Source organism: Cyprinus carpio, chromosome A3 (genome assembly GCF_018340385.1).
Source record: "Cyprinus carpio isolate SPL01 chromosome A3, ASM1834038v1, whole genome shotgun sequence".
NCBI lineage: Eukaryota > Metazoa > Chordata > Actinopteri > Cypriniformes > Cyprinidae > Cyprinus > Cyprinus carpio.
Window position 1 is genome coordinate 10,672,912 of NC_056574.1, and position 70,282 is coordinate 10,743,193.

The following is a 70,282-nucleotide window of genomic DNA, read 5'->3' on the forward strand; positions in this document are numbered from 1 at the left end:
CCCCCTCCACCCCCCCCCCCCCCCCCCCCCCCCAAAAAAAATCTTCCAGAACTAACCGACGAAAGACATAATCAAAAAAAAAATCTTCAAGAACTAAACCGAAGAACATAAAACTGGAGTTCCATGACTCTCATCCCTTGTCTTGATATATGAGAACCAGCATCTATTTAGGTCAGTGGACAATTAATCTGTGATGGACGAGATGCAGTCGTTCATTAGTTTGCTGCTGCTTCCCTCATTCAATAAACAAACCAAATATTACTTATTCTCATAATGATAATCTAAGTGCTTATCGATTTGATAAATATGATTCAACATATGAGACATTTGTGTAGAAAACATGCATGTTAGAGTGGCATTTTCTGAAAACGTGACTAGATTATCAATATTATCAAAATATTTCTGTAACACATGAGGTACATTTGCATGTCTTTAGATCTGTCATGATGTTCCTAGGCTAAATATCTGACTGCAGGTTTCAGGAAGTCTTGAGGCTTTAACAGTCTGTGTCTTTAACTGTCTGTCATCATTCAGTCAGTATGGACGGTCAGTTTACTTCTTGTTGTGTTTTGTTATTTTTTTTTTTCTCTTTTGTTTCAGTTGATGGTAATTGCTATTATATTATGTAAATGATCAAGTGTTTTAGTGTTCCTAGATTTGTCTTTTCTTGTTGCTCTGAGTTTCTAATCCCGCTCCATGTTTAATGGAGGGTGAAAGATGAGTTTGAGAGTGAGGAAGGAGAAAGTTAGTGCTGTTTGTGAAAGAGAAATGTACTCTGTTGTGAGGGGGTAGATCAGTGTGTTTGTTCAGCAGTCTAATTCAGGTTGTACTGTACTGTGTTTGGGATGGTGTTTGTTGAATCAGTTCTGTTGTCTTGTTTTACAGTTTACTGTCCCTGATACTTTAGTACATGTTCACTAGTACACAGTTAGTAAAAGTGCATCTTTATCAGACTGTCTGCTTCAAGTTCCCTAAACAAGTTCAAGTTCTCTTTGCTTTAATGATGAAATCTATAAAACATGCAAACAATGTTTCAGTGTTATCTGAAACCACACCAGCATGTCGTCCTACAACAATATTCTTTAATGTGAGTTTACTGCTCATAACATTCACTGTATTCAGAAAGACTCAAATACTCATTCAGATGCCACTACATCTAGAAAAAATGCTTTTTACAAACGCAAACATTTGAGAGTAAAATTATGGCTTTACTTTTATGTTTTATGTATAAAGTATAGTTTTTAGTTTTTATGTTCACACTGTAATGAGTTTTTTCTCTTTGTGTTTTTAGTGAGTGATTTCACACATCCACTCTGGACACACTGAAGGTGAGTGAATTATGACTCTTATAATTCATAGACATATGGGTTTTTGATCTCGCTAATGGTAACAAACCAGATGAGAAAATAAACAATTTGATTAGTAAAGACACAGTTTTTTAAACAAGTTTTATAAATGACCATTAGCAGGGAGCAGATATTACAGTAGCAAGTACTTTCCTTGCACAATGTGCAAATGATTTCATAAGATACAAGTAACCATACTGCCCAACAGCTACAGAGAACAACACTTCAGTCTTACCTTATTTAGCATTTAGTTTTACAATCAGGCAACTGGGTTCCAGAGTAGAAGCAGCTCATTACAGTATTTTTATTGTAAATTGTTGTTGTACAGAAACATGAAAAAGCCAAAGTGAGCATTAAACCTGCTCTGCAACATGTATTCAGAGGGACACAGTAACTCTCAGATGGGACATTGATGGTGAAGGAGTCACTAGCTGGGAGTGTACAGATGGTATAAAGACGGTTGCATTCTGACAACTCCAGTGAACTACAGAAATACACATTCAGGTCTGTCTGTTACTGAGGTCTGACGCAGGGTAAATACTCCGTGTGTTATGGAGCAGGGAAGAGAGGAGGGATCACGCACCTCATACATCAGTGATGAAGTTACACTGACAGTATCACGTGAGTTTGATCATCTCTTCACATACACACACAAGTTTAACATGTTATTAATGAGTGATTTATCAGTTTTTAGATACCAGAGCAGTTTTAAGTGTTTTTCCACAGTGGATGAAAAAGTTTAAGTAAGATTTTGATTTCAGAATGCAGATGATGACTTCAATTACTAAACTCTCAGTCATCAGTTACTGTAATCTAACCTGCTATTAACCTATAGATTGTGGGTTTGAAACCCTCTTAAATTTGCATGTTTTATTTATTATATTATATAGTACATTATTTTTTATTGTGAATTGTTGTTGTTGTTATTGTACAGAAAGACCAAAAGCCAAAGTAAGCATTAAACCTGCTCAACATGTATTCAGTGGAGAGACAGTCACTCTCAGATGTGACATTGATGGTGAAGGAGTCACTAGCTGGGAGTACAGATGGTATACAAGACGGGGTGCATTCTACCAACTCCAGTGAACTAAAGGAACACACATTCAGTCCTGTTACTGAGTCTGTCGCAGGTGAACACTCCTGTTATGGAGCAGAGAGAGGAGGATCACGCAGCTCAAAACACAGTGATGAAGTTACACTGACAGTATCAAGTGAGTTTGATCATCTCGTCATATACACACATTATAAAAATGCTATTAAAGAGTGTATCTTAACCCTTAAGTGCTGTTTTGGGGTCTTTTTGACCAATAAATGACATTTGCTGTAAATAATAATAATAATAATATAAAAATATTCCCTTTATCTAAATGTCTAAATGGCATGAGACTTTGTATGGTTTTTATCTATTTGTAGTGTATGGTTGCCAACACTTAGTAGCTTTGATTGTTATATTGTTGTTTGTTAGTTTGGTTAGATATATTTCTGTTTGTTGGTGTTTGGGGTTTTATTGAAATGAATTATAAAATCGATGCTTTTTATTTTTAATTCGTCTAATAAAATCACTAAATCCACCACAACGTACCACTAAGTGGCAGCCCTTCCACACTTTCACAATGCAGGATGATTACCCTTTCATACACATCCACCCCCACTGCCAAAATATCACCCATAGAATTCAATGGGAGACTACAAAATATTGATTTTTTTTTTTGCAGCCCTTCCACACTTTCACAATGCAATGTTAGTTACAATGCAGACAACACACAAAAAAACTGAACCGATGGGCCCCCCCGGGTGGCAACAATGCAGACAACACACAAAAACTGAACAAGTGGCACCACATCACATCTGCGGTGGAAGAAAAACCCACACAACACTACATACAGGTTTGACATGATTGCAAACTGAAAGTCATTTTTTTTATTATTATTATTATAATGAATTAATAATTTCTTAAAACATTATCAAATACAAAAACTTGTTTGAGAAAAATCTGTGGAATGGGGAACTGGCAAATTAGCCGTTTGTAATGATTCTAGAGCAATCTGGTGGTTGTAGTTGAATGTCATGTTTTTCGAATTTCTAGTGTTTGTTTGCAAGTAGATCATTTCCCATTATGCTATGGCACACTGGCCATGTTATCCCCATGAATTAAAATTAGGAATGCAAGTAGATCATTTCCCATTATGCATATTATATAAACTATATAGATCCTACTCATTCATATATATATATATATATATGATCTATTTAAATTCGATATTATATGATAGGTGCCTCGATGGTACGCCCTTGAGCGGCTGCTTCAGTGCTTGGCTCTCCAGTGTTTGTACTAGTGTTTTTGTTCGTTTTTCCTGTTTTTTTGTTTGTCAAACCACGATCAAAGTTTCACCAGTGGATGGACTGCTGAACATTCTGGCAGAACACACCACACCAAATCGTTTTTACGGTATTTCAATTATTTCGGACGATTTTACTGAATCAGCCGTTGTTTGCGGTTGGCCTTTCAAGCCGCAGCAGGCTGATCAAGCGCTTCAAAAAGCGCCAAGCGGGGAAAGAGAGCTTGTGTTTGCTCGTATAGACTCATGGAAGCGGATTTCGAATGCCGTTGCCTAGCATCCATCTGGCAAATCTCCGCACTCTCTACCCAACAAAGCGGATGAAATCCTTCTGCTTTCCCGGACAAATAAGGATTTGTCACACTCTGGTGCTCTGTGTTTTCACGGAAACCTGGCTCAATGGCGCCATACCGGACAGCGGCGCTCCATCTGCAGGGCTTTCAGCTTTTCAGAAGCGGACCGCGACGCAGAATCAGCGGGGAAATACCCGCGGTGGCGGGACATGCTTTTTATATCAATGAGCGGTGGTGCACAGATGTAACTGTGTTAAAGAAGATGTGCTGCTCAGATCTATAAGTGCTTTTTGTCAACTGCAAGCCGTTCTATTCACCGCGGGGGTTTCATTCGTTCATTCTGGTGAGCGTTTACATCTCTCGCAAGTGCCGCGTAAGCCTGGATTTACAGAAACTCGCTGACCAGATCAAAGAGACAGAACAACAACACCCGGCTCTGTTTTAATCCATTCTGGGGACTTTAATAAAGCCAATCTCTCCCGTGAACTGCCAAAAATACAGACAGCATGTATCATGTCCCACCAGAGACAGTAATATATTGGATCACTGTTACACCACAATAAAGGATGCATATCACTCTGTTCCACGAGCAGCTTTGGGACTGTCTGATCACTGTCTGGTTCATCTTATACCGACCCTACACAGGCAAAAAACTTAAAATCCTCTAAACCTGGCTAAGTAAAGACTGGCGCAGAGATGGACCTCAACGAAACAGAGACAGCGACTTTGCAAGCTTTTTTGACCTCACTGATTGGAGTGTTTTTGAAGCTACTACCACCGATCTGGACAAACTCACAGAGACCATAACATCCTACATTAGTTTTTGTGTGGATATATGTATTCCTACCAGGGACTTATTTAACATTCAACAACGATAAGCCATGGTTTACATGCAAAACTCAGACATCTTAGATCAGGCCAAAGAGGATGCCTACAGTAGAAATGGGGATAGAGTCTTGTATAATCAGGCCAGAAACACACTGAACAAAGAGATTAGAGAGGCTAAAAGGACCTACTCTAAAAAGTTGTGAAGACCAGTTTAATTCCTACGACTCAACTTCAGTATGGAAAGGACTGAGAGCCATTACCAACTACAGACACCATCCCCCCTGCACCGAGGCTAATCAACTACTTGCTAATGGACCTGAAAGATGAGTTTTTATTGTAGATTTGAAACACCCCACATCCATTCTGATCATCTCTCTACACAACAGCGTTAACACCTCCTGAAATCCCCCTCTCACACCTCCTCCTCTTCAAATCAGGTGAAAACGATGTGCGCCAGGTCTTCAGGAAGAACAAAAGAAGAAAAGCACCAGGCCCAGATGGTGTTACACCAGCCTGTCTGAGAACCTGTGCTGACCAATTGGCCCCCATCTTTTCAAAGATTTTCAACAGATCTCTGGAGTTGTGTGAAGTGCCGTCCTGCTTCAAATGCTCCACCATCATCCCCATTCCAAAGAAACCCCAGGATAACAGGACTTAACCGACTACAGACCTGTGGCTCTAATGTCTGTCGTCATGAAGTCATTTGGCAAAACTGGTTCTGGCTTATCTGAAGGACATCACTGGACCCTTACTGGACCCCCTGCAGTTTGCTTACCGAGCAAACAGGTCCGTGGATGATGCAGTCAACAATGGATTGCACTTCATCCTGCAACATCTGGACAAAACAGGGACTTATGTGAGGATCCTGTTTGTGGACTTTAGTTCGGCTGTTCAACACCATCATCCAACAGCCCTCCAGAACCAACTGACCCAGCTCTCTGTTCCTAGCTCTATCTGTTAGTGGATCACCAGTCTTTCTGACAGATACTGCACACAGCTAGTTATTGCACTGGGGAAATTCATGTCGAACAGCTGCTCCACCAACAGTGGTGCCCCTCAGGGATGTGTTCTCTCCACATCTTCTGCTCTTAAAATCCCTCTACACCAACGACTGCACCTCCAAAGACCCCTCTGTCAAACTCCTGAAGTTTGCAGACGACATTACAGTCATCGGCCTCATCCAGGACGCGGTGACGAGTCTGCTTACAGACAAGAGGTTGAGCAGCTGGCTGGTCTGGTGTAGTCAGTCTTAACAACCTGGAGCTGAACACTCTCAAAACAGTGGAGATGATTGTGGACTTCAGGAAAAAAACCCCTCTGCACTCCCCCACTCACCATCATGAACAGCACTGTGGCTGCAGTGGAGTCATTCAGAATTCCTGGGAACCACCATCTCTCTCAGGACCTGAAGTAGGGCAATCACATTGACTCCATTGTTAAAAAGGCCCAACAAAGGTTGTACTTCCTTCGCCAGCTGAGGAAGTTTAACCTGCCACAGCTGCTGAAACAGTTCTACTCAGCCGTCATTGAGTCTGTCCTGTGCACTTCAATAACTGTCTGGTTTGGTTCACGCTACTAAAATCAGACATCAGAAGACTCCAGAGAACGGTTGGACTGTGAAAGAATTATTGGTGCTCCCCTGCCTACCCTTCAAGAACTGTACTACATCCCTGCAGAGGGAGGAAAAAGGGCTCAGAAAATCACTCAGGACCCTGAAGTGGGACAATCACATTGGACTCCCATTGTTAAAAAGGCCCAAACAAAGGTTGTACTTCCCTTCACCAGCTGAGGAAGTTTAACCTGCCCGGACAGGAGCTGCTGAAAACCAGTTCTACTCAGCCGTTCATTGAGTCTGTCCTGTCTGCACTTCAATTAACTGTCTGGTTTGGTTCAGGCAGCTTACAAAATCAGGACATCAGAGCACTAACAGCGAACGGTTCGGAACTGCTGAAAGGAATCATTGGTGCCTCCCTGCCCTCCCTTCAATGAACTGTATACAGTACCAGAGTGAGGAAAATGGGCCTCAGAAAATCACATCCTGGAGCCCATATCAGTCATAGTTACCCCCTTTTTTGAACTCTTTTGCCATCGTGCCGGCGCTTCAGACCGCATAATACCAAGGACAGTCAGGCACAAGAACAGTTTCCTTCCCCAGGCAATCTACCTCATGAACAGGTTTCAAATATGCGTGCCACTGAGTGGCGTCTCTGGACTTTCCAGTCTCAAGAGCACCTGTCCATCAAAAAGCTCATATCCAATCAGAGTAGATCACTGTTAAGCCCGCGTGTCCCCCACGAGAGGTTTGTGTCACTACCACAAACACCCCCCACACGAAAATAACTGCGAAACGGTAAGCGAAAATCTGTGGCAATGCACTTCAGAATCCACGATTACCCGATGCAAAACGAATCTTGTGTTGTTGAAAACCACATTAACAACGAAGATGCATATTTGAAGAGCCTGGTTATATTTGTGCGACTGACGACTGCGTTCATTTTTTCATTTTCATTGTGTTTTTCTTCTTTGTAATGCCATTATTTTGATAGTTGTGAAAAAAAAGTTTTAGGGGTTCAGTTTATATAACGTTAACATTCAGTAATTTTATAAAGTTTCGTTCATTTTTAAAAAGCCAAATGTCAATTCCATATAAAACAAGATCCTTTTCTTGAACTTGAAATGAAAGATAGTTTACACTTTCTGTATATATTGATTATGAGGCATTGTACAATAATAATGCTGTTTTTGCTTTCACACCTCTTGTTCAGAAATAATTTTTATTTATTTTTTTAATCTCTACTTAGACATTTTGATTTTTATCGTAAACTACTGTACGTGCAAAACACTTTGTTGAATGCTGTGTATCTCTGACTGCTGATGTGTCATGGTGGGTTGAGCTCTGCTAATCTAAAGGATGTGGTTTTGAACTCTTTCCTAGCGCTCTTTTTGGTTTAGTTGCAAATCTGACTTAGTTATCTACTTTTACTCTTTGCATTGTCTAAGTTAATGTTGACCATGATATATCTAATTGTCTATGAAATCTTTAAAATTCACTAACATAATCCGCTTTATTCAGGGTTTTTGTGTGGCGGCTCTGTTAAAAGTACAAAAAAAAATCTTAATTCAGTCTTCAACAAATCAAAGCCTTACCAAGTCTTAACTTGGATAAGAAAGTCTTAAATTTATGAAGCTGCAAAATAGAATAAATAAATAAATAATACAAAATAAATAAATAAAATCACAATAACATATCTTGTTTTCCAATCACAAGTATCTACACATCATGGTATAAATCAATATATATTTTACATTGGACATATAAAATAAATAATGGATTTCTTTTACGTGACAAACTGAAATCAAAACTAACACTGGTTTATGCCCATCTTTTTTTCATATTATAACATCCGCCAATTACAAGCAAAATCAAGGAGCTGTTTTCGTTGTGGAATATGAGTGCATGACTGCAAAAAACGTTACATCGACTTTTATACAAACCTTCAACAAAACAAGTTAATATTTAAGTTAATTACATTTTCAGACCCTATTTAATATAAAACTTCCAAACAAATCCCATTTCAGAAATGTTGTAGTGTTTGTGAGCACACACACAGCGGTGATTTCCCCACACCTTGATTTTTATCACTGTAGTCAGCTGCTTTAAACATTGTAAATTAATTCTGTGTCTAATTTCAATTTATAAATAAATTTATGTAATAAATTGTTTTTCTGTGCATAATTTCACTTCCTCATTTTATTTCCACTTTCTTTTTGTGTCGTTTTTAAGGTCTGCTTATTTTTTTTTTTTCGCTGATAATGGTCCGTGCTGTGCAGCTGAAACATAGTGCAGTTTAGTTTCGCTTAATTGCTTTCGTTTAGTTTGCCCGCTTTTGATTATTCTCATGTAATGCAAACAGAATATTCTTCTGATCATTTCATGAACAATCACCTATTAAATATGAGTTGTGATCCAATTCAACACGGTGATCGCGGTCACGACAGTGCAACGTGCCTCAAAAGACCATAGTGCCCGTGTCGTTTGTTACATGCCGGTTTTGTTTGCAGCATCAAATGGGCGCAAAATGCAACCATTTGGTCACAGTCCTGGAGCCCGTGCCTTATGTAGTGACAAACATGACCACAACATTACAGTGAATTCAATAATGCTCCCATGATGGAGTTGGTATGATACGATGGTTTAGTTATTCACATTCACAAACTTATGTTCAAAACATGATTTTAAACCAGTGTACATCTGCTTGATGTCCTTCAATGTTCAACGAGTCCAGTTAGCGTCATTCACTAAGGGACGCCCATATTTAAACAATCTTTCATATGACTAACATTGTTTAGCCAGCAAGTATCACTATATAGACATTAACAAATACATTAAATGGCTCATACTCGATGTTTACAAATGAGAGAACTAAAATCCTGCCTTAAATATTTTCACAACTTATGCCTACTATCATTGATTTTTTATAATGAGAGATAGTTATCAAACCAACTCTGTGCGCAACAGAGTTCATTGTCAACTGACACCTTCTTACGTTATTAAATGTTTGATTTTCTATCTCAGATAGAGCCCAGGACAGCTTTTAAGTGTTTCTCCCAGAAGAGTGCTTGGTTGACTGACGGAGATCCCAGTGACTTCTTGATCTGAGCGGTTCACGGAAACTCTACAGGCTGCGTACATGCAGCTGGTACACTCTAATTGTGCACCCAGGTAAGATGTAATGTGCTTCATGTGGTCAAAAACTTGTGGGTATTATTATTCTTCTTATTATGACTGTGTTTTTGTTCTGTAGTGTCATTCTGTGCACACGCGGACGCTTCTGTCATGTCACATGAACTAAAGTACCTTATATATGTGAACACATACCCATGGCCACTTAAAGCTTCACTTCTGATTCTGATGCTGAATTAATCTGGTTTTAAATTAAATTGGTTTATGATGAATTGTTACTAGTGACCAAGTAAGTCCCGAGGCTTGATCTTGGCCTTCTTGACAGTTTAAACTGAATACTAGGACTGAATTACCCAAACACGACATGAAGTTATGGAGTTTAAAAGCAAAAGCTCACTTAATGTGAAAGTCTACATGAATTCTCATGTTTGGTAATACAAAACCCCAAATGAGACATTTTCCAGCCTGCTGATCAGCACAGAAGCAGGGGAGCTGCCGAGGAGGAAAAATACACTGTCAGTTCTGCTGCTGAATAAACACACAGGAGTTTATGTGTGCAGAGCGACAGCGCGAGAGAGGAAAACCAGCATGTTAACACAAACCTACCAGCCTCAGAACAGACAGTAGGGTTCACTGGTGAGTTTAAACAGGAATAAGTTTGCATGAGACAGAACTAAAGCAAGAAGGAAATGTATGAGAGTGTGTTTGTATGATGAAATAAAATGATACCTCTAGAGTCATATAAAGGAGAATCAGAGTTTTCTTGGTGTTTTAGGGCATATGATTTATTTGCTATGAAATCACACAGTTTCAAAATGTAAAGAAATTACCACTCTCCAGTTCGTAACAGAGGGAGATAGTCAATCATCATACACTTGAAGCATGGACTATGTATGGAACACAAATGTTGACGATATTATAATTAAAGGGTTTCTCCACCCCGAAATGACAAGTTTGTCATTAAATCACTTACCCTTGTCATTTTCCAACCCGTTAAAAGCTTTGTGTGTCTTCTGAACACAACTTAGATATGTTGGAATGAAAACCGGGAGGCTTAATTGTGACTGGTCTATGGACTGCCATTTAAATTACTCTGTCAAGAATATAGTCAGAATAGTACATCTGCCATCATTGTGTCAATCGGAATGTTATGTAGCGATGAGAAATAGAATAACACCCATGTTTGAGTTCGGAGTGATCTTCTCCAGAATGGTGCTACGGTTAATGTGGAGAAACACAGAGGAGGGACGAATTGTTTTGAATAAAGTGCATAATTTTGTTGTCTTCACATACAAAAAATGTAATCTTGTGGCTTCATTAAAATTCATCATAGGCAGGAAACAGATTAAAGATCATGTGTAAATAATGTCTCCGTACTGTTCTTACACCAGTTTTTGTTCCTGTAAAGAACATAATACTACCACAAAGTGATTTACCGGTACACAGGCTGGAGTTCGGTCCAAGCGATGGGGTTCCCCAAAAACATCAATTCCCAAATCGGAATAAGATTGTTGTTCCGTTAAGCCAGGTTTCCGTAAAAAAGCAAGAAGGCCTGCACAACGTAGACTCCTTACGGAAACTTAACATTTTGCCCAAAGCTATCCCCATTTATTACGGAGAAGAAACTGATTTGTTAGGCCAACATAAAACATAGGGCGTAGGCATGAGACGATGGACTTGTCTCTTCAAAACTCTGGGCCACACCACTGCGACCTAGGTCCCCTCTAGTCCTCAATCCTTTTCGGCTTGGATATACATCCTCGATTCACTTCACAGTAGTGTGGCTAACCGAATAACTATTGATGGAAAAACGCTTCAGAGGATCCACCGTCGCCAACTCTTAGAGTTTTATCGTAGTGAGGAGCAAACTTGCAGGATATTACCGTCTAGGTTCATGGACAGTTGCAAAAAAAAAAAAAAAGTAAATTAAAAGAGTTGACAAATAAACACGAAAGTCATCGTTATAAAAAAAAAATTATAATTAAAAACACAAGCAATAAAATTTTTTTTTTTTTTTTTTTTTTTTCAAAACTGGCACTGCAATACACTCATACCCAACTGCTGATGCGTGTTGCCAAAACAACAGCGCCAAGCCACGGATCTGATAGGACAGTCACAAGCCTACAAGATTTCATCCAAAATACCGTTCAATGTTGTTCCGAAGATGAACCAAAGCTTTTACGGGGTAGTCGGGGTTGGATCGATATGAGGGTAGAGATGAAGGAATGACAAAATTTTCATTTGTGATGGGGGATGTTATCCTGTAATATTATTTTTATTAGTGTAACCTGCAAAGGAAAATCAAATTAAATAGGCCCAACTATAAAAAAAATGTTAAACCCATTTAAAAAGGGGAGATCTTCATGCTTACATTTTTTTAAAACATTTCCAAAAAGAGCTGTAATGGTCTTCTCAGGTGTTTTTTCCTCTAGTCTATCTTGCATCATCAGTCCCAGCAGATCTTAAACACTCACATTGGTATCTCTCTCTCTGAGATGTAAAGACCAGGAGTAAACCTCTACTAGATGATGATAGAGTGAGCGAAACGATACCACAGGAGCGGTGGGGCTGAAGACGAGTTGTTCATCATCACTGTGGGTATCACAAACAGGCTCTACATTGTAACATTTAACTTTACCCGCAAATCAGACACTGGAGTGTACTGGTGTCAGTCTGGAATTCTGGAGATGAAACAATATGCATCCTGTGTAATCTCACTGTAACACGGTGATAAGTTGTGTGTATGATTTAATGTATTTATTTCACGTGGCCACTTTACCAATACAAATACATACAGCAGGTCGATATTAAACCAAGTGATGTATGCAGTCAGTGCGCAAAAAAAAAACAACTCCGTGAGGCAGGTCAGTACAAAACAAAACATCTCGTTTTATCATTAAAAACATAAAACCTTAATTTTTTGTTGCCAGATTGTTTCATCTAGTCTAACGAGTTTGCCAACAGCTCATGTTTCCTCTGTTTTTGCCTAGCTGGTGGTGATTCGGGAGAGAGTACTGTTTCATCCTGTGTGAATGGAGGAGATACTCTGACCTCTACGCTTGTTATAATTAAAATATACAAAACATTAGTTCTCAGAGCTGCTTTCTATAAAGATGGAGCACTCATCCAGAACAAAACTACAGAGATGATTCATCTATACTGTCTCGAAACCGTTCAGGATCAGATGGAGGGTTTTCACTACTGCAATACACTAGGAGAGAGGAAGGAGAGTCACCCAAGAGGTGGATCTCAGTCAGAAGTGAGAAAGTCAATAGAAAACTGCTGAGCCTGGTTATTCTGCTTGCTCTCGTCAATCTAGTTCAGATACAGGTAACAGATGATAAAGTGCGTGTGGGTCTGTTCTTTCCCGGGATCTCATTCAGCAATCTCAGGATCTCTGTCCTGCACACACCCAGTTATGGACTGGCAGTGTGTCCATATATGATAGTGACAGTCGTGCTGTTTAGTTCATAATGCGGAGGATGCAGAGGTGAAAACGTCTTTATTCATTTATTTCAATTTATAATTATTATTATAGAAACTCAATAACTCATTATAGTTAAAACAAACAAAAAATGAGGTCAATAATACTAATTATCTACATTTATGTTGCGCTATATCATCTTTGGATTACCATACTGAGGGTTTGTTCTTTATAAAGATGCTTCAGAAAACAATGTGGTATTGAATAATGACTAGACTCCACATCTCTTACCGGTGTATCTTTTTCCACTAACATAGGTCACATTATTCCCTCACTGCCACACAATTTGTTTGTGTTCAAATTTATTTCCTCTAAGTAAAATACTGAAAGATGTTTGTCTGTCTGTGTGTGTGTGTGTGTGTGTGTGTGTGTGTGTGTGTGTGTATGTTTAAACAGTACATGTTGACGAGGAAGAAGCTTCTTCATTTAATCTGTTGTGATAGGTGAGAAAAGCTTCATCTTCAGTTTTGCGAATCGACGCGATGTTAATGTGCAGAAAGTATCTCGCCCTTTTGATCGCACTGTGCTGTGTGTACGAAAATACAGAGCGTCCCCCACTCATGATTAACGAATGACTAAACTTTTCTTTGGCATCTAATTGGTTGTTAAATGGCAACAGTGAACCAGAATTGACCAGCACATTGACCTCAAGTGATTTCTTTTGTCATTTCTATTATCCCCTGATGGAACTGGACTGTAAAACGATTAAGAATTAATGGGTTAAATTTTTATGTAATATTGGACTTATAACCAGCCACATGGCTATTAAACTGTTTAAAAATCCAGGGAGTTCACCACGGACTGTCGGCCCGATCGATGTCCCACTTTCCTGACAGAGTCTCTGGTTGATGCATGCAATGATTTCATGTGATAGAAGCTGGTTTACAGTTCTTGCATTTTTTATACAAAAGAAAATTGGTATACAAGAAAAACTAAAATACGCTAGACAGTGGAAGCGTTGTGTTAAAAACTTGGGAAAGTATCGACAGGTAAACACGCCAGCGGCTAAAGCGCAGAACAATATTATGAGAACCGGTGAAGTGAAAGAAAATTCTGAAAAAATGCAGCATTTGTCTCAAACATCTATAATATAACTTAACGTAAATCTGTGATAAGTTTTAACATAAAATATACGTAGGTAAAGAAATAAGGGTGTGGATAATAACTAAAAAAAATGGAGATGTTGAAGAGCTCTTTTCAAAAATTATATTGCAAGAGGTGGACGTGAAATATGTTAAAATAGACTATTGAGACGAGGAGCGCGAGCAACAGGAGCTATTTCACACACAGACTAGTAGCCTAATAGTGGACCAAAGAAAGTACGTACATCACAAAGACAGGAAAAAGAGGACAAAGACTCCTGAGGACATGCGCTAGAAAAATCGTCTAAAAATCAGAACAACCAAAGGTCAACAAAATAAAAGGATACATTTTGTCATTTATTTGTACGTTAGCCAGCTCGCTAGCTAGTTAGTCTACTTAGCATACCATACCTCCATTAAATTTATTGAATATCGTACTTAAACGTGATATGAGTGTTTAAAAAAGGCTTAATTAGAAGGACACCAATACTTAAAATGGGTAACTGTGATTTATGGAAGCGCTAGAGGATTAGTCATACATAGTCCTGAGCTTCTTTTCAAAAGGACATTTAGGACATTTGTGGGGTCAATTGAAAAGCGAGACGCAGTCATGTAAACTGAAGAATTAAAACAAACATTACAGAAACTTAAATTGATTTTTTAGAGACAATAAAGTCAAATGAAATAAGGCAGTTAAACTCAAGCAACAACGTTCCACAGTTAGTAATCAGTCGACAGAGTAAGGTTGTATCTAAAAGGGCTCTATTCAACATGAAGGCGGTTAACTACATAACATCCACGAGCTCATACACTGTCTTGCACTTCCTTAACTTGTGCCTATGAAGACTCATGAGTGTAGATTTTATGTTCTTCTTTGCGAAATAGTCAGGAAATGAGCACTGATAAGGTTAAGTAAGAAACTAATGTGTACCAAAGGATACTTTAAGTCGCATAACTGTCGTAGCGCCATGCAGTGAGTGAAATGATGCATTAGGGAATGCATGATGGTGAATTATATATCTATATATGTCGTGATGCAGATAAGTGTTTTACAAGTTCGTCCATACATCGAAGTCTGTGTAGAATCATAGCTGTGTGGGGCGGTAGTTCAAGCAGTGGGGAAAACCTAGTAGTTTCCCTCATTGGAAAAGCCATAGGTCGTGACGTCAGAAGGGCATACAAATAAAATAATTTCTGCTAATGGACAGTATCCACATACCTATTAAACAACTGCGCCGTATTGGGGATTTTTTATACGAGACTGAGACGGCCTCTGTGAAAAGTTAAACATTGGTCATTTTGTTTTGCTTATTTTTAATTAAAGTGATACAGATTTGAGGTAAAAAAAAGAATATCGTACTTTTCTATTGATATCTTGAAAAGATTTTTAACATAGATAGAAGACAGGTAACATTAAGGTCCACTGAAGTGCCTTGAAATGTGCAAAAGCGTATTTCTATGCGGTGGATTGTGGCGGCCTAATCATGGTCAACAGTGGGATGGTGCTAAAAGAAAAAGATGCCGTGCAACTAATCATATTTGTCACCAACCAACCTTATTATTGGTTTGGTAAATATCAAAACCCTCTGGTATGAAAACAACCTATGCTAAAGTAGAACCACGTTTACCATGGATTTGTAGTAAAATTTGGTTATATGGTACAACTAACATCTAAAACTCTACCTTGGTGAGAGAAACACAAGCTATTTGCTCTAATCAAACCATATGCTTCTTACCATGAGGATTTGTAGTATAATATGTGGTATATGTTTTATACGAGCTGGTGTAATTTAAAAAACGCAACCTTGGATAGACTATTATACCTTTTACGAGACTAGATAATACCTATGGCTAAATTTTCCGTAAGGAATGTGGGTCTAAATATGGAAAACTAAAGTGCATTTTAATAGATTATGACATCCCAAATATTCATGCAGGGTGATTTGTGGTGATTGTGTGCGAAGGAGGATTACGTGTCAGCCATGCCAGGGGGACGAGCACACTTTCATGTACAGATCATTGGGGTAAGTAACTTAGTAGTAGCTGTGCTACTCATCTCAGTTGCTCCTTCCGTAGTCAGTTTATTCAGCATATCACGTCTTTCGATAGTAGATTCAGGTTTGTTTAACTATTAGTGAAAGGCTTACAGGGAACCAAGGCCACAAATAAACTTTTGGTCGCACTTTGAGCCTTCTACCAAGCAATAAATCACAAAAGAAAAATCATCCACAAAAAAGTAAAGCTCAAAACCACACTACACAAGGTCCTCCAACGTGATTATATTCTGGAACTGGCATTTGTTTGTCCCCCGCGGACATCAGTGAATTAGGTCGATGGTCAAGATTATACTCTGTTAATCAGTGTCATAAACCGAGTTAGGTCAAAATTAATCAAAAAGAATCTGACTATGTGACCTAAAACGGAGATGTAGTGGAACAAGTAGTTACTGATTACATTTTTTGTTATGGTAATTTGGAATCAGTAACGGATTACAATTTGTAAGTAATCTACCCAGCTCTGAATATACCCAAGTCAAAGCATTATTCTTTCCTTTTTGTATTAAGTGTTTCAAATATTTATTTTGAAATAATTAATAATATTTATAATAATTAATTAAACAAACAAAGCTTACTGGGGGACCGGGTAGGATATAGCTGACCGGGCATGGCCACAGCTGATGCAAAGCATAGAATTTATATCTTCACAGAAGAAAGCCCTAGGCTCTGCCACAGAACAGGTTGTGTCGAGCATTCATTTGTCTGGTGTTTGATGAGAAAAAGATTCAAATGTAGTTGCAATAAAAAAGTTTAAGAATCTGTACAACTGCTGCTGCAGCAGAGGACTAGTATTCTGCCCGCGCGGAACCTGCAGAAGACTGATGACAGCATGGTTTGATCTTTTTTTTTGTCTGACCACTCAGCAGAAAGGGGGAGTTAATTCCCGCCCACGTGTAGAAATCGACTATTCAAGCTGTTATTCATTTTTCCAACCCTGAACGAAAAACTAAAAATTAAGCCGAATTCTTGTTTTTCGTTTTTTTGCAAAAAATTAAAAAACGAAAAAGGAGCTGTTTTTTCATTTTTCTACTTACAAAATTAAACAAAAAATCAAATGCCAAAAGATACACGGACCATTTTGCTATGGTTTCCGGTTTTAACAATATGTTTTCTGGAAATGGTGTGCAACGTGTGCCACAGGGTTTGAGATATGTTTTCTCTTGTTTGGTGGGTGTGTCAAGCATGTCAGCATGGTAGGCGGATTAATGTATGTAAAGCAAGGTTTATTTATGAGAGAGTTATTACAATGTGATTTAAGTGTGTATAAGTTCTAAGTAGCAAGAATATTGTTTGCACATTTATTACTATTGTTAGCGGCTTATTGTTATTTATAATAATAATAATAATAATAATTTACTATGAGAAGATAGGGGCACTTTACACTTTTAGACGAAAGGAGCAGGGGCTTGAGCCCCCCCCAAACCCCCCACCCACCCCAATGTCCACGCCACTGTCACTGCCTACATCACCAAATGCATTGATGATGTAACGGTAACAAAAGCCATCACTGTCCAGGCCAAGCAGAAGCTGTGGCAAACAGGGGAGGTCTACAGACTCCTGAAGACACAGAATGCTGCCTTCAGAGCTGGACATAAGGTGGGCCTGAGGACAGCTAGGGCCAACCTATCCCGTGGCATCAGAGAGGATAAGAGACAGTACTCCAGGAGGTTATCCCATCGTTTCAGCGACAGTATAGACACCCGGAGCCTGTGGCAGGTGATACAGACCATTATGGACTACAAGCCCCCACCATGGACCTGTGACAGCACCATCTCCCTGCTGAAGGAGCTGAAACGCCTTCTTCACTCGCTTTGAGGCACAAAACAGCACCAGTGCACAGAAGACTCCACCTCCTCCCGGTGATCAGGTGATGACGCTGTCCCCAGACAACATGAGGAGATCCCTCAGCAGGATCAATGCACGCAAAGCTCCGGGTCCTGACTACATTCCTGATTGTGTACTGAGCAGTGGCGATTTCTTTAAGACTGCAAGGGAAGCTCGGCTTCCCTTATAATGTCACAAAATTAATGGTCAAATATGTACTATTGTATTAACATTTTATTGACTAAAAATGTGTTAGAAAACGTTAATCTCAAAGACGAGTTCGTTTAGAATCAGTTACATATAGCAGGTCGGCTGACTCGATTTCCTTCTCATACATTCCCGCAGCGTCACAGTGCATTTCCCTATTGAAGCCCAGTGTCCATTGACTTCAATGGGGCTGCTTTGAATGGTTTTTTTCAGCACTTCGAAACTAGACGGTCATTGGATAAACGCTGCGATTATGTCTCGCCCACGGACGCTCAGCGTCTCTGGGGGTGAATGGGGAGTGGGCTGGCCCGGACTCCGAGCTTCTGCGTGATGATTGGAGGGTCTGTCGAAAGACTGCATCTCCTTTTGACTGACAGCGATTCTGTACTTTAAGGAATCACTGAAGCTATTCGCGCTCAGTCCCATCGCGGATTTCTCAAGTTCAGTCGAAATAAAAACTGCTTAGGAACGTAGGGCAGAATTTACTTTTAAATAAATAGACAATTTTATGATGTAGGCCGAAAATGAGCTTCCCCTCTCTGACAGACCAGTAGCCGCCACTGGTACTGAGAGACTGTGCAGTGAAACTCACTGATGTCTTCACAGACATTTTCAACATCTCACTAAGTGAGGTTGTTATCCTCATATGCTTCAAAGCTACCAGCATCATTCCAGTCCTGAAGAAGTCATCTCCATCCTGCTTTAATGACTACAGTCCAGTTGCACTTGCTCCTATTCTCATGAAGTGCTTTAAACGGCTAGTCATGCAACACATCAAGTCTGCCCCAATTAACCCACACTACACAACTGTAGTATGTCATCCGCAATGTGGAGAAGACAAAGGAGATTGTTGTTGACTTCAGGAGAGTGCACACTTGTCACGACACGCGCACAAAAAGGTAGATCCAAGTGCAGTATGTTTATTGGGGCAATCCAAAAATCATAAACTTAGCCAGGCAATGGTCAAAATCCAGGTAATCAGTCCAAAACACGAAACACGAACAAAGCAAGGAAACACGAAACCAGGGTGACATTAAACACGGACTGCGGCGCCATCGAGAGCAAATCCGTAGGGTTATACACAGGTGCAAACAATGTAAGTGGTGACAGCTGAATACAATGAACAGTGATGAACAGATAAGGCTAGTGGGAAATGTAGTTCTGAAGGGGTGACAATAAGGGGAAGTGAGACCTCTAGTGGCCACCCAGGGAGACACAGAACAGACACTGTGACACTACCCCCCCTCTAAGGAGCAGCTTCCAGATGCTCCTCAGACAAAAAAACAAAAAAAAAAAACAAACCAAAAAGACCAGGAGGGAGGTGGACTGGTGGAGGTAGAACAGGGGGAGGGATGGAGGGCCAGGCCCGTGTAGGAGAACAGGGACAGGCAGTAATGGCTCCACCGGCAGCCCAGGTGGACCAGACAGTTCAGGGGGCCAGGGTTGACCCAAAAGTTCAGGAGACCACGAGGGACCAGGCAGTTCAGGTGGCCAGGGTGGACCCGAAAGTTCAGGGGACCACGAGGGACCAGACAGTTCAGGTGGCCAAGGAGGATCAGTCCATCTTAGTTGTGCAGACGGCCAGGGAGGAACTCGCCACTTGAGCGACCAGAGCGGAACCTGCCCCTTCCGGGGTCCCTGTGGAGACGTGAAGGTGCTCTGGACGGCCTGTGGAGACGTGAAGGTGCTCTGGACGGCCTGTGGAGACGTGAAGGTGCTCTGAACGACCTGTGGAGACATGAAGTGCCTCGACCTCGGGAACCATCTTGGGCACCGCATCGGACAGCGCCTCGGGCACCGCATCGGGAATGGCCTCGGGTCCCACAACGGCATCGGGAACCGCTTCGGCCTCGGGAACCATCTCTGGCACCGCATCGAACACTTCCTCGGGCCCCGCCTCGGGAATGGCCTCGGACCCTGCCTCGGGCACCGCATCGGGAACCGCCCTCGGCCATTGCATCGGGCACCGCCTCGGCCTCGGGCACCGCCTCAGCCTCGGGCATTACATCGGGAACCATCTCTGGCACCGTCTCTGGCACCGCATCGGGCACCGCCTCGGCATCGGGCATTGCATCGGGAACTGCCTCGACCACCGCCTCGGCCACCGCCTCGGCCTCGGGCATTACATCGGGAACCGTCTCTGGCACCGCCTCGGGTACCGCCTCGGCATCGGGCATTGCATCGGGAACTGCCTCGACCACCGCCTCGGGCACCGCCTCGGTCATTGCATCGGGGACCGCCTCGGGCACCGCCTCGGGCACCGCCTCGGCCTCGGGCATTGCATCGGGAACCGTCTCTGGCACCGCATCGGGCACCGCCTCGGCAGTCTTTGGCGGATAGCTGAATGTGATTGCTTCGGTCACCACCTCGGCATCGGGCATTGCATCGGGGACCGCCTCGGGCACCGCCTCGGTCATTGCATCGGGGACCGCCTCGGGAACCGCATCGGGCACCGCCTCGGCCTCGGGCATTGCCTCGGGAACCGTCTCTGGCACCGCATCGGGCACCGCCTCGGCATCGGTCACCGCCTCGGGCACCTCCTCGGCATCGGTCACCGCCTCGCCATCGGTCACCGCCTCGGGCACCGCCTCGGCATCGGGCACCGCCTCGCCCTTGGCCATTGCATCGGGAACCGCCTCTGCCTCGGCCACCGCCTCGGCCTCGGGCATTGCATCGGGAACCACCTCAGCCACCGCATCGAGCACCGTCTCGGCCTCGGGCACTGCCTCGGGAACGACCTCGGCCTGCGCATCGGGCACCGCCTCGGGAACGACCTCGGCCTGCGCATCGGGCACCGCCTCGGCCTCCACATCGGGCACCGCCTCGGCCTCCGCATCGGGCACCTCCTCGGCCTCCGCATCTGGCACCGCCTCGGGCACCGCCTCGGTCTCTGGAACAACATCGGGCACCGCCTCGGCATCGGTCACCGCCTCGGGCACCGCCTCAGCATCGGGCACCGCCTCGGCATCGGGCACCGCCTTGCCCTTGGGCATTGCATCGGGAACCGCCTCTGCCTCGGCCACCGCCTCGGCCTCGGGCATTGCATCGGGAACCACCTCGGCCACCGCATCGGGCACCGCCTCGGCCTCGGGCACCGCCTTGGGAACGACCTCGGCCTGCGCATCGGGCACCGCCTCGGGAACGTCCACCTGGACGACAGCGGCCTGCTCGGGAACGTCCTCCTGGACAGCAGCGGCCTGCTCGGGAACGTCCTCCTGGACGGCAGTGGCCTGCTCGGGAACGTCTTCCTGGACGCCAGCGGCCTGCTCGGGAACGTCCTCCTGGACGGCAGCGGCCTGCTCGGGAACGTCCTCCTGGACGGCAGCGGCCTGCTCGGGAACGTCCTCCTGGATGGCAGCGGCCTGCTCGGGAACGTCCTCCTGGGCGGCAGCGGCCTGCTCGGGAACGTCCTCCGGGCTTTGAGGAACGGCTGACGCCTGTCTCCTCCTCCTGCGGCCTCTATGATGGCGTGCGGTGGCTCCTTGACGGAAGACTCAGGCGTTGAGTCAACCATCTTGTGCTGTGGTGCTGGGCTGGCGGCCATCTTGTGCTGTGGCGCTGGGGCACGCTGAGCTGGCGGCCATCCTGTGCAATGGCGCTGGGCTGGCGGGCCATCTTGTGCTGTGGTGCTGAACTGGTGGCCATCTTGGGCATTGGCGCTGGCTCAGCGGCCGTGATGTGAATACTCCTGGGAATCTCTGGGATCTGGCACATCCTGAAAAAAAAAGTAACTTAATACTGTCTCCGCGGCCATCTTGGGCTGTGGCGCTGGGCTGGCGGCCATCTTGTGCTGTGGCGCTGGGCTGGCGGCCATCTTGTGCTGTGGCGCTGGGCTGGCGGCCATCTTGTGCTGTGGCGCTGGGCTGGCGGCCATCTTGTGCTGTGGTGCTGGGCTGGCGGCCATCCTGTGCTGTGGCGCAGGGCTGGCGGCCATCCTGTGCTGTGGCGCAGGGCTGGCGGCCATCCTGTGCTGTGGCGCTGGCTCAGCAGAGGTGACGTTAATACCCTTGGGAACGTCTAGGATCTTGGACAGCATAGCAAAATACCCCAGAACCGTCTCCGTCGCCCTCTCCTCCGCAAACACAGTCTCGGCCGACGAGTGCTTCCTCCCCCTTCTCCGTTCCTGATGGAGAGACGGCGTCTCCAATCCATCCCTCATGAGTCCAGGTTCGATGGGGAGCCATGGTGGAGAGCGATGCCGGACCTCCTCTCGACCACTCACTCTTCTGCGACCTCCCTGGGTCCCGCGGAAAACAACCAGGTGGGTTCCCTCAAACCCCCTCACTCTCTCCCGCTCGATGGCTGGGGGAGAATCCTCAAAAAACATATCGCTGGATCTAGGCGTGACGGAGTCCTTCTGTCACGACATGCGCACAAAAAGGTAGATCCAAGTGCAGTATGTTTATTGGGGCAATCCAAAAATCATAAACTTAGCCAGGCAATGGTCAAAATCCAGGTAATCAGTCCAAAACAAGAAACACGAACAAAGCAAGGAAACACGAAACCAGGGTGACATTAAACAAGGACTCCGTAACAATGACAGAACAACCAGGGTATTTATACACAGGTGCAAACAATGTAAGTGGTGACAGCTGAATACAATGAAAAGATGAACAGATAAGGCTAGTGGGAAATGTAGTTCTGAAGGGGGTGACAATAAGGGGAAGTGAGACCTCTAGTGGCCACCCAGGGAGACACAGAACAGACACTGTGACAACACTCAACATGTTCCTTTGATCATCAATGGTGCGACTGTGGAGACAGTGAGCAGCACCAAGTTCCTGGGTGTGCACCTCACAGAGCACCTCTCCTGGGCTGACAACACCGCAGCACTGGCCAAGAATGCACAGCAGCATCTCTACTTCCTCCGCAAACTGAGAAGAGCCAGAGCTGCAGCCCCCATCATGTGCACCTTCTACAGAGGCACCATTGAGAGCATTCTGACTAGCTGTGGTATGGCGCCTGCAACGCGTCTTGCCGCAAAACACTTCAATGCATAGTGAGAGCAGCTGAAAAGATCGTTGGTACCTCTCTCCCCTCTCTCCAGGACATTTACAACACTGTCTCACCCGCAAAGCCCTCTGCATTGCCGGTGATCCCACCCACCAAACACACAGTTTCTTCAATGTGCTGCAAACAGGGAGGAGGCTCCAGGCCAGGACCAGCTGACTAAAGGACAGCTTCATCCATCAGGCTGTCAGGAAGCTGAACTACCTCTGGACCTTGCCATGCACCCCCTCTTTTGCCCCATGCACCTCTGAGCTCTGACCCTCTGAAAGCCCCATCCCCAGGACCCTTCTATTCACCCCTCCCAAATACACACACACACTGACCTGCACTAGTCACTTTGTGCATCATTAGACTGCTCACTACCTCATCCAGCATTGTACTGTTAACTACCTCTCTGACAGTTTTGTGGCAAGGCACAGATCTGGCCAAGGTTACAAAAAAATTTCTGCTGCACTTAAGGTTCCTAAGAGCACAGTGGCCTCCATAATCCTTAAATGAAAGACGTTTGGGATGACCGGAACCCTTCCTAGAGCTGGCCGTCAGGCCAAACTGAGCTATCGGGGGAGAAGAGCCTTGGTGAGAGAGGTAAAGAAGAACCCAAAGATCACTGTGGCTGAGCTCCAGAGATGCAGTCGGGAGATGGGAGAAAGTTGTAGAAAGTCAACTATCACTGCAGCCCTCCACCAGTCGGGGCTTTATGGCAGAGTGGACCGACGGAAGCCTCTCCTCAGTGCAAGACACATGAAAGCCCGCATGGAGTTTGCTAAAAACAGAGAAATAAGATTCTCTGGTCTGATGAGACCAAGATAGAACTTTTGGGCCTTAATTCTAAGCGGTATGTGTGGAGAAAACGAGGCACTGCTCATCACCTGTCCAATACAGTCCCAACAGTGAAGCATGGTGGTGGCAGCATCATGCTGTGGGGGTGTTTTTCAGCTGCAGGGACAGGACGACTAGTTGCAATTGAGGGAAAGATGAATCAGCCAAGTACAGGGATATCCTGGACGAAAACCTTCTCCAGAGCGCTCAGGACCTCAGATTGGGCCAAAGGTTCACCTTCAAACAAGACAATGACCCTAAGCACACAGCTAAAATAATGAAGGAGTGGCTTCACAACAACTCCGTGACTTCTTGAATGGCCCAGCCAGAGCCCTGACTTAAACCCAATTAAGCATCTCTGGAGAGACCTGAAAATGGCTGTCCACCAACGTTTACCATCCAACCTGACAGAACTGGAGAGGACCTGCAAGGAGGAATGGCAGAGAATCCCCAAATCCAGGTGTGAAGAACTTGTTACATCTTTCCCAAAAAGACTTGTGGCTGTATTAGATCAAAAGGGTGCTTCTACTAAATACTGAGCAAAGGGTCTGAATACTTAGGACCATGTGATGTTTCAGTTTTTCTTTTTTAATAAATGTGCAAAAATGTCAACAATTCTGTGTTTTTCTGTCAATATGGGGTGCTGTGTGTACATTAATGAGGGGAAAAAATTTACTTAAATGATTTTAGCAAATGGCTGCAATATAACAAAGAGTTAAAAGGGGGTCTGAATACTTTCCGTACCCACTGTATGAATATTAAACTGTGTTCACAAATACATATATATCAGAACCAGACTCAGCATCTATTTCAGGTCAGTGACATTAATCTGTGATGGACGAGCAGCAGTCGTTCATTAGTTTCTGCTGCTTCCATCATTCAGTAAACACACCAGAATATTACTTATTATCATAATCCCAAATCTAAGTTTATCAATTTGATAAAATATGATTCAAATATGAACATTTGTGTAGAAAACATGCATGTTAGAGTGACATTTTCTGAAAACATGTTACAAGATTATCAGTATTATCCAAATATTTCTATAACACATGAGGTACATTTGCATGTCTTTAATCTGTCGTGGTGTTTCTAAAGATCTGACTCCAGGTTTTTTAGGAAGTCTTGAGGTTTCTGTCATCATTCAGTCAGTATGGAGCTCAGTCAACTTCCTCTTGTGCTCTGTGAGTATTATTATGTATTACTATGTATTTCAGTTGATGGTAAATGCTATTATATTATGTAACTAATCAAGTGTTTTAGTGTTCCTTGATTTATTTATTTCCATGTTGCTCTGAGTTTCAAATCCAGCTGCATGTTATATGAGTGAAAGAAGAGTTTAAGAGAAGAAGTGTGCAGTTAGTGCTGTTCGTGAAAGAGAAATGTACTCTGTTGTGATGTTGATCAGTGTGTTTGCTCAGTCATTCAGGTTTGTGCTGTTTAATCGTGTTTGTTGAATCAGTTCTGTTGGTTTGTTTTACAGTTTACTGTCCCTGATGCCTTAGTAAATGTTCACTAGTACACAGTTAGTAAAAGCGTATCTTTATCAGACTGTCTGCTTCAAGTTCCCTAAACAAGTTCAAGTTCTCTCTGCTTTGATGATGAAATCCATAAGACATCAAACAAATGTTTAAGTTTTTATCTGGACACACATGCATGTAGTCCCTCAACATCTTAATGTGAGTTACTAATCATAACGGTCACTTTTCAGACTCTGGAAGGTTTTTACAGAAATACTCATTCAGATGCCACTACATCTAGAAAAACAGGCTGAGAAACAGTTGAGAGTAAAATTATGGCATTCCTTTTATGTCTAAAGTATAAGGGAAAGTTGATCAGCTCCATGTTCACACTGTAATGAGTTGTTTGTTTGTTTGTTTTTCTGTTTTTCTCTGTGTTTTAGTGCTGATTTCACACATCCACTCTGGACACACTGAAGGTGAGTGATTTTGACTTATATATTTCATAGCATATGGGTGTTGTCTCACTAGCAGTTACAAACCAGATGAGAAAATAAACAATTTGATTATAAACACACCTTTTTAAACAAGTTTTATAAATGACCATTAGCAGTGAGCAAATATACAGTAGCAAGTACTTTTCCTTGCACAATGTGCAAATGATTTCATAAGATACAAGTGACCACACTGCCCAACAGCTAAAGAGAACAACACTTCAATCTTACCTTATTTAGCATGAATGTTTTACAATCGGGCAACTGTGTTAGGGTTAGAAGAACACCGTAGAAGCAGCACATTATTTTAATTGTATATTGTTGTTGTTGTTGTACAGAAAGACCAAAAGCCAAAGCGACCATTAAACCTGCTCAACATGTATTCAGAGGAGACACAGTCACTCTCAGATGTGACATTGATGGTGGAGGAGTCACTAGCTGGCAGTACAGCTGGTATAAAGATGGTTCAGCTAATGCTTTTAGTAAACTACAGGAACACACATTCAGGTCTATTACTGAGTCTGATGCAGGTAAATACTCCTGTTATGGAGCAGAGAGAGGAGGATCACGCACCTCACAAAACAGTGATGCAGTTACACTGACAGTATCAGGTGAGTTTGATCATCTCTTCACATACACACATATTTAACATGTTAATAATGAGGGATTTCTCAGATTTAGCCATTTTAAGTGTTTCTCCACAGTGGTTAAAAAAGTTTAAGATTTAAAAATGAAGATTTTGATTTCAGAATGCAGATGATAATTTAAATTACTAAACTCTCAATCATCAGTTACTGTAATCTAACATGCTATTAACGTAAAGATTGTGGGTTTAAAAACCCCTTAAATTTGCATGTTTTATTTATTATATTATGTAACAAATTATTTTTACTGTGAATTGTTGCTGTTGTACAGTAAGACCAAAAGCCAAAGTGAGCATTAAACCTGATCAACATGTATTCCGAGGAGAGACAGTAACTCTCAGATGTGACATTGATGGTGAAGGAGTCACTAGCTGGCAGTACAGCTGGTATAAAGACGGTTCATTCTACACTTACAGTGAACTACAAAAACACACATTCAGGTCTGTTACTGAGTCTGACGCAGGTAAATACTCCTGTTATGGAGCAGAGAGTGAAGGATCACGCAGATCACAAGACAGTGATGTAGTTACACTGACAGTATCAGGTGAGTTTGGTCATCTCTTCATACACACACAAGTTTAAGATGTTATTGATGAGTAATTTCTTAACCCTTACGTGCTATTTGGGGTCTTTATGACCACAAATGACGTTTGCTGAAATAATAATAATAATAATTAATTTATCTAAATGGCATGAGACTTTGTACAGTTGCCAGCACTTGGTAGCTTTACAAATAATAAAAAAAAAATTATATCTTGTTTTATGTTAGTGTGAAAAAAGTCGTGATCAGTGACGTTGTTAGGGCAGAGCCTGACGGGGCTATAGCCATATCAGAAACTTGCTTAGCCCCGGCACAGTCTCTGAGACAAGGAGAGACGAAACTACTTCAACATATGCTGATAACGGTATATAGGCTAAACATCTTAAATGATTCCTTTAATACACTGAACAAAATTATAAATGCAACACTTTTGTTTTTGCCCCCATTTTTCATGAACTGAACTCAAAGATCTAAGACTTTTTCTATGTACACAAAAGGCCTATTTCTCTCAAATATTGTTCACAAATCTGTATAAATCTGTGTGAGCACTTCTCCTTTGCAGAGATAATCCATCCACCTCACAGGTGTGGCATATCAAGATGCTGATTAGACAGCATGATTATTGCACAGGTGTGCCTTAGGCTGGCCACAATAAAAGGCCACTCTAAAATGTGCAGTTTTACTGTATTGGGGGATCCGGGGATCCGAAAACCAGTTAGTATCTGGTGTGACCACCATTTGCCTCACACAGTGCAACACATCTCCTTTGCATAGAGTTGATCAGGTTGTTGATTGTGGCCTGTGGAATGTTGGTCCACTCCTCTTCAATGGCTGTGCGAAGGAACTGGAACACGCTGTCGTATACGCCGATCCAGAGCATCCCAAACATGCTCAATGGGTGACTCGTCCGGTGAGTATGCTGGCCATGCAAGAACTGGGATGTTTTCAGCTTCCAGGAATTGTGTACAGATCCTTGCAACATGGGGCCGTGAATTATCATGCTGCAACATGAGGTGATGGTCATTGATGAATGGCACAACAATGGGCCTCAGGATCTCGTCACGGTATCTCTGTGCATTCAAAATGCCATCAAAATTCACCTGTGTTCGTTGTCCATAACATAGGCCTGCCTATACCATAACCGCACTGCCACCATGGGCCACTCGATCCACAACGTTGACATCAGCAAACCGCTCACCCACACGACGCCATACACTCTGTTTGCCATCTGCATTTCTGCAGTCAGCATGCCAGTTGCATGCTCCCTCAAAAACTGCAACATCTGTGGCATTGTGCTGTGTGATAAAACTGCACATTTTAGAGTGGCCTTTAATTGTGGCCAGCCTAAGGCACACCTGTGCAATAATCACACTGTCTAATCAGCATTTTGATATGCCAAACCTGTGAGGTGGATGGATTATCTCGGGAAAGGAGAAGTGCTCATTAACACAGATTAAAACAGATTTGTGAACAATATTTGAGAGAAATAGGCCTTTTGTCTACATAGAAAAAGTCTTAAATCTTTGAGTTCAGTTCATGAAAAATGGGGGCAAAAACAAAAGTGTTTCGTTTATAATTTTGTTCAGTGTATTTCTCTTGTGGCCCAGTGCAAAACATGAGAAGAAACGTATTTTGCATTAAACAGTTTGTTTTTCAAAACTGGTACACAAAGTAAAGCTGCTCTTCATTTTTAATGATGACTGCAGTGTTAATACGTTTAATTACAGGCCAATAATTAATTGTATAAATAAATAGACCTGTTAAAAAATAATAATAATAATAAAGTTAAACATTTTCTGTAAGGAGCAAGCTAATAGCCTAAACTTTAATTATCCTCACAGCACGTCATGAGGTGATGCGCTATGAAATCATTGCAGAGCTATAATTTAATGTAATTTAATAATAAAAGTAACCTAATAATAATAATAATAATAATAATAATAATAATAATAACAATAATAATAATAGGCCTAACAATAAGAAGAATGTAACGGGGCTTTTTTAATTGGAAATGCTAAATCCTCTTAATATTGCCAATTTGTTATGCTTTTGACAATATGGCTATCATCGACACATAATACGACCCATCTCAGCACGGGGAGGTTATATTGCCTTTTTCGAAGCTGCTGTTTATAAAAAAACACATGGTGGCTGAATGTGCATGCTATTTAGAGAGCTGAAGCTTATAGACGTTAATTACTTTCACGCAATTTAATTATTTTTAGCACCCCCTCTGAACCTCGGAACTGTTAAGCACGTCCTTTCTAAAAAAAAAAAAAAAAACTGACGGAGCTTTCTACGCTGCATTAACGGCACTTTTTCTCTGAGACAACGAGAGACGAAACTACTTCGACATATGCTGATAACGGTATATAGGCTAACCAATTATCCTTTAATATTTCTCTTGTGGCCCATATAGTGAAAAACAGAAAAGAAATGTATTTCGTTAAACAGGTTGTTTTTGAAAATTGGTGCACGAAATAAAGCTGCTCTTCTCTTTTCATTGATGACTGCAGTGTTCAATTATAGGCCAATAATTAATTGTATAAATTAATAGATTTATAAGAAATAAAAAAAACACCCATAGAATTCGATGGGAGATTATAAAATATTGATATTTTTGTTACATAATTTGTCAAAAATGTCAGTTACAATCGACAACACACAAAAACTGAAGAGTACATCAGCGGTGGAGGAAAAACCCACACAAACCCCACCCCACTCCCCAACACCCATAAAACCCACTCATAAGACATGAAAAAGTAACATGACGTGTGGCTCTCTCTTACATAATTTGTCAAATAAAAATCTGCTACAACGAAGAACACACACAGAAATTATGGAGGGACACCACAGCACATGCACAATGGAGAATAAATGCAAAGACACACACATATGCAAACATAAACACACTAATGCACACATATAACATACAGGTTTGACTGTAATCATGTTTCATAATTGCAAAAATATATATATAATTCAGTACAAAAAAACCTGTATTTTTTTATTATTACAACAATGATTTCATAATCTCTTAACATATATCTAAAAAAAAATAAAAATAAATAAAAAGATCTGTACCTATGTGGAAATGGCAAATGAGCCGTTTAATAATGCTCCAGAGCAATCTAGTGGCTGTAGTTGAAATTTCATGTTTTTAATTTTAAAAGTGTTTGTCTGCAAGTAGATGGAAACAATTTTCCATTATACTATGGCACATTGGCCATGTTGGAGTTTTTTTAAAGTGTATTTCACATAAAAAGTAAAAAGTAAAAAGTAAAAAAAAAAAAAAAAAAAAAAAAAAAAAACAAGACAGAAAAAAAATACATACATTTTTAAAAAATTCCATAAATCATCCCAAAACTCCACAAATGTAGAGTAACTTGTCTGTGTGTGTTTTTGCCCCTGTGACCCAATATCTTCCTCATGTTGATTGTTAATTTGATTCCAGGTGTGTCTCGTTCCTCCCCAATTATCCTGCCTTTAAAAGCCCTAGTCCTTTCAGTTCTTTTTTTTTGCATCTACTTGTTGGATGTCTCCCTAGTTTCCTGTCGCTACTTTTGATTATTAACGATTTATTTGTTTTATGTTTCCTTGTTTCCTCCTAGAGGGAGATTGTGACATGTATAGCCCAAACTAACATCACATAAGGGTTTTAATTTAAGATCCCAGAGCTGTTTTAAGTGCTTCTCCTCAAAGTGGTTAAAAAGTGTTCAGATTTTTAGGAGTCAAATACCAAACGTGTAGTTGATTTTCTGTGAACCCTTTGATCTAAAAACAAGATCCTTCTCTTGATCTTGTTTTTGTTACACCACCTCTTGGTCAGAAATTATTTATTTATATGTATATATATATTTTTAATCTCCATTTAGCCATTTAGAATTTTATCGTAAACTGCTGTACCTGCAAAACACTTTGTTGAATGCTGTGTATCTCTGACTGCTGGCATTGCTGATGCACTGTAACATGGTGGGTTGAGCTCTGGGCTGCTAACCTAAAGGATGTGGTTTTGAACCATTCCTAGCATGGTATAGTTACAAAAGCCTTTGTTCTCCTTTTACTCTTTGCATCGTGCTGAGTGAATGTCGACATCACTTGTTCCTATAATTGCTTGCAGCTGGATTTATTCAATTGTCTATGAAATTAAAATGCACTTTTAAAATTTATCAGGGTTTCTGTGGGCCTTAAAAGGTCATAAAAGTGTTAATTCAATCTTCCACAAATCAAAGCCTTAAAAGATCTTAAATTGAAGTGGAGAGTCTTAAATTCATGAAGTCATGGCATTAAATGTTGAATGCCCTGCAAAATAAATAAATAAATAAATAAAAATAAGATAAATAATTTATACAAAATAAATAAATATCTTGTTTTACAATACAATTATCTAAACATCCTTAAATCAAGATATTTAATTGAGATGTAAAATAAAGATATGAATTTTTATTTTCTCAGAAACTGAATAAAACTAAGTACTTGTATGATATTTAATTATGATATTTTTCATATTATAACATAAAATTAAGCAATATCACAAGCTGTTTTCATGAATATGAGCCTGGCTGCAAAACGTGATATTTGATTTTAATATTGATATTTCTGAGCAACACACAGCGGTGATTTATTACTGAATGTATCAGCAGCTTTGAACATATTGACTGAATAAATTATTATGTGACTTACTCATTAAGTGATTTGCCACCACCAATAGCCTACTGGCAGTTTTAGTTTGAAATTCATATTCATTTCATTTTTTCAAAAAATACCTTAGATGTAGTAAACTACTTTTGCCATGTTGCAGTAGCTTAGCTTGCTACATTTCCCAGAGCTGTAGCTTTAGTTTAGTGAGGCTTCATTTAATGTAGAGTAACTGTTAGCTTAGTTCACAACATTTTCCAAGTAGCTTGCCCAACATTGGACATGGCTAACATTGTTTAGCCAGCAAGTGTCGCTATATTGACAATAACAAATACATAAAAAGGCTCATACACCATGTTTACCAATGAGAGAATAAAATCTTCTGCTGATATTTTCACGACTTATGCTACAAATGATTTTATACTGACAGATATTCCCACGCCAACTCTGACTGTGCTGCCACAGAGTTCATTGTTCACTGGAGACTCAGTTACTCTGAGATGTAAGGTGGATCAGTCATGGGATGGATGGGAGTTTCTCTGGAGTAAAAACTCAAACACTGAATCTACTGAAGCTGCAACTAAAACAATAAATTCAGTGAAAGTCTCTGATGGAGGAGAGTACAGGTGCAGAACAAGGAGAAGAGGACATTACACACATTACAGTGAACCAGTAACAGTGACAATATACGGCAAGTGTATATCCTTATTTACTTACTGCACAAATTATTTCATAAACCCAAGTAATTGACTGTAATAGTTATAGAAAACAACAGTTTAACCTGATTTAGCATGTATGTTTTGTACTCCAGTTTTTATTCTGTAAAAACCACATTGTTTTCATTGTAAATTGTTGTAATTGCACAGAAAGACCAAAAGTCCAAGTGAGCATTAAACCTGATCAACATGTATTCAGAGGAGAGACAGTCACTCTCAGATGTGACATTGATGGTGAAGGAGTCACTAGCTGGCAGTACAGCTGGTACAAAGACAGTTCAGGCAGTGTTTTCAGTGAACTACAGGAACACACATTCAGTCCTGTTACTAAGTCTGACGCAGGTAAATACTTCTGTTATGGAGTAGAGAGAGGAGGATCACGCAGATCACAACACAGTGATGCAGTTACACTGACAGTATCAGGTGAGTTTGATCATCTCTTCACATACACACACTCTTTACTTGTTATTAATGTGATTTTTCTATTTCAGATAGAGCCCAGACAGATTTAAGTGTTTCTCCACAGAAGTGGTTGACTGAAGGAGATTCAGTGTCTCTGATCTGTGAGGTTAACGGCTCCTCTGCAGGCTGGACATTCAGCTGGTTCACTTTAACTGCTTCATCAGGTAAGATATAATGTGCTTCATGTGGTAACAACTCAGTTAACTGGTTTTATTAATTGGTTTTATGTGCATGTACTGGTGCCCATAACTCCCATGAGCTTTGATCTGGCCCTGTTTCAGTTAAACTGAATACACTGAGTTACCCCAACAAACATAATTTATGTGTAAAAACATACAGCAAAAGCTCCTTAAGGTGAAATCTACTTGAATTCTCATGTTTTGTAGACAACAGATATAATTTTCAGCAGCTCTCAGACAGCAGCAGAGGAACTGGAGGAAACTACACTGTCAGTTCTGCTGCTCTAAAACACACAGGAGTTTATGTGTGCAGAGCAGAGAGAGGAAACCCAGCCTATAACACAACCTACAGCAACAAACAGCCAGTATGGGTCACTGGTGAGTTCAAACAGGATCAGTTTTAATGAGACAGTACTGAAACAAGAATGTATGAGAGTGTGTTGTATGATACAATGAATGATGCATCTAGAGTCATATAGAGAGAAATTGGGGGGGGGGTCTGTTTTGAGATCTATGATGTACTATGAAATCACACAGTTTCAAAATGTAAAAATTCCTCTACAATTCGCAATAGAGGAAATACTCATTAAAAACTGAAGCATGACTATGTGCGGAACACAAATGTTACTGATATTATCATTAATACTACTGAACCTGAAGGAAAACAATTAAATAGGCCTAACAAAAATGTTTAACCCATTTAAAAAGGGAGATTTCACACTTAAATTATTTTAAAACATTTCCAAATTGTAGCTGTAATTGTCTTCTCAGGTGTTTCTCCTCTAGTCTCTCTGATCATCAGTCCCAGCAGAACTCAACACTTCACATATGTCTCTCTCTCTCTGAGCTGTGAGGACCAGAGTAACTCTGACAGATGGAGAGTGAAAAGATACACAGAGAGTGAACAGTGGGAAAATTGTTCATCACGCTGGGCATCACAAACAGGATCTACGTGTACAATCAACTCCACCATCACATCAAACACTGGAGTGTACTGGTGTCAGTCTGAATCTGGAGAGAACTATCATCCTGTTAATATCACTGTACACTGTGAGTCTGTTTATGTATTTATTTATTTCACTGGCAGTTTACAATCAATACTGTGGCGGGGTGAAGAAGGACACGATGAGTAAGTACAGGTGAGTTCCCCGAAGGGCGGATTTTATTAATAAATAGTGTGGCAGAAGGCGGTGAGATGAGGTGGTCCGGTGCGGGGTGCTTAGCTTCCTCTGTGCTCTGTGTGCTGTGGTGGTGTGGGTCCGTTGTGCTCTCCCGTGTGCGGTGGGGCTGGCGGTCACACTGCTCTCTGAAAGCAGGACAGACAGTTAGGATTAGCTGGCTCTCCTGGAGACATCTCTCACCTCTGTGTTTGTTTGCTGTGCTTAAATAGGCAGCTCTTGATGATCCGCAGGTGTGGCCGCTCAGCCCGTGACGAGCAGGAGCAGGTGTGACTGCTCGGTTTCCAGGGCGACGCTGATGAGAGCTCGGGACACGTGTCACCCCCCCAAGCGTCGTCCTAGTCCTGTGGAGAAGCGGGGAAACTGGGGGAGGGTGGGGAGTGGACCCTGACAGACCTGCGAAAGCTGCCCAAATCCAAGAGAGTCCGTCGGCGTTGGCGGTGGCCGTCCCCGCTCGATGTTGCACGGTGAAGTTGAAGTCCTGGAGCGCCAGGAACCACCGCGTCACTCTCGCGTTCGTCTCTTTGGCCCGGGCCATCCACTGCAAGGGGGCGTGATCTGTAATGAGAGTGAAGGGGCGGCCGAGGAGGTAATACCTGAGCTCCAGGACTGCCCACTTGACAGCCAGCGCCTCCCTCTCCACGGTAGCGTACCGTTGTTCCGTGGGGGTCAGCTTTCGGCTTATGTAGACGGGTGTTCCTCGCCGTCGTGGACCTGGGAGAGGACGGCTCCTAACCCGGTGTCGGATGCATCCGTCTGCACCAGGAAGGGACAGTTAAAGTCGGGGCGCTCGGGAGTACCGGGCTCCGTTGTTAGGGCTGCCTTTATCCGGTGGAACGCCGCCTCCGTCTCGGGGGTCCACGGGACCTTCTCCGGTTGCCCCTTCCTGGTCAGATCTGTCAGGGGAGAGGCTAAGGAGGAGAAGTTAGGGATAAAGCAGCGGTAATATCCTGCCAACCCCAAAAAGGCCCGTACCTGTGTCTTGGAGGTGGGCCGTGGCGTGGAGAGGATTGCTGTCACCTTCTTCTCCTGAGGTCTGATCAGGCCGCGACCCACCTGGTACCCCAGATACTTTGCTTCCGAGAGGGCCAGGTGACACTTCCGGGGGTTAGCAGTCAGGCCAGCCTGGCGTAGTTCCAGTAGCACCCTCTGGAGCCACTCCAGGTGGTTCTCCCAAGTCTCCGAGTGTATTACCACGTCGATGTAGGCCACCGCGTAGGCCTGATGCGGCCGGAGGACGTCCATCAGCCTCTGGAAGGTGGCCGGTGCTCCGTGGAGGCCGAAGGGAAGGACCCGGTATTGCCAGTGTCCATTTGGGGTCGAGAAGGCCGTCTTCGGCTTGGCCTGTTCCGAGAGGGGGACTTGCCAGTATCCCTTCGTGAGGTCGAGGGTTGATATAAACCGGGCCTTTCTCAGACGATCCAACAGCTCATCGACACAGGGCATGGGGTAGCAGTCGAACTCGGAGACTTCGTTGAGGCGGCGGAAGTCATTACAGAAGCGGAGGGTGCCGTTGGGCTTCGGAACCATGACAATGGGGCTGGACCATGGCCTGTAAAATGGTTCAGTTACCCCTAACCTCAACATCTCCTGTACTTCCTCTTCGATGGCGTGTCTCCGAGCCTCCGGGACACGGTAGGGCCTCTGCCAGACGATGGTTCCAGGTGGCGTGCGGACGTCGTGTTCCAAGATGTGGGTCCGCCCAGGCTGGGGGGAGAACACATCCGGAAACTGACTGACCAGGTGCTGCTCGGTCTTCTGGGCGGCGGAGAGTTGAGGGTCCATGTCCACAACCACGGGAGTCGCTTTGGTGTAGGCCGAGAGCTGAGGGCCCAGTTCTGACCCAGCGCTTCAGGAGGTTAATGTGATAAAGCTGGTCCCTCCTCCGTCTTCCGGGCTGCCGCACTCGGTATGTAACAGGGCCGACCTTTTCGGTGATGGTGTACGGCCCCTGCCAGGTGGCCAAGAATTTGAAGGAGGCCGTCGGGACCAGAACCAGAACATGGTCTCCTCGCTAGAACTCCTGTGGTTGGGCCGCCCGATTATAGTGTCGCTGCTGGGCCTGTTGCGCCTTGACGAGGTGCTCCCGGACGATGAGCATCACTCAGTCGATCCGCTCCCGCAGCTCCCACACGTGTTCCACGGTGGTACGGTGTACGGCCGGTTGTTGTTCCCAGGCCTCTCAGGCAATGTCGAGCAGACCACGGGGCTGGCAGCCGAAGAGCAACTCAAATGGTGTGAAGCTGGTCGAGGCCTGAGGGACCTCCCGAACCCCGAAGAGGATGTATGGCAGCATCTTGTCCCAGTCCCTTTTATCTCCGGCCGTCACTCGGTGCAGCATCTGTTTCAGGGTCTGGTTGAACCGCTCAACGAGCCCGTCAGTCTGGGGGTGGTACACCGTAGTACGGAGCTGCTGGACCTTCTGGAGTTTGCATAGGTCTGCCATCATCCGGGACATGAACGGGGTGCCCTGGTCAGTCAGTATCTGGGATGGGATGCCGACCCAACTGCACAGCAGGAAAAGTTCCTGGGCGATGGCTTTGGTAGTGGCCTTGCGGAGGGGGATGGCCTCAGGGTAGAGGGTGGCATAATCCACGATGACCAGGATGTGTTCGTGCCCCTGGGCAGACTTCAGCAGCAGCCCCACTAAGTCCATCCCGATCCGCTCGAAGGGCACCTCAATGATGGGCAGCGGTATCAGCGGGCTGGGGGGAGGGGTCTGTGGTGAAGTCCGCTGGCAGGTTGGGCAGGCTTGGCAGAACCGCCGGACTTCGGCCTCTAGGCCCGGCCAGTGGAACTGGTCACGGAGGCGCTGGACGGTGTTCTGTACTCCTAGGTGTCCTGCCATGGGGTGTGTGTGAGCTATCTCCATCACCGTTCCGGTCTTGCTGCGCGGGACAACCAGCAGAGTCTTTTCCTCCCCCCTCCGCTGTGCGACACAGTACAGCAGGCCATTTTTCACTATAAAGTGAGGGGTGGGGTGGGGTGGGGTGCCGGTTGGATTTCTTTTCCGTTTACCACTCTCACTTGACCCCAGCAGTGTTTTAACCGGTCGTCCGTGTGCTGCTCTTTGGAGAACCCTCCAGCCCCCGTCACCTGTTGGTACAGATCATAATAGAGGTTAGGAGTTTGAGGGGGTGACTCACCATCTCTGGGGCTGACCACGCTGCCGGAGTCCAGAAGAGCGAGGAAGGGGTGGCCGTTTAGGTGAACCTCCGCCCGCGGCGCGTTCTCCGTGTGCATGGCGCAGCCTGCCAGCTAAGGTCATGGCGGAGAACGGGGTGCTTTGGTGGGCATAGGCTCATCTCGAGGGCCGGGAACCGCCGGCCTGCTCACCGGTCGCTGGGTGCCCTCCAGCGTGCGCCGCTCCTGGACCACACTTCGGGGAAACGGCAGCGCTCTCTCCCCAACCTCCCGGTGTTGGGTGGCCTCCGCCAGCTCGATGGCCTCCACCAGCTCGTCCACATTCGCTGGGTTCCGCATGCCGGCTGCCTGATGTAGCGGGCGGGGAAGGGCCCGCAGGAGGCGATCCACAACGACACGCTCCGCTACCTGGTGTGCGTTGGGACCCCCGGCCAGTAACCAGTGTTGCGCGAGACAGGAGAGATTGGCCGCCTGAGCTCGGGCCGGCTGTCGTGGATCGAAGGCCCATTCATTGAAGAGCTGAGCGGCGCTGATCGGTGAGAGCCCCATCCGGCCCAGGATTTCCTTTTTCAACTCCTCGTAAGACTGGGGAAACCAGAGAAGACACGTGAGCCAACAGGGCGTGTGGCAAAAGAAAAACCAAAAAAAAAAATCAAACCAGTCCAGCTGGGAAAACACCACGTGGGAAGGGGTCGTCGGTGTCTTCACTGTCCTGCCCGCATTCTCCACCAGTGTGGCGGGGGGGAGAAGGACACGACGAGTAAGTATAGGTGAGTTCCCCGAAGGGTGGATTTTATTAATAAATAGTGTGGCAGAAGGTGGTGAGATGAGGTGGTCCGGTGTGGGGTGCTCAGCTTCCTCTGTGCTCTGTGTGCTGTGGTGGTGTGGGTCCGTTGTGCTCTCCCGTGTGCGGTGGGGCTGGCGGTCACACACTGCTCTCTGAAAGCAAGACAGACCGTTAGGATTAGCTGGCTCTCCTGGAGACATCTCTCACCTCTGTGTTCGTTTGCTGTGCTTAAATAGGCAGCTCTTAATGATCCGCAGGTGTGGCCGCTCAGCCCGTGATGAGCAGGAGCAGGTGTGACTGCTCGGTTTCCAGAGCGACGCTGATGAGAGCTCGGGACACGTGTCACAATACATAAAGCAGGTCGATTAAACAAGTGCAGGTCGCATCAGTGGGCAAAAAACACTCAGTGGGCAGGCAGTACTAAAAAAAATCTAGTTTTATCATAAAGATAGATTTTTTATTTAATTTTTTGTTATCATATTTTTTCATATAGTCTAACGATTTGCCAACAGCTCATGTTTCCTCTGTTTTTGTAGCTGGTGTGATTCTGGAGAGTCTTCATCCTGTGACTGAAGGAGATAATCTGACTCTACACTGTTTATATAAACATTCAACTCCACCAAACCTCAGAGCTGATTTCTATAAAGATGGATCACTCATCCAGAATCAAACTACAGAGATGATCATCTCTACTGTCTCAAAGTCACATGAGGGTTTCTACTACTGCAAACACTCAGAGAGAGGAGAGTCACCCAAGAGCTGGATCTCAGTCAGAGGTCAGAGTCAATAGAAACTGTGAGCTGGTTTATTTCTTCTTATGCTCTCGTTCAGATACAGTACATGATAAAGTGCTTGTGTGTCTGTTTTTCAGCGTCTCATTCAGAATCTCAGATCTCTGTCCTGCACACACTCAGTTCTGTACTGGCAGTTTGTCCATATCTGCTAGTGACAGTCGTGCTGATTTTCAAATGCTGCAGGATGAGAGGTAAAACGTCTGACTGATTTATTCAATGTTATAATTATTATTTAATTTCAATAATCATCATATTTAAACCAACAAATGAGTCAATATTATCATATATTATGTGCTATCATCTTTGGCTTACTTACTGAGGGTTTGTTATTTGTAAAGTTGCTTCAGAAACAATGTGTTATTAATATTGAATTGACTCTCTTCCTGTAAATCTTTTTCCCTAAAAATACACATATTCCCTCACTGGCACATACATTTTTTGTTGTCAAAATGTATTTCAGCTAATCTAATTAAAATATGATGTCCATAAAAGCAATAAATGGAGAGAGAGAAGAAAAAAAACAAATGCATGGCAATAGTAATACTGAAACGATGTGTGTGTGTTGTGTGTGTGTTGTGTGTGTGGTGTGTGTGTGTGTGTGTGTGTGTGTGTGTGTGTGTGTGTGTGTGTGTGTATTTAACAGGTACATGTTGAAGAGGAAAAAGCTTTAATTTAATCTGTTGTGATGGTGAGAAAACTTCATCTTCAGTTTTGAGAGTGACTGCATTTAAATGCAGAAAAGAACTCCCTTTCTGATCGCTCTGTGTGTGTATGAAATACAGGAGTCACTCCTGATTCACAATGACTAACTTTTTGGCATCTCATGGTTGTTAAAGTCAACATGAACCAGAATTACCAGCCCACTTGACCTCCATTGATTTCTTTCTCATTTGATTTTATTCATGATGAACTGACTGTAAAAAGTAGGTTACACTTGAAATAGATAAGAATGAGGGTAATTTTTTTTTTTTTTTATGTAATATTGACTTTATCCAGAACACACGGATGTTAAACTGTTTAACCCAGGGGTTCTCGACTCTGGCCCTCGAGGTCCACTTTCCTGAAAAGTTTATCTCCAGCCCTAATCAAACACACCTAAACAAGCTAATCAAAGTCTTCAGGATTATTAGAAAGTTACTGTCTGGCAAGTTTGATCAAAGATGAACAGATTTACACCTGGTTTAACTAATTTTATTTTATATATATTTTATTTTTTTTACTTATAAAATATTGGTAACATGGACAAAACCCCTCTGCAAGTTCATGAACTTCACAGAGCTTTAGCATCACAAATACATCCCCATCAGTTCAGTTCATATCATCCCAATGGGCGTTTTATTTTTATATTTTAATATTTATGTTTTGACAGTTTCACTATTGATTTATCACTTAAATAAAAGCTGAATATTTCTTTTCTGTTCTACTTTAATATTATAACACATTACAACCACATTAACATAACATGCAATGTGTATTCTTATATTTTATTATCTTATATCCTTATTTTATTGTCTGTTGTATTGCTGCAATATTTCATGTTTTTAACTGTTTAAGTTTTCTTTTTTTAAAGAAAAAGTGACTTAAAAAAAATCTGGACCTGATGCTTTGTTCAAACTTGTAGTGTCCTTTATGAAAATGCAGATTTTTCAAAACTTTATAATATAACATGGACATAAATGACTGATAAGTATTGACATAAATAAGATTAGTACATAAATCGTGATAAATAATGGAGATGTTGAAGCTCCCGTGTAGGATTTTTATGAGTGAATCTGTTCAAAATAGCCTATTAAAGAGACCGACAGATGAGCTACTTCCACAACTACGTCTACAGTGACAAGTCTTATTCAACAAAGAGAAATATGAGCAATATGAAATGGGCCTAAAATAGTCTAACCAGACAGCAAAGGCAACACATAAAGGCAACATTTTTATAATTTATTTGTAGATGTTAGCCAGCTAGCGTAATACCAAGTTCTAATTAGCATACCCATCAACCTTTCATTTCAATTCTGTGCAACAGTGGACAATGACATAGCCTACTTAAACTTATTTCATTTTAATTAATGCTAGATTATAGCCCTAGTCATGGTCTTTTTCAAAAGACATTTAGAACACTTTTTGGTAAATTAGAAAGCAGCCAGTAATGTGTCCGGAAACTCACAGTCACAGCCACCCCAATCATCACCAGGCACCTGATCCTAATCACTCCCGATCCCAGTCGATAGAGTACTGATCACCTGCACCTCGCACCCAGCAATCACTCACCTGGATAAAGCCATCATCACACCATTACTCCAGTGGTCTGGTCTACTGTTCACTACTCTGAACTGGTGCCTGAACCCGCTCCTCTAAACTTGTTTTTTCTCTGCCCTCAGGTATCCCATTGGACGTCTTCTCCTCTATCCACTCTCCAGAGCTCTGGCTCATTTCCATTCAGAGCGTCAACGTACCATATCGTTGTCATACTGCATCCTGTAAATAAATCTGCTTAACTAACCCTCCGTCTGTATTCTGGTTTGTGACATAATGTAACTGAAATTGAAACATTACAGAAGCTTAAATTTATTTTAAAGAAAATAAAGTAGAATTAATAAAGTAGTTAACTCACAGCAAAAACATTCCACAGTGTCAGTGTTGCCAGTTAAGATGTTCTAAAAAGGCTATTTCAAAATTCTACATAAACATTTTTTAATCTCTTTATTGATATTATTTCTGCTCCTCTTCTTTGCATTGCTTCCAGCCTTGTGTCCCTGATGATTTTCTTTTTTCACTAATGTTTTAGAAATTATACTTTAAGAGTACATAAATGGCTAAACTAATTTACCTGCGTGTGCTATGCATAATAAATGCGTTATGATGATGTATTATAATTATGTCATGACGCAGAAAGTGTTTAAATTAGTCCAACATAGACTTGATCGTGTTGCATCATAGCTGTGTGGGGGAAAAGTCTTTTCCCTCTCATTGGAAATCATGGTGTTGACTCAGAATGGCCTACATAAAATCACTTCTGCCACTGGACAGAGCAACATACGCATAAAAATTGAGCCGTATTGGGTTATACATATATATATATATACACATACATATACACACACAAACACATGCGCACACACAAACTAAAATAAAATGTCTCTGTAAATCATTTACACATACCATATAAAAGTAAAATCAGTAAAGGGTTAAAGCTCTGTTGTTGAATTATCCACAAGTTTTTTTTCCCCCCTCCAATTTTAGACCCATCACCTATGTAAGTTTAATTTGACTTCCAGTACAATAGGCGGTGATAAGGCTTTAATGGAGTTATTTGCCATTAAACAAGAAGAAAGCATAATATCCGGGACATTTATGTACTTTGCCGCCTAAATGGGCTGAAACTTTTCTCACAGTTGCCATTTCTTTTGACCCACAAATCGCGATCCGGAGCATACGAGGATGAAAAATACAGAGGTTAAGTGATTTATGTTATTCACACAGTATTAATTTGATAACATCACACTGTTTTAGACTGATATTTATGTGCTGTGTGTGTGGCTCGTGGTGCGGAGGTGACGAGGAGGTTGCTTTTCAACAGGAACACTGAAAGTAAGTGTTTTATTTCATTTACAATATATATTCTATATTAACAATATTGATTTATAGTGAATATTTATATGCAGTGCAAGTTTAAAAACGGGCCAAAACTTTTCTCTCAGATGACATTTCCTTTGACTACCGGTGCAGAAATGGAGGTTTTAACAGAGAGAACACTGAAAGTAAGTGTTTAGTCTCCTTTACATATTTTATGACGTTATATTATATCGTTATATTATTTTATAACGATATTTTTGTGCTGTGCAGTCCTAAACTTTTCTCATATACAACAGACATGGGTAAGCCACATTTCCATATTTAAGATTATTGATTGTCATGCATAACTTTTTGATCAGTAATATTTGTTATTTGCCTAATAATTAGAAGTCTGGACTCTTTCTAGTAGGGCTGCCCTCGACTAAAAAAAGTTCTTTTTTTTTTTTTTTTTTTTTTTTTTTTTTTTTTTAATTTTATTGGCAGCCCTCATTTTTAACAATTTAACTACCACCATAAGGTTGATGCTGGAGAAAATTAACAAAGCATCAGGGAACATCTGTGTGTAATGAAGGAGGAAACATAGAAGCTGAGTACCAAACATAGAGCTCGTCAAAGAAAGGATGGTGTTGAAAAAATGCTATCGGATAAATTTTGTGTCCAAATATAGCACAGAGGCGGCTCTCTCTGAGTTCCTATGTTTCATACTGGCCAAAATGCTCAGTACAGTAGTGTGTTAATTGCCTTCTTATTTAATTGTTAACTATATTTTAATACTTCTTTCCTCCTTTGGCTTCCTCTTAATATAAGCTCCTTTCGGATCTGTGAGACCACGCCAATGTTGATGTGGACCAACAAATTCTCACACAGCTCTCTGTAATGACACCCCAAGTCCTTCATGTTTTGTAAAGTCCCCTGAAGGAGAAGTTCAGGTGCATATTTGATGACTGAAGATGGCAGACTGAAAAAAGTTAATTAAATCATTACTGCATAGTACCACTGTACTGTACATAGTTTTCATTGTACCACTGACTGAAACCCTATCTCTCTGCCTGAGAATCATACCTGTCTTCTTTCCTGCATGTAACTGTCTTACACACAGTAATGGATGTTAAAAAAAAAAAAAAAAACGAAAAAAAAAAAATTGGTAAAAGCATCCACAATGTCATGTTAATCTAATGAGGTTATTTTGTTTAAAGGCATACAGTTGGAAGCAGCTATTCTGCTCTTGCCTTTTCTGTTCAAGGAGGACCACACAATCTAATCAAAGCACTACACTTATTGCACATTTTGTTATTCAGATGATTTCAGTGCAAACTTTAGTTTTTTGCTTGTTGGTCTACACAAACTATGCTATCTCAAGCTGAAGAGAAATTTTGTTCATTTTCAGTTCGTGGCCAAAAGTATTTGAGCAGTTGTATGACAGTAGTTAAAAGTAATTTAACTCATAAGGTTTGCCTTGCAAATAAATGCTATTATCCCCTCTCCCCCAGGGCCATTCTCAGATCAGCCCATCCCAACACCTAAGATGAAGCTTAAAGGCTGTAGGGAGGGTCATCTCGTGCAGTATGACCACATTGTGCTCACGTTGGATGGACAGTTAATCACAGAGGAGAGCGAGGACATCTCGACGGCACTGGGACTCCTCCTGTGTGTACATTTTGTGTTTGGAATCCAGCATCCTAAAGCAGCGGTTCTCAATTCCAGTCTTGGTGACCCGCCCCCACGTTTTGCATGTCTCACTTATTTAACACACCAGATTCAGATCATGAGCTCTTTAGAAAAGACTCTGCATATAAAAACCAGGACTCTCTCTTCTTCAAAAATGTACATATTTCAAGCTTGTTGCATTATTTTGTATGTGTATAAAACAACAACTCCCCGTATATTGTGATGTTGTATATGTATATTTTCTGGCTTGTCAACAGTAATTTTATTTGCTGCTGAAAGAAATAAATTAAAAGGTTTTGAAAATGGGATGTCATTTTGTTTCTCAGTAAGCATTTAGTACAGGAATTTGAATCTTTAAAGCTGCAATTTGGTAAGAAATGATTAGTTATCATTCATCTTAAGTAAAAGTGACATTTAGAAGCATATTGGCTTATCTATTGTAGTCATATATGACACCTCTAATGGTTCTTTGTAACACATTTTGACAAATGTGCTAATTAAGCTTCTTATCTTTAAGAATATGTGCCATGTGGTACCAAAAGAGGTTCCCCTATGATAAAAAGCCAAAGAACTACTGTTGAGCATCATTTTTGTTGAAGCAATACAGTGCTATACGGCACCTCTTATGGTTCTACATAGCACCATTTGACAAAGTGCTATATAGCACCTGTAAAAATAGGCGCTAAATAGCACTAAAAGTGGTTCCCCTATGATTATGAGTCAAAGAACCAAGTGTATAAGAACGACGTCGGCGCCATCTCAAGTCGGACAAAATTTCTAACCGGCATGCACTGCTTCAAGTCATAATTTGATCGATCTGCGCAGCGCTGCGATTGAGGTGAGCTAATCATAGGCTAAAGACCCAGGTAAATAAATGGCATTATAGTTTTGTATTGTTTTTAGTGTGATCAACTTGTCACTTTTGTAACACGTAACATTTTAATTACATTTTGCTAAAATGAACAAAATGACTAGAAAAAAAAACTTGTGTGGCACTCCCCAGTCATTTTGTGCCCTTGGCAACTGCTTTTTGTCGCCTATGCCACTAAATATGTGTTTTGAGTTTTGAAACTGGAATAGTGTTAATAGTTTTGAAAAATCTTTTAGAAAATGTTAATTTAGTATATAGCATTTTTAGTCATATTTGCCTAATATAATGGATCTGAACTGAGTTAAACTAATAAGCTTAGAGAAAAACATTTAACCCAAGTATGAGTAATAGTAATATTGATGCTTAGCAAACACCACTAATACAAGTCTGTGCTGAGTGTCATTCTACTTTAAGCATACACACACACACACACACACACACACACACACACACACACACACACACACACACACCTAATGTGAGCGCCTCTTCACACTGTTTTATCTTCCAGTGCTTCCTCTTTCACCCTCATGCTGATGATTTACGGGGCAACTTTTTGAGCAATTTTGCTTGGGCACTTTCCCATTGAGAATGGGTAACTAATTTCTATCTGGATACTGTAGATCGGTCATGGGCCCTTTGTCTCACCTGGTTGCCCGATAAATATCATTGTACAATTTAGGGAACATTTTATGTCTGTTGATGATAATTATGTCCTTTAAATCAATTTTCTTAGCAAAAATAATATTTAATCAATTAAGTGAAAGCATATTATAATCTCAGACAAATATTTTGTGCACCCTTTTTTCAGTGTGAAATTGCATTGATATCCCTATATGATGTTGATTGCACATTTTTGTTATAGGGATATAAATGCAATTTCATATATGTGGTGTATTTAATGTTAAGAAACATATCAAAAGTATGTTTTTGGAATTATTGAGTTGTATAAGTGTCATATGGCATAGATTGTTATTCAAGAAGAATATATGTGTGTCAATCTGTAATTTATGTGTTAAACAGAGTAGAGCATTAGTGTCCCCTGCTGGCTGAGTTTTATTTTTGAGCTTGCTAACTTGTTGACGTTTGGGTGCATAAAACAAAGACGATTATTAAACTTTGGTTTTCTCTTAATCATGGCTTCAATGAGTCCTTAAAAAACAAACTTTCTGTTTCTTTGAAATCCCAGGTGGCTGCTCGGCCACAACAATATATATATATATATATATATATATATATATATATATATATATATATATATATATATATATATATATATATATATATATTGTAATATGTATTATATTTGTAAATGATCAAGTGATTGTTGTGTTCCTTATTTATGTCTTTTCTTCTAGTCCATGATATATGAGTGAAAGATGAGCTTGAGAGAGGAAGAGAAAGTTAGTGCTGTTTGTGAAAGAGTAATTGAGTGTTGTATGTCAGTCTCTCTGTTCAGTCAGTGGGATTTGTGCTGTTTAATGGTGTTGGTTGAATCAGTTCTGTTGGGTTGTTGTGCACAGTTTACTGTTTGATGTTTTAAGTAACTATTCACTAGTAAGTACGAAGGAAGATTCATAATTCATCCATCTGCTTGTGAACACACTGGTTGCTTCCTTAAACAAGTTCCCTAAACTAGTTCAAGTTTCTCTGCTTTGATGATGAAAATTATAAAAATATCAAACAGATTTTTCAGTGCTTATCTGAAAACACCAGTGATTAACTTGTGTAAATCTTCAAATTAGAAAACCTTAGAAACCTTTGGAGAAATTTTTGTGTTGTCAAGCTGAGAAATATTTGAGAGTAAAAGTATGGTGTTTCACAAGCAAAGAAAGAAGATTAAAATATTTCTGATGTATAATATATGATGTATAACACAAAGAGAAAAACTCATTACAGTGTGAACATGCTGATAACATATATATATATATATATATAATATATATATATATATATATATATATATATAATCAGCTCCATGTTCACACTGTAATGAGTTTTTCTCTTTGTGTTTTTAAACTGAAACTGTAATTATTTTATTTAAAAAAATTGTAAACTGAATCATGGTTTTTGATCACTGTACATTCTCAGAAATAAAGGTATACAGCTGTCACTGGGGCGGTACCTTTTCAAAAGGTACACTTTTGTACCTATTAGGTTCTAATATGTACACTTTAAGTACTATTTTGGACCTTTAAGGTACCAAAATGGACCATTTAGGTACAAATATGTAGCTTTTGAAAAGGTACCGCCCCAGTGACAGCTGTTGTACCTTTATTTCTGAGAGTGTACATTTACAGAGGAAATCCAGTGTCTTATTCCTTTCTTTCTTTATTTTTCATTTTAAGACAGAGTAAGTGGACCTGAACTCACCTATGCTGAGATTGAAAATAAAGAAAACAAAGGTAAACCAAAAACAAAAAGCTCTTTTCTTATGATTTTATAATTGTATTCTTAACAGTTGTGGCTTTGATTTAATTTTTAAATAACTTTAAAAAGTAACAAAAATCATGGCATTATTTTCCTAAACACCTGTTTATAGTTTCACCTTCATTTTGAGTTCATTTTGTTTAACTTGTAATCATTCTAAATTAAAATAATTATCCATATTAACTGTTGGCATCTATAGGGAGCAGCACTGAGAGTTGTGACAATGTTTACTCTAAACAGAAGTTAGAAACAGATCAAGGTGAGTGTCAAAAATCTGTCATAGTTCACAAGGAGCCACTGAAAACTGCATCTACAAGCATCAAGAAGAATGAAATTAAATAATGTATATAAAAATGTGCAATATGAATTCATTTCTATATTTTCAGGTGCTGGATCTAGTGATGTGACATATGCTCATATTAAATAAATGCCCAGTGTGTGTGTGTGTGTGTGTGTGTGTGTGTGTGTGTGTGTGTGTGTGTGTGTGTGTGTGTGTGTGTGTGTGTGTGCATGCATATGTTTTTCTATACTGATGGGGACTTAAACCTTACACACAAACTCATGGGGACTTCGTGAGGACCTAAATTGAGGTCACGCTTATAAACAAGATTATAAATCATACAAAATGATTTTTTGAGGATGTAAAAATGCAGAAGAGTTTTCTGTGAGGAGGATGGGCCCAAAATTTGAATTCTGGATGAGTGATAATTCTCCACGAGTAAACTGCACAGTTTGTAAATGCCATAAATGTGGTAAGTGGCGGGAGTTTAATGAACCACTGCATCCTCTTAATGCATACTGAGATGAAACGACTGCAGGTTGAATGGGTTCATGTATTTAAAAAAATGATTTTAAAAAAGTTGTGCTTGGGGAAAAAACATTGTTTAAATAAATTTGTGTCAATACACCTGTGTATTGTTGTATCACTGCTTTGTTGTCCAGAGCCTACAGTTCCTCATAGATTTCCAATTTTCTTCTTTTTTCATATGTGATCTTTGAAAATGACAATAAAACACTTTTTACATAAAGAGACTGCTGAACGGGAATTAAGAATAGGACTGCAATTATGGAATTACAACAACCCCCCCCCCACCGGTTAAAATCTTCAAGAACTAAACCGAAGAACATAAAACTGGAAAACTGTTCACAAATACAAATATATCAGAACCAAAATCAGCATCTATTTCAGGTCAGTGACATTAATCTGTGATGGACGAGCAGCAGTCGTTCATTAGTTTCTGCTGCTTCCATCATTCAATAAACACACCAGGATATTACTTATTCTCATAATGAAATCTAAGCTTATCAATTTGATAAAATATGATTCAAATGTGAACATTTTATGTATTATAAAACATGCATGTTAGAGTGACATTTTCTGAAAACATGTGACTAGATTATCAATATTATCAAAATATTTCTATAACACATGAGGTATGTTTGCATGTCTTTAATCTGTCATGATGTTCCTAAAGATCTGACTGCAGGTTTCAGGAAGTCTTGAGGCTTTAACAGTCTGTGTCTTTACCGTCTGTCATCATTCAGTCAGTATGGAGCTCAGTCAACTTCCTCTTGTGCTCTGTGAGTATTATTTCAATGGATGGTAATTGCTATTACATATTATTATTATGTAAATGATCAAGTGTTTTAGTGTTCTTTGATTTGTCTTTTCTTGTTGCTCTGAGTTTCAAATCCAGCTCCATGTTATATGAGTGAAAGATGAGTTTGAGAGAGGAAGTGTGCAGTAAATGCTGTTTGTGAAAGAGAAATGCACTCTGTTGTGTTGTAGATCAGTGTGTTTGTTCAGTCATTCAGGTTTGTGCTGTTTAATGGTGTTTGTTGAATCAGTTCTGTTGGTTTGTTTTAAAGTTTACTGTCCCTGATACTTTAGTACATGTTCACTAGTACACAGTTAGTAAAGGCGTATCTTTATCAGACTGTTTGCTTCAAGTTCCCTAAACAAGTTCAAGTTCTCTTTGCTTTAATGATGAAATCTATAAGACATCAAACAAATGTTTCAGTGTTAATCTGAACACATGCATGTAGTCCCACAACAATATCTTAATGTGAGTTACTACTTATAACGGTCACTGTTTTCAGACTCTGGAAGGTTTTTACAGAAATACTCATTCAGATGCCACTACATCTAGAAAAAATGCTGAGAAAAATTTAAGAGTAAAATTATGGCATTCTTTTAAACTTTATGTCTGTAGTAAAGTAGATTTGTTCAGTTTTATGTTTGTAATGTGATTTTTTTTTTTTGTTTTTTTTTTATTGTTTATTTCATACATTCTGTATGGACTGAATGAGAGTGAATTTGACTCTTATATTTCATAACATATGGGTAATGTCTTGCTAATGGTAACAAACCAGATGAGAAAATAAACAATTTGATTATAAACAACCTTTTTAAACAAGTTTTATTAATGACCATTAGCAGTGAGCAAATACATAGCAAAGTACTTTTCCTTGCACAATGTGCAAATGATTTCATAAGATACAAGTGACCACACCACCCAACAGCTACAGAGAACAACACTTCAGTCTTACCTTATTTAGCATTTAGTTTTACAATCAGGCAACTGTGTTCCAGACTAGAAGCAGCACATAGCAGCAAAGTATTTTTATTGTAAATTGTTGTTGTACAGAAACATCAAAAGCCAAAGTGAGCATTAAGCCTGCTCAACATGTATTCAGAGGAGAGACAGTCACTCTCAGATGTGACATTGATGGTGAAGGAGTCATTAGCTGGCAGTACAGCTGGTATAAAGATGGTTCAGCTAATGCTTTCAGTAAACTACAGGAACACACATTCAGTCCTGTTACTGAGTCTGATGCAGGTAAATACTCCTGTTATGGAGCAGAGAGAGGAGGATCGCGCAGCTCAAACATCAGTGATGCAGTTACACTGACAGTATCAGGTGAATTTGATCATCTCTTCATACACACACAAGTTTAACATGTTATTAATGAGTGATTTCTCAGTTTTTAGATACCAGAGCAGTTTTAATTGTTTTTCCACAGTGGATGAAAAAGTTTAAGAAGATTTTGATTTCAGAATGCAGATGATGACTTCAATTACTAAACTCTCAGTCATCAGTTACTGTAATCTAACCTGCTATTAACCTAAAGATTGTGGGTTTGAAACCCTCTTAAATTTGCATGTTTTATTTATTATGTTATATAGCACATTATTTTTTATTGTGAATTGTTGTTGTTGTACAGAAAGAACAAAAGCCAAAGTGAGCATTAAACCTGATCAACATGTATTCAGAGGAGAGACAGTCACTCTCAGATGTGACATTGATGGTGAAGGAGTCACTAGCTGGCAGTACAGCTGGTATAAAGACAGTTCAGGCAGTGTTTTCAGTGAACTACAGGAACACACATTCAGTCCTGTTACTGAGTCTGACGCAGGTAAATACTCCTGTTATGGAGCAGAGATAGGAGGATCACGGACATCAAACATCAGTGATGCAGTTACACTGACAGTATCACGTGAGTTTGATCATCTCTTCATATCCACACACAAGTTTAACATGTTATTAATGAGTGATTTCTCAGTTTTTAGATACCAGAGCAGCTTAAATTTGCATGTTTTATTTATTATGTTATATAGCACATTATTTTTTATTGTGAATCGTTGTTGTTGTACAGAAAGACCAAAAGCCAAAGTGAGCATTAAACCTGATCAACATGTATTCAGAGGAGAGACAGTGACTCTCAGATGTGACATTGATGGTGGAGGAGTCACTAGCTGGCAGTACAGATGGTATAAAGACAGTTCATTATACAGTAAACTACAGGAACACACATTCAGTCCTGTTGCTGAGTCTGTCACAGGTAAATACTTCTGTTATGGAGCAGAGAGTGAAGGATCACGCACATCACAACACAGTGATGAAGTTACACTGAAAGTATCAGGTGAGTTTGATCATCTCTTTACATACATACAAGTTAAAAATGTTATTAAAGAGTGATATCTTAACCCTTAAGTGCTGTTTGGGGTCTTTTTGACCACAAATGATGTTTGCTGAAATAATAATAATAAAAAATATTCCCTTTATCTAAATGGCATGAGACGTTGTATGGTTGCCAACACTTAGTAGCTTTACATGTAAAAAAAACTGGATTGATATCTTGCTGTTTGTTAGTGTGGGAAAAAAAAGTCACACTCAGTTTGTTTTTAAAAAAACATTATCATCACATTTTGTTGTCTGGGGTCTCTGGAGATGCCAAACTGCACGAGTGTATCCCCCAAACGAACAGCACATAAGGGGGTTAATTTAAGATCCTAGAGCAGTTTTAAGTGCTTCTCCTCAGAAGTGGTTGAAAAGTGTTCAGATATTTTGGGGTCAAGCACCAAACATGTGTAGTGAATTTTCTTTTGCTTATAATTTTGAACCTGGTCTAAAAGCAAGATCCTTTTTCTTAATCTTGAAATGAAGATATTTACAATTTCTGTAATATTGATTATGAGGCATTGTAAAATATATTGCTGTTTTTGTTTCACCACCTCTTGGTCAGAAATGAATTATATTTTAAATCTCTACTTAGCCATTTAGGATTTTATCATAAACTGCTGTACCTGCAAAACACTTTGTTGAATGCTGTGTCTCTCTGACTGCTGGCATTGCTGATGCACTGTAACATGGGTTGAGCTCTGGGCTGCTTATCTAAAGGATGTGGTTCTGAACTATTCCTAGCGTGGTTTAGTTACAAAAGCCTTTGTTCTCCTTTTACTCTTTGCATTGTGCTTAGTTAATGTTGACCTCACTTGTTCCTTTAATTGCTTGCAGCTGCATCTATTTAATTGTCTATGAAATTAAAATGCACTTTATAAGATTTATCAGGGTTTTTGTGGGCCTTAAAAGGTCATAAAAGTCTTCCACAAATCAAAGCCTTAAAAGGTCTTAAACTGGATCAGAGAGTCTTAAATTCATGAAGTCATGGCATTAAATGTTGCATGCCCTGCAAAATAAATAAATAAATTAAAAAATAATAATTAAATAAATAAATAATACAAAATAAATAAATATCTTGTTTTACAATACAATTATATGCATCTTTAAATCAAGATACATTTACTTGACATAAAATAAATATATGAATTATTTTCTGAGAAACTGAATAAAACTAAGTACTTGTATGACATCTTTTTTCATATTATAACATAAAATTAAGCAATATCACGAGCTGTTTTCGCGAATATGAGCATGACTGTAAAACGTGAAACTGATTTTATACAAACCTTCAACAAACAAGTTAATATTAATCAAATTACATTTCAGACACAATTTAATTTAAAAATAGTTCCAAACAAATCCATTTCAGAATTTTCAAAAACAGTTTCTGAGCAACACACAGCAGTGATTTATTACTGAATGTATCAGCTGCTTTGAACATATTGGCTGAATAAATTATTTTGTGACTTATTAAGTGATTTGCCACCACCAATAGCCTACTGGCAGTTTTAGTTTGAAATTCATATTCATTATATTTTTCCATCATATTTTTTCAGCTTCTGTGAATTCTGTTTTTAATGATTTAATTTGACTGGTAACAGTTCTATATTGTCTTATTATTACTGAATTTATTAATTCAATGTTAGATTTTTAAAGGCAGTAAATGTGGCTATAGTTTGATTTTGGTGAAATGTTAATAATATAATGACACATCCAGTGATGCAAATAAATGTAGCCTGAGTTATTTGTAGGCCTATACATATATATACAATACTATTTCATTAATGTTAGCTAATGTATTAACTAACATGAGCATACAATGAACAATACATTTATTGCAGTATTGATTTATCTTTGTTAATATTAGTTAATGAAAATACAGTCGTTCATTGGTAGTTCATGTTAGTTCACAGTATATTAACTAATGTTAACAAACAAATTTTGATTTTAATAATGCATTAGTAAATAAATGCTGCAGAATTGTTGTTCATTTTTAGTTCATGTTAACTACACTAGTAAACTAATGTTAACTAATGAACCTTGTTGTGAAGTGTCACCTTATATAAATGTATCTGCATAAAATAAAGCCACAATACCAACTACCAATAGGAGGTTTCCGGCACAATATGAGGTAAATCCGGCCCTGTGCATGATACTGATTTTTGTTGACAAATTGGTTTTGAACAGTTGTTTAATAAACAACTAAACTGAATTATTATGCCTATTATGAACTGTCTGCTTGACTGTCAGTTTTATTGATCACTGAGAGAGCATTGGCTTGTTATGATGATGGTTCAATATAAAAATTATTTATAAAAAAAATAAAAAAGCTTAGATGTAGTAAACTACTTTTGCCATGTTGCAGTAGCTTAGCTTGCTACATTTCCCAGCTGTAGCTTTAGTTTAGTGAGGCTTCATTTAATGTAGAGTAACTGTTAGCTTAGTTCACAACATTTTCCAAGTAGCTTGCCCAACACTGAACATGATTAACATTTAGCCAGCAAGTATTGCTATATTGACATTAACAAAGTACATGAAATGGCTCATACACCATGTATACCAATAAGAGAATGAAATATTCTAATGAAATAATTTCACTACAAATGATTTTATACTGACAGATATTCCCAAACCAACTCTGACTGTGCTGCCACAGAGTTCATTGTTCACTGGAGACTCAGTTACTCTGAGATGTGAGGTGGATCATTTATGGGATGGATGGGAGTTTCTGTGGAGTAAAAACTCAAACACTGAATCTACTGAAGCTGCAACTAAATCAATTGATTCAGTGAAAGTCTCTGATGGAGGAGAATACAGGTGCAGATCAGGAAGAGGAGGATATTACACACATTACAGTGAACCAGTAACAGTGACAATATACGGCAAGTGTATTTCCTTATTTACTTACATACTGCACAAATGATTTCATAAGCCTAAATAATTCACTGTAATAGCTATACAAAACAACAGTTTAACCTGATTTAGCATGTAGGTTTTGTACTCCAGTTTTTATTCTGTAAAAAAAAATCACATTATTTTCATTGTAAATTGTTGTCATTGCACAGAAAGACCAAAAGTCAAAGTGAGCATTAAACCTGCTCAACATGTATTCAGAGGAGAGACAGTCACTCTCAGATGTGACATTGATGGTGAAGGAGTCACTAGCTGGGAGTACAGATGGTATAAAGATGGTTCATTCTACAACTCCAGTGAACTACAGAAATACACATTCAGGTCTGTTACTGAGTCTGACGCAGGTAAATACTCCTGTTATGGAGCAGAGAGAGGAGGATCACGCAGATCACAACACAGTGATGCAGTTACACTGAAAGTATCAGGTGAGTTTGATCATTTCTTCACATACACACACTCTTTATATGTTATAAAATGATTGATTTCTCTATTTCAGATAGAGCCCAGACAGTTTTAAGTGTTTCTCCACAGAAGTGGTTGACTGAAGGAGATCCAGTGACTCTGATCTGTGAGGTTTACAGCTCCTCTACAGGCTGGACATTCAGCTGGTTCTCTGTAACTGCTTCACCAGGTAAGATATAATGTGCTTAATGTGGTAACAACTCAGTTAACTGGTTTTATTAATTGGTTTTATGTGCATGTACTGGTGCCCATAACTCCCATGAGATTTGATCTGGCCCTGTTTCAGTTAAACTGAATACACTGAGTTACCCCAACAAACATAATTTATAAGTGTAAAAGCATACAGCAAAAGCTCCTTAAGGTGAAATCTACATGAATTCTCATGTTTTGTAGGCAACAGATATCATTATCAGCTGCTCTCAGACAGCAGCAGAGGAGCTGGAGGAAACTACACTGTCAGTTCTGCTGCTCTAAAACACACAGGAGTTTATGTGTGCAGAGCAGAGAGAGGAAACCCAGCCTATAACACAACCTACAGCAACACACAGCCAGTATGGGTCACTGGTGAGTTTAAACAGGATCAGTTTGAATGAGACAGAACTAAAGTAAGAATGTATGAGAGTGTGTTGCATGATACAATGAATGATGTTTCTAGAGCAGGGGTAGGCAACATTGGTCCTGGAGTGCCGTATCCTGCAGAGTTTTGCTCCAACCCTGAAAAAAACCTCACCTGCCTGTAGCCTTAGTAATCCTGAAGAACTAAATTAGCTTGTTCAGGTGTGTTTGATTAGGGTTAGAGCTAAACTCTGCAGGACATTGGCATTCCAGGACCGACGCAGCCTACTCCTGATCTAGAGTCATATAAAGAGGAATCAGAGTTTTCTTGGTGGTTTGAGTGCTATGATGTACTATGAAATCACACGGTTTCAGAATTTAAAAATTCCTCTCCAGTTCGCAACAGAAGAAATAGTAATTTAAAACTGAAGCATGACTATGTATGGAACACAAATGTTACTGATATTATCATTAAAATTATTTTTATTGGGGAACTTGAAGGAAAACAATTAAATAGGCCCAACAAAAAACATTTAACCCATTTAAAAATGAGTATTTCATGCTTAAATTATTTTAAAACATTTCTAAAGAGCTGTAATTGTCTTCTCAGGTGTTTCTCCCCAAGTCTCTCTGGTCATCAGTCCCAGCAGAACTCAACACTTCACATTTGTCTCTCTCTCTCTGAGCTGTGAGGACCAGAGTAACTCTGATAGATGGAGAGTGAGAAGATACACAGAGAATGAACAGTGGGAAGATTGTTCATCATTACTTTGGGCATCACAAACAGGATCTACATGTACATTCATCTTCACCTTCACTTCAGACACTGGAGTGTACTGGTGTCAGTCTGAATCTGGAGAGAACTATCATCCTGTTAATATCACTGTACACTGTGAGTCTGTGTGTATTTGTTTCACTGGCAATTTACAATCAATGCATAAAGCAGGCTGATTAAACAAGTGCAGGAAGCATCAGTGGGCAAAAAAATATAAAATATATAAATATATAAATATAAAACCTTTATTTTTTGTTATCATATTTTTTATGTATTCTTCCTATTTGCCATCAGTTCATGTTTCCTCTGTTTCTGTAGATGATGTGATTCTGGAGAGTCCTGTTCATCCTGTGACTGAAGGAGATACTCTGACTCTACGCTGTTTATATAAATTTACAACTCCACAAAACCTCAGAGCTGATTTCTATAAAGATGGATCACTCCTCCAGAATCAAACTACAGAGATGATCATCTCTAATGTCTCGAAGTCACATGAGGGTTTCTACTACTGTAAACACTCAGAGAGAGGAGAGTCCCCCAAGAGCTGGATCTCAGTCAGAGGTGAGAGTGTAGATCAAAAAACACTATTAAAATCAGTTCTTGTATAATTTACAGCACTCAACTAATTGTAAAAATATATGTATGTCATCTTCTGTAGCCTCAAGATCTGATGATCTCAATCTCATGATAATTGGAGTGACTGCAGGACTGACCGTCACATTTTTGATCACTGTCTTCTTGGTCCTTCTGTGGCGCTACAGAAACAACAAAGGTTCATCTTCTGCCATATTAAAATTCATATATATATATATATATATATATATATATATATATATATATATATATATATATATATATATAAGGTCTAACAGAAGTATCCAGGAATGATATACTATGATGTATAAATTAGATTAAGAATTATACTTATTAAAGCTAAATACATTATTCAGTCAAAAGCAGATTTGAGCAGAGTAATGCATTTTTTATTTACTTTATTTTATTCTTTACCGTTAATGACATAAGACAGCTTGTCACTTTAAGCACGATTTGGGCATGTGCACATGTAAAACAGCATGTGGGTCATTTAATTAGTTCTCTTTCACATCTTATCACGCTTGTATGGTCTAAAATCTTTTGAATGCTTAAACTGACATGCTTAAATAGACCAAAAGCATTTTTTGAACCAGGCTGTAAACATGTTTTTTTCTGTTGGGCACTTTAACATGGGAGTCTATGGGACTGACTCCCTTTTGCAGCCAGCCTCAAGCGGCCAGTCGATGAATTGCAGTTTTAGTCACTTCCTTGTTGGCTTCACGAGAGAGAGCGGGAGGTTGCCGCTCAGTCATGCCCTGTTTTGGAGTTTCCACCCCCATTTAGAGGTCTCCAGGCTGAAGTTATACCCTTCTCCCAGGCCTGGAACGTAGGCTTGTAATTTATTCAACACTGAGAATTGATGGTGAAAATATTCATGTTATCTGTATTGAGTGTCCAGTCCTCCATTTTTTCAACCGATACAGTACGTAAAGCACTCCAAATTAGTCATTTATCAGTTTCCATTTCTGTGAGGATGCAGCGAGAGAGCTTACTATCTATTTACAACCATAATATTATAAATAAATCAAAACATGTCACTAAAACAGTGACATTTATACATGAAAGAGATTTTTGTCAAAAAAAGAAAGAATTTCCTCAGAACATTTACATAATTTTATCTCTGTCTAGGTGTAAGATCTCAGTCTCCCTCTAGTGTCAGTCAACAGCAGAACAGCAGTCAGACATCAGAGCAGAACCAGAGTGACGGGGGATACAACACACTGCTGTCTGGTCAGTCTTTACCTTGTTAACCATAAATAAACACCCATAAATCTTTACAAGCTGAGATGAAAGACACTTAGGTATAACTTTTAACTAACAGGACTGATCTCACAACTAAATCAATTTTCATTCATCTAAAAGTATGTATTCTAGTATCTGTAATTTAGAATGTAAAGAGCACATAAAATATTTTACCCCAGTGCTTTTTATTTTTAAGTTAGTGTCAACATAAAAACTATATTTTTCTGGATAAAATTCATAAAATGCATGGCACAAATATTTATAAAAACTCTATTGGAAATTATTAATATATTTATTACAGGAACTGGTCATATTTATGACTCTGTTGATGCAACAATTAAGAAAGACATAAATACAGGTAACTAATGTTATTTAAAGTATTTAATGTCATAATATTTTATTGAAACAGTTATTTTCTAAAGAAATTGGAAATCAAAATTATCACTGTGATATTTGCAGAGGAAATCAAGATAAACAGGGTCTTTATTAATATCTCTATTTTTCATTGTAGACAGTGAAAGTGGGCCTACTGATCTCACCTATGCTGAGATTGAACACAAATCTACTAAAACACAGATGAAAAAGAAAGAAAACAGAGGTAAACAGAAACAAAAGTCTCTGTTCTGTTGATTTTATGATCATAACAGTAGCTCCATTTGATTTAAACTTCTCCCACAACTCTAAATAATAGCAAAAATCACAAAAGTATTTTCCGAAACATCTGTTTGTGTCTGTTCACTGTGAAATTCTGATCCATAAAGGCCATTTCATGCAGATATTACAAAGTTTATTTAGAGTTCATTTGTTTTAACATGTAATCATTTTAAAATAAAATAATTATCCATGTATTTCATATCACTGTTGGAAATATATAACTACTAGTGATATTAACTGTTGGCATCTTCAAGGGAACAACACTGAGAGTTGTGACATCGTTTACTCTAAACTGAAATTGGAAATGGATCAAGGTGAGTGTAAAACTAAAAATATCAATCACATTTCACAAGAAATCTGCATCTGCTAGTATCATTAGGAAGCTAAGAATAAAATGGAATACTGTTTATAGAAACAACAACATAAAAAGTGCATTCTGAATTAATGTATGTATTTTCAGGTGCTGGATCTAGTGATGTGACGTATGCTCAGGTTAAATAAATGCCTGGAGGAGAAGCTTACAATCCCAGGACGCTGATGAGTTTAGTTTGAGAAGGGCTGGAGAATGACCAGGATCATCAATGCTTTATCATCTTTGTGTTATTGAGCACTTGATGGCAATAGATTTAACAGTACTTAATATGAGTGATGCTGGCCTTCGTGTGCTGATTACAGGAAACAGTAAAAATTCATTTAGTTCTGCACAGTGTAAAATTATGACCCAATGTTCTATTAATATGAATTTTCACAGGTGTTTTACCCATATTTTGAATTTAAATTTGCATTCCATTATGTGGTGTTTAAGGGTTAAAGGATTTCCATAAACCTACTCTATAGCCTTGCTTGAGTTTGTGGATTGTTTATAAACTGGACACTTTGCAGTTGTGATATTGCAGTTTAGGTGTTTTTGTTGTGGTTAGACTGTACATTTATTTTGGGCATTTGGAAGTAGAGATTGTTTCGTTGTTACTGTTGTTTTTTTTTTTTGTTATTATTTTTTTTATTTGTTTTGTAATAATAAAATATACATTAAACGGTGTGCTTACACTGGAGTGGACTGAGTGGAACAGAGTGGGCATTTTCAATTGATTCTTATGAAAAACATTGCTCACGCAGTGAATTATGATATTGACAGTCGAATGGAGAAAGTGTTGAGAGAGTACATAATTTGAGAAATGCTTAACTTTATGCAAATGAGGAGTGCAAAATACCAGCCTGCAGCATATGCCTGGATTTTCAGGTACAACATTTGTCATGAACTTTTAAAAATAGTTTCCATGTCGTTCGTCTTCAGAGCACAATTTAAGATATTTTGGATGAAAACTGGGAGGCCTGTGACTGTCCCAAAGACTGCCAAGTAAATAACAGTGTCAAGGTCCATAAAAGGTATGAAAATCATCATCAGAATACTCCATCTGCCATCAGACGTGCAATCTGGGTTATATGAAGCAACGGGAACACTTTTTGTAAGTGAAGAAAACAAAAATACTGACTTATATATACTTAAATATCCTTGTGGCGTGGATGATACAGAAGAGCATACGCAGCATAGGGTGATATGGAGAGACAGAGGAGACTGTTGACAAGGGAATTGTTGAAAAAAGTCGTTATTTTCATTTTCTTTGTGTACAGAAAGTATTCTCTCTCTGATGGCAGATGGAGTATTCTGACGAGGTCTTTCATACTTTTCTGGACCTTGACAGTGTTACTTACTTGACAGTTGGGAGAGTTACAAGCCTCCCAGTTTTCATCCAAAATATCTTAAATTGTGTTCCGAAGACGAACGAAGCTTTTACGGGTTTGGAATGACATGGATGTAAGTGATTAATGAGAAAATTTTCATTTTGGGGTGGAGTATCCCTTTAATGCGTTGCTAATAGCTTATATTGGTCACAAAAGACTTATAAGGAAGATTAGATTGCTTATAAAGAAGATTATTTTCCTTTCTTCCAGCATGCATTCAACAAAGTATTTTGTTTCATTTGTTCCATATTATTGTTAAATGTTATTCTGTCTGTTGTGTGTGTAATTGTTTTATGTGAAGCTAATGTAATTTCATCAAACTGTGTTTCGTGTTCACAGTAGATTTGGAGAGAAGACTTCAAATATACCAGTAGCGAGAAAGCCACTTGTGTCTGCTTGCACTTGAAGGTAATTACCGATTTGGATCAGTGTGGTATATACTTTTTGAAAGCCACAGACCCCTCACTTGCCTCCCTGAACCTCCTGTAACATACTGTAGTACAGCTGTACTGGGAAATGCTGGTAAAATGACGCCACCCTCTTGTTCACTGATCTGCTCTCCGCTATGATCTGCTCAGATATGACAGTAATAGGTTTGTAGGACTATATTTGGATAATTAGTTTTTTGTTGTTGTTGTTGTTGTTGTTGTTGTTGTTTTGTTTTTAAATCAGTTGAATTTGATTCTGTTGCATAGAACTGAATAAAAATATTATATTGATAATTAATATTAATATATTAATAATATTTTCTGTCAAATTTTATTGTTTTACTTTCAGTAAAAGTATGGCTATTTTATTGGCTTGTATTTTGTAAATTATGTATCATTAACATTCTGAGTTAAATGAAAATGTCTTACAAAAATATTTAATATTATTTATTAAAATAATAAATAATTATTAAAAAACAGCTTCTGTTTTCGGCCAAGTACATTTTTCATTTCAGCCTAGAATTTTCATTTCGGTGCTTCCCTAGTTATACCCCTTGATCGTCATCACTGCACTCCCCTCCTCTTACCCCTCTGTGCCTTCACTGAGCTTCCCAAAAACACCCCTGTCCCTTTTCAGTTGAGCGCACATAATCGCCTTGGGCATTTTATTTCCTCATTTTGATATTTATAATTATGCTTTATTAAAAATGAAATGCCACATTTAGGCCAGACAACACAGTAACTAGCTGGTCATAAAGTTTTGAAAGGTTGCTGCTATTTATCAGCATATTTAAGATACTTTTCTAAATTGATTTATCATACAAGAATAAGTATTTTAATAATATTTATATTTTGTTGTACTTTATTATTGTAATACAGAGAAACCTTTACAGCATAAGGCTCAGTGATGATGTTTGCCTGCTTGACATTGCAACCACATGAACTGTAATTTGTAAGCATGTATATACCTTATTCCTTAGTGTAAATCTGAAGACTTGTTGCACTGCAATGCTCTGTAGATTTAATCTTTCTGAGGAAAGAAAACAATAGTGATTTATTTAGATTTACTATAGATCGCATTGACTGCTGCTTACAGTGTTGAACGATTCAGTGTTGAACGATTTTTTGGATTAAATTTATGGCTCCAAAAGTCTGTGAAAAGTCATTAAAAGTCTTTGTAAATACACAGTAAATGGAATAGCATGTGTAGGCTATTGCTGTGTTCTTGTATTTGGCATCAAGGTGCCTTTGTCAGGGTTTTGCTGCTGTGTTGTTGTTTCTTCCTGTGTCCTGTGTTACAAATTACAGTCCTTAGTTTCCATGTGAATAAAATACTTACATTTACAGAAACTGAACAGACTTCTGATAGTAATAAATAATAATTTCCCCCCAACTGTTTCTCTTTTAAGGGCACTAAAAGAATCATTTGAATCTATAAGTAGCTAATTTTTTAAGAGCAAGCGAGATCATAATTATATTTATATATCAGCAAAGTCTCAGCACCATCAAGTGTTAGAGGCCTGATGGAGACAGAGATTAGATCTGTGGGTTAGTTTGGTCTATTTCAGCTCAGTGTCACTAACCAGTGTGAGAGGTCAGCAGCTGTTCACTGGTTTGTACATTTCTAACACAGTCTGTGTCTTTAACCTCTTCTCATAATCAGTCAGTATGGAGCTCAGTCAACTTCCTCTTGTGCTCTGTGAGTATTTTTTTCTCTCAGTGTATTTCAGTGGATGTTGATTTCTCTTATATTATGAAAATGATACACTGATTTAGTGTTCTTGGATTTTTCTTTGAAAATTCCTCTCAAAATTTCAAATCCTACAGAGTATGTAGGAAATTGTGATGGGAAATATGAGACAAGAGAAAAAAATTATAATTCAGTGCTTTTGTGTTTGCTCACAAAACATTTCATTCTCTTGCAAAAGTTTCTTAGGGAAAGGCAAACATTTTGTCAGCAAACCAAATTTTTTTCTCCCATTTTATATTTTATTCATCATCATGTCCCTTTTGGGGCTTCATAGTAACCCATCCCTAGTTCATGATATATGAGTGAAAGTTTGAGTGTATTTTTAAGAGTCTATACATTTATTTCTCTGCTTGTGATCAGACTGTTGGCTTGTTGTTTTCTAAACAGTTTTGCCATGATTAGGAAATCTATAAAATATGAAACAGACATTTTAATGTTTATCTGGCCTCATATGAAGTCTCACACAAAACTGAAACCCACGCAAAACTCAATCTGGATAGATCAAGCTTCTTAAAGGGGTCATATGATGTGATTTCAAAGTTTCCTTTCTCTTTGGAGTGTTACAAGCTCTTGGTGAATAAAGAAGATCTGTGAAATTGCAAAGACTAAAGTCTCAAATCCAAAGAGATATTCTTTATAAAAGTTAACACTCGTTCACACCCCACTGAAACGACTCGTTCTAACACGCCCCCACATCTCTACGTCAGTATGTGGGAAGATGAACATAACGCCGCCCAGATGTTCACGCAAAGAAAGAAGGCGTACCTTTTATTCTCATTGTAGTATTGTTGTTGCCGCCGCCATGTCCTATAGACACTGTGTTTCACTGTGAAAGCGAAACCACTTTGTTTGGCCTTCCTAAAGAGGACGATATCCGCTTCGTCATGCCTGGAGCTGATCCGTGCTGGTCGCTGAGGAGATACATCAACTTTGCACTGTGGATCGCCGAATCGCCGAATCGGCCAGCTGGGGGTCGTCACATGTGGTTGCTGCAAGACCAAGGTACACTCCTTCATAGAATCCGCCTGCCGCACCGTTCTCAAGCCGCCCGCCTCTGCTCACTCAAGGCCGCGGTGTGTGACTTTTTTTCGTTGAGAAAGCGAAACTACTTTGTTTTTGCCTTCCAAAAGAAAACTCGACTATGTTTATATCACATTTATAATGGGTTTTATGTTTTTATCTCGTCGCTCCGGCTGGACAATGCTTCACAATATGTTAAGGTGCACAGAGGAGAAACAATAATGTACAGTATGTGGAAAATAATGTGTTTTTAAACCTTAAACCGCATAAACACATTTCATTACACCAAATACACAAAATTCTTTTTAGCAACATCATATGACCCCTTTAAAATTTTGAGGAAACCCCTGTTCTTAAATCTTAACTTTTGTGATCATATTTTAACCAGATCGTCATCAACACTCATACAGGCACCACTAGCTTTAGGCAAATTAGAAGAAAAATAGTTTTTTCTGAAACTGAGAAACATTTGAGTGTAAAATTATGGTGTTGGACAAGAGAAAGAAGAATATACCCATATGTGTTTGATGTATAATACAAATTTTATTAGCTCCATATTCACACTGTAGTGAGCTTTTCTCTTTGTGTTTTAGTGTTGATTTCAAACATCCACTCTGGACACACTGAAGGTGAGAGAATTTGTTTAATATATTTGATCTCATATGTGTGATTGTACACTAACTGATACAAACTGAATGAGAAAAGGAGTGTTATGAATGAGTTGAAACCTCATATAAAATGATCAGAACATAAAACAACTCAGTATTTCATTTGACCTCCTGAGTATGACAAATGAAAATGCTTTTTCTGAAAGTTAAGCACATTTTTATTTTTTTTTCTGTGTTTTAGGCCATATTTTTTACTATGTTCTCAGTTTTCTCAGTTTTCATGATAATGAAATAACTATATTTTTCTTTTTTATTATTATTATTATATTTGGTAATAAATGTGAACTATTGGCAGGTTGATTTGTAATTTTATTTTGCTTAATCTACAGGGAGTAATCAAAAACATCTCAATTAATGTTTTGATAATATTTTAATATTTAATTTTTAAATTGCACAGACAGTTTGCAAACCCTATGGTAGGATGGTCCATGTGTAAATACACCAAAAGAAATGAGCCTGACAGATCAGTGATCACTGACTGTATCGCCAGATAAATCAGTTTATCTCTTTGCACTGCAGACCAAATAAAAGAACTAAAATCAGTTTAAATTCACACATGCATCAGATAACAGCTCCACTAGCATTAGTATAATTAGCAGTGAGAATACACAGCAAGTATTTATTCTCACGTAATGAACTGCTCTGAGAGCTCAGTGAAAATGATTCATAAAACACTGAATAAGTGGCTATAATAGATATAGGGGAATTGGTTTGTACTTTTTTTATTTGATTTATTGATTTGTAAAATTGGACATAACCTTTTACAGAAAATGTTATTCTATTGATACAGTGAGTATTTTAATGTTTACAGGTTGGATCCAATCACTTTCATTGTAAATGTCTCACTGTAACCCAGAAATTATTATTATTACTATTTTTTTATTTTATTTTATTTTTTTAAGAAAAGGGGGGACAAGTGGAAATTATTTTTGTGGTTATAAACAATATGCCACAAATTGATTTTAACTATCTTAACTGAACCTGGAATATTTCTTTAACATGTTATTAATGAGTGAATCCTAATTTCAGTTCCCAGAGCAGTTTTAAGTGTTTCTCCACAGAAGTGGTTGGCTGAAGGAGATTCAGTGACTCTGATCTGTGAGGTATACAGCTCCTGTAGTGGTTGGATGTTGGGGTTTTAGTGTCTATGTTCTTCATCAGGTAAGGTTTAATGTTGTTCATGTGAAGTGGAGTGTTATATCACCTTTTAAAGATTTTGTAGAAATGCTTCTTTGAGTGACAACTGCACATTCTTACTTTTTACAGACTACGGCAATCAATATCAACTGCTCTCAGACAGCAGTAGAGGAGCTGGAGGAAACTACACTGTCAGTTCTGCTGCTGTAAAACACACAGGAGTTTATGTGTGCAGAGCAGAGAGAGGAGAACCAGCATATAAGACATCATACAGCAACAAACAGCCAGTATGGGTCACTGGTGAGTTCAGACAGAACTTAAACGATTAGTTCATCTTTAAAAGAGAGAATTTTAATGCACATTTTTCAAACGTTACAGCTGTAATTGTCTTCTCAGGTGTTTCTCCTCCAGTCTCTCTGATCATCAGTCCCAGCAGAACTCAACACTTCACATCTGTCTCTCTCTCTCTGAGCTGTGAGGACCAGAGTAACTCTGATAGATGGAGAGTGAGAAGTTACACAGACCATTGGGGGATGGAAGATTGTTCATCACGCTGGGCATCACAAACAGGATCTACATGTACATTCAGCTCCATCATCACATCAGACACTGGAGTGTACTGGTGTCGGTCTGAATCTGGAGAGAACTATCATCCTGTTAATATCACTGTACAAACACATTCTAGCCCTTTTAAGATCAGACTAAACAGAATTAAAATGAAACAAAGTCCAATCTCACTCTAAGATACTCAAACTTCTGCCTCACCAATGGTTTGGTCAAGATGTCCTTCATGTCATCACGTGGGACAATATTGCAGTTGTATTTGTCATTCTGCACACGATGTCCACGAATGTAATGGTAGCGAATGTCAATGTGCTTGGTTCTTGAATGATCAACTGGATTCTTTGCGATTGCAATGGCTCCTTAGTTTGTCCTCCAGGATGATACAGGGTAGCATCCATTGAGATCACTCAGTAGTCGTCTAAGCCAGGTACATTCCTGAGCTGCTTGGCTAAGTGCAACATACTCAGCCTCAGCTGTTGAAAGAGCAACAGTTGACTGTTTCTTGCTGAGCTAACTCGCATCCTCCACCCAGTAAGAACACATTTCGGTTGTAGGCGGCGGTCGTCCTGGTCTCCTGCCCAGTCAGCATCTGAAACCGACCAAAGTTCCAGACTCGTGACGCTCATACTTGAGGCGAGATTCAGTGTACCCTTCAAATGCCGTGAACTCTCTTCCGCAAGTGTGATGTGAAACATTTGGATTTGCATTGAACTTTGACATAGCAGCTCACAGCTTGTGCTATGTCGGCGATGTATGGCCATCGCCTTCTGATAGACTACCAACCATAGACTGGTAGTACTTGGGTTCACAGGCTTGCTGACACCATAGATCCCTTTTTAGCTTTACATTTGCATCAGCTGGGTTACCTTGGGGTTTGCATCATGCATACCATACTTCTGAAGAACCGGCTTCAATGTAATGCTTCTGATGAAGAAACACACAGTTTTTTCTTTGTCTTGGATGACAGAGAGATTCCCAAGATGTAGGACAGTTCTCTCGTATCCTTCTTCATCTTGTAAGCCTCTTAAGAGCAAGTTCGGCTCTTCCATGCTTTCGCCGACTCTGTGATCAGAATTAGATCATCCAACGCCGCACAGCTAATATCTCCAGCTCCTGTGAGATCTCCACAGACACACATGGGTCTGATGTACTCTGTTTTGAATCAATGTTCTTCATGAACTCTGTGAAAGTTTTGCTCCAGCAGCGGGGGACTGCTTCCAGTCCATATATTGACTTCTTCAGCTTGCACACCAAACTTTCTTCTCCTGGTATGATGTATCCCTCTGGTTGCTCATATAGATTTCCTCATCCAGGTGTCCATTTAGAAATCACGGTTACCATGTAGTCACATGCATGTTATTCTGGATTGCAAGGACAGCCAGCGTGCAGTATTGAGCTGGCATTACCACGGGTGAAAAAAGTTTCATCGTAGTCAGCACCATGCTTCTGTGGTAACCCTTAGCCACAGTCTACGCTTGTATATCTCTCCACTCGTCCGTCACTATGATGCTTGACTTTAAACCCCCTTCTTGATCCTATGGCTTTCCGATCCTTTGGTAGTTTCACTAAATCCATGTCTTATTTTCAGCGGTGATTCTTCAGGAGAGTCAGCAGCCTCCTGCCATTCCTTTGCATTTGGACTCATCATTGCCTCTTTCAGTGTGCTTGGTTCTGCAACACAACAAACAGTAGCATAATGATCAGCAGTCACCAGATTAGGCAAAAAACTCATCACTTAGCCATATCTCTTAGGTGGTTTCTGATTCTGCCACCTTCTCTAGCAGTTTCATCGACAGTAGCATCGATTGGGGTTCTCTCGTCAGTTTTCATGATAACTTCATTCTCGACAAGAAATATCCACTTCTTGTTTCAAGTCAAAGTCTGACTCGTTGAAGATCACATCCCGACGAATTATGAAGTCCTTCTTTTCTTAAGTCAAACAAAGCGGTAAGCCCTTGGCATTGTTGGCATATCCCGCGAAGCGAAGCTTCACGCAGCCTTTTTGTCAGTTTTCTTCTCTTCAATGTCTGGGACATGTGCATAAGCTAAACCAAACACTTTCATGTGACTCACATTTGGCTGTTTATTAACATTTCTGGTAGGGAAAGTCACTTGTTTCAGAACAGATGTGGGGGTGCTGTTCTGTATGTAAGCTATGCAGTTTACTTTACAGCCTCTGCCCAGTAAGACTTTGTTAATTTAGCGTTGAGAGAGCATGGTTCTCGCTGCTTCAATTAATGTCCTATTTTTTCTTTCTGCAACACCATTTTGCTGAGGTGTGTGAGGTACAGTTGTCTCATGGTGGATACCTTGAGCCTTCAAGTATTCTTGAAATTCTTTGGATGTGTATTCCCCACCATTATCCGTTCTGAGTCTTGCTATTTTCTGTTCGCACTCATTGGATAATATTTTCTCAAATTCCTTGAATTTGCAAAGAACTTCACTCTTCTGTTTCATAAAGTACACCTTGCAACATCTAGAATAGTCATCAATAAAAGTCACAAAGTACTTTGATCCACCTATAGATTCAGTCTGCATGGGGCCGCAGACGTCACTATGAACCAACTGTAGTTTACGTTTGGAACGGATTTCTCCCACTGGCTTATGTGGCTTTCTAGACAGCTTGCCTTCCACACATGCTTCACAGAATGGAACTTCTTCTCTGCAGGATAGTCCACTCCATTCACCAGTTTTTTAAGTTCCTTCAACTTAGTGGTGTGACCCAGTCGCTGATGCCACAAGCTGGTTGCTACTAATGCATGATGCACACAGTGACAGGTGGTAGAACTTCCCTCAACATCCAGCCTGATACAAGCCATCAGATCTTTGTGTTCCCATTCCTCTGAGATTTCCATTTTTATCCACGGATGTAACAATGAGACTTCTTGAACTGCACCAGTATTTCCTTTTTACAGCAGCTCCCACTGAGAAGAGATTCCCTGATAACTTGGGAAACATACAGCACATCAAACATTGTGACATTTTTTTACATCACTGATTTTTTAATGCCATTCTCAGTTTAACATTACAAGTCCTAGAGCTGCCAACCACTCTTACATCACCAAGTTTCACAGACTGTGTTTTTTGGAAATTTCTGGTAGTCTTGAAGAATTTCTCATGACACGTCATGTGCTTTAGCTCCGGAGTCGACAACCACTCTACCCAGAAGTCATCTTATCCTGATTTGCCTTCATGACTGTAAGGCACTCTCAGATCTAGTCTTCATCATGTTCATACATGTTACATTTATTGTGAGTTTTAGTCTGTTTTTTCTTACTTGGACAGTTCGCGGCAGTATGTCCTTCTTTCCCCACACTGTAACATCTCCACGAGGCGGATCTGTCAGCTCTCACTGCCTTGGGTTAGCTTACGCATATCACTCTGAACTTGTGTTGACATTGCTGATGCGCCTCCAAAGCGCGGCACCACTGAACCTGCTTGCCGCCGCCAGATTTTCCACATCAGCAGACCTCGTTTTTGTTCTTCATTTAGTAATGCTTGCTGAACAAACTGCAGTGTTAGAAAAACTGTCAACCGCCAGTTTCCAGATGCAGTAGCACAATTGTAGCATAGCTTGCTGGCAAGCTACCCAGCAGTGTTACAATCTGGTCCTCCTCTTCAATCACCGCACCTATTGCCCCTAGCTGGTCAGTTAGCTCCTTCATTCGTTTCAAATGTTCAGTTATGTTTTCTCCTTCCTTCATTTCACATCTGAAGTATTTTTTCTTCAGAAACAGCTTGTTTGCAAGAGTGTCTCTCTCAAAATGTCCTTTTAGCGTGTCCCACGCTTCCTTAGGGGTCTTACAGCTTGTTATCAGGTACAACTGAGACGTACTCACATTCAGCACCAACACAGAAAATGCTTTTTCTTTCCGTTTTTCAAATTCTGCTCTTGCCTGTGCATTTGCTCCTTCTGCCACGTTGTCAGTCTCCATCACCATGCCCCATAGTCCTTTAGCTTTCATCAAATGTTCCATTTGAAATTTCCACGTTGCCCAGTTCTCTGGCCCACTCAGCTTTTCAATAAACAGTTTATCCTCCATTGTGAGTTCCACAACACTGTCTATTTCACAAAAAAAAATAGTGTAAAACTACCTCTTTTTTGCTTTAGCGAAGATCTGGGCCCATAACCTATTGAAGTTGCATGTGCTCTTTATTATATCCAACGAAGAAGAAAAAACAAAGAAGAAGAATGAATAACAGAACTGTAGTGACACAACTACATGGCAATACAACAGTGACACCTATTGGCAAATTACT

The 70,282-nt window shown here is 40.0% G+C and overlaps 1 protein-coding gene across 6 annotated transcripts; it reads left to right on the plus strand.

Annotated features, from left to right (window-relative positions):
* The first annotated feature begins 25,086 nt into the window (after positions 1–25,086).
* Positions 25,087–59,655, plus strand: LOC109067105 (Fc receptor-like protein 5). Of its 6 annotated transcripts, XM_042717758.1 has the most exons (17): positions 25,115–25,157; positions 25,877–25,912; positions 50,201–50,473; positions 50,778–51,050; positions 51,210–51,476; positions 54,139–54,399; positions 54,583–54,855; positions 54,927–55,061; positions 55,286–55,456; positions 56,058–56,339; positions 56,541–56,783; positions 56,881–56,994; positions 57,945–58,046; positions 58,360–58,416; positions 58,570–58,656; positions 58,967–59,026; positions 59,173–59,655. In XM_042717758.1, the coding sequence occupies exons 1-17, from the start codon at positions 25,127–25,129 to the stop codon at positions 59,211–59,213; spliced, it is 2,706 nt and encodes a 901-aa protein (XP_042573692.1). In that variant the 5' UTR covers positions 25,115–25,126; the 3' UTR covers positions 59,214–59,655. The 6 variants fall into 6 exon arrangements, with proteins under 6 accessions (XP_042573702.1, XP_042573692.1, XP_042573712.1 ...); XM_042717768.1 differs by lacking the exons at positions 50,201–50,473; positions 50,778–51,050; positions 51,210–51,476 and adding exons at positions 26,266–26,538; positions 26,843–27,115 and having other exon boundaries at positions 25,087–25,157; XM_042717778.1 differs by lacking the exons at positions 50,778–51,050; positions 51,210–51,476.
* The last annotated feature ends 10,627 nt before the right edge of the window (positions 59,656–70,282 follow it).

What these genes read in the sequence shown, in the direction of transcription:
- LOC109067105 (XM_042717758.1), top strand. Translation starts at nt 25,127, where the DNA reads ATGGAGCTCAGTCAACTTCCTCTTGTGCTCT. An exon ending in ACAGCCAGTATGGGTCACTG is followed by an intron (nt 55,457 to 56,057) that starts GTGAGTTTAAAC and finishes TTGTCTTCTCAG; the next exon opens with GTGTTTCTCCCCAAGTCTCT. An exon ending in TGTTAATATCACTGTACACT is followed by an intron (nt 56,340 to 56,540) that starts GTGAGTCTGTGT and finishes CTGTTTCTGTAG; the next exon opens with ATGATGTGATTCTGGAGAGT.